Consider the following 71,089-nt stretch of genomic DNA (forward strand, 5'->3'; position numbering starts at 1 on the left):
GTGCTGCTTCAAAAGGCTTTTCAAAAAGCCTCCAAACTCATCCTTGTGTTTGAGGCAGAACAGCCCTGTTCAGGCACTCTGGTACTGTCAGCTTGTGTGTTCTGCCTGTCAGCATTAATCAGGTTCTGGTGGTGTTTTTGCTTTTTGTCCATTTATGTCCTATTTTGCTTTTTACTTTCTCTTAACCATTCTGAAAACACCTCGGGTTTTGCTGCACATCATTTAAATAGAGGAAAGCGGCACGTTAATCGCATATATCCTGGGCCAACAAATGGTAAGCAAAGCAATGCCCTGGTCATACAACTGGCTCTGTAACAGTGCCAGTAAAGTGTTTTATGAAAGACTTACTGAAGCAGAAATAACTTTTTGAGGGTGATAATTACTACTGCTTAACTCCTCACCCTATATTGCTTTTACATCCTTAATGTTGTCCAAGAAACTGGTTGCTCAAGCTAAAAATACCTCTCTGGATTCTGACCTGGCAAAAGCACTCCAGGCATTAACTGCTGTATCCACAGAAGCTAAAGCAACAGGCTTGAGGGATACCAGCTTGCTGGTCACCAAAAAAAGCCCCCCCAGATTGCATCACTACAGCTGGGTAGGCATGATCGTTGCTGGCAGATAGGGTGGATGTGTCGGTATCGGTAGGAAGCTCTCTCTGACACAAGCTGCCTTGAATAGCAACCTTCAGTTATAGTTAGGCTTTTCCCCACTTCTGACAAGTGTTGATCAGAACTTCATCAGTCAGTGAAGACAAATTACCACAAACTAGTTATGTCCAAGTTGGAGGGGGGGAGATAAATCTTTATAGGTTAAAAATGTTAAAGTATGCTAAAGGGGGAGGGAAGGAACAATTTAAGGTACTAATAATAAAAATAATTTAACTGTGTTGTTCCCCCACTGCAGCCTCTCCCCACTCCAGCACTAGAAAACAGAGGAGATAATAAAATTGATAAAGGGTATGGAGGGTAACAGAGATGACAAAAGGTACAGAAATGCTGTCAAGTGAACAGCCCAGCACAGCAGGAATCTTAATTTTGGAAAAGACAGTTTGCTCAGGAGGGCAGAGTATTTTGATAAAGTGATAAGCAGGAACTGTGTGGAGTAGGGAATAATTTCTCACCATACCTTTCTATTAAATGCCAGATGACACACATCAGTGTTTAAAGAGCTGTGCCTTCATTCACACAAGCATAAGTAAGTGGTGGCACTCCTGGCTGCATGATTTTTTTTCTCAGGATGTCCTCAGGATTGCAAATTGGAGTAAAAATAATGTGCCAGGAAAGGCTTAAGTTTCTTGCTAGGATTTTACAACTTGTTCCTGGGTACGTTTCCCCTGATGGCCGTTGTGACAAACGGGATGCTCACCTGAGGCTGAACCTTTGCTGTGTTATGAATCCATCCAGTATCTGTGATGAAAAACTTAAGACTAGCTTTAAATCCTCCAGGTCTCATCATAGCTGTGAGGCACAGGTGCTGCAATGCTTTGCAGTGTTTGAACAGAAGTAATCTCACAGTGACTTTCTTCACACTTGAATTCCACTGAATTGAAGAAACGTGGCTCAAGTTCCTCCTCAAACTCCCTGCTTGAAAATTTTCTCCCCACTGACCTCAAAGTTGAGCAGTGGAAATTCCCTTCAGGACCTGATATAGCTATTTTCATAAGGTGTGTATCCAGGGCAAGGCTTTTCTCCATTCTAAGTAAACAGCCTCGTTTCTTATGTGTGTGTGATGGCATTATTGTAACTGCACTGGTACAGAAAATTGCTTCCACAGACTTCTTACAAATTCTTGACATGCAGCTACCTTCCCCTCTCCCTTCCCCTCCTCCCTGATCAGCTTAGGTTTTTGGAAGGAATTATGTTTTCTGGATCTTCCTCCTGCACATGCTGATTAATCTACCTCACTTAAAGCTCTACAGTCCATGTTCACAGAGCGTATCTTCCATTCAGGTGAGCTAATAGAAAATTTCCATAGACCAACTATACCTTTGTCAAATGTTGCCCTAAACCTAATAATAATTTCCTTAAACATTTTTCCAGTATCCTCTGTAAAGGTCTAGTGCCTCTCTAAGCAGCTTCCTTAGTGGTAGGTTTTGCTGTGGTGGTTGGGATGGGGTTTATTTTTTTGTTGTTGTTGTTTTTAATTTGGCAGACCTCTTGTTGTCTGTAGTCAACTTCTACACCCACCTTGCAACTTCCTGCTCCATATGCTTCTCCTGTGATGTCCCACAAATTGTAGTTTACAACAGGACAAATTATTTTAATCTTTAGTATGTAAACTTGCTCCATTATCTGGTCTGTAAAAGGACATATTCAGAAGAAGCCTTTTCAGTCAAACAGGAAACTTCTGTGTAGATATACTGGTGTTGTACTGACCCTTTTGACTTTCTTCTTGGAAGAGTTACATGTTCCTCAAGACAAAACTGCCTCTAGTGCATTGACTTTTTTTTTCCTGCCCTACTCCCGAGTGGTTCATTTCCCAAATGGACCTTGCCTGTCCCAGTGAAATTCAAAGATGTTCCGTGTTCCTCAGCCTCTCTTCTAGTTTGCCCATCACTGCTGGACACGCTAAACTGACCCTCTGGGAAACTGTCTAACTTGCCTCAGGCTCTTTCACATGAATTTCCTTACCAGAACAGTTTCTCTGACTTTTTTGCTATGCAAGTCTTTATTCTGCTTGGTGCCAGTCAGTGACTTCATGGTTTCAGTCCTGAAAACAGCCTGCTGTAGGTATTTTCAGGTCTTCTAGTTAAACTATAATGATGGGTTTTGGGTGGCCTGCTGCAATAGAAACGCCTCGGCTCCACCAGTTCAGCTGCAGTCGCCTACTGAAGCTCATTCTAAGCAGAGTTTTTCAGTCTGTGTGATGTCAGCTGGCAATCCATTTGCCTGAAAATGTGGAGACCAGTTAGCTTTTACAATCATTTTGTAATACCCAGCACTGCCAAGCCCAAGCACTAACCCATCTTCCTGAGCACCACATCTAAACATCTTTCAAATACCTCCAGGGATGGTGCCTCAACCGCTTCCCTGGGCAACCGGTTCCAGGGGCTGGAACCCTTTTGGTGAAGAAATTTTTCCTAGTACCCAGTCTAAGCCAATCTTTGGAGGGCTGTGCCACCCAGTTTCTCCCTTTTGCCTGCTGTTGTGCTCCTTCCTTTTCTGGAGCACCTGAGCTCCCCCATCCTTCAAGGCAGCAGCTTGTGTGGCATTTTATCTGGGACAACAATGCTCCTGTCCCTATATCCATCAGGCTCTTTTCACCCTGGGTTATCACTTCCTCATCCAGTTTGCTTTAATAGTACAGAGGGACAACCTGGCTGTCCAGGAGGCAAGTTTCAGCGCCTCTGGCAGCCTCCTGGCAGCTTACATTCCTGTACAGCCGACTAGCACAGGTCTGCATGGGAGATGGAGGGGGCTGACTCCCAAATGCTGTAAATCTGGCCATTGGCAGATTAATTACAGTAAACTCATTAACAGACAAGTGACTGTGGTGGTATTTCTAACAGTAAAGCGACTGTTTGCCAAGTGCTAATAATTACTGTGCTACCTACATGGAACCAGGAGTGCTCATGGAATAGTCTGTCTCTACTCTCCCCGAGGGTTTCTTCAATACAGAAAGGCCAAGAAGCACCTAAATGTCCATGGTTTTGCCTTGTGGTTTTTGCATAGACCCAAGTTATCTGAACTCACAGATGGAAACCAGTGATGGATGCCCTTTAGGTTTTGAACTTGGAGGTCAACTCTTAAGTGCCATCTACAGCTTAATTTTATTGGGATCTAAGTCACCAACCTTTTTTTTTTTTTATTATTTAAGCTTAGCTATTTCCTAAATACCTAAAAATGAAATTTCTCTGAAGTTTTCTGCTAATTTAATGTGAAGCCTTCAATTTAAACTTCTGGAAAGGGCCCACAGAAATGATCAGAGAGTTTTGGGAAATAATTTATGAATGAAAATTAATTCCTCTTTGGGTAAACATGATGGATTACATTATGTAAGTTAGCCTGGACAACTGCATCTTACAGGAAGAGAAATAGGTAATGCTTTAAAAACGAGGTATTTTGGACTGCCTGATTTTTTTACATACTGGCCAGCCAAAGCAGTCTTGCAGAGCAAATAAAATGCAGTCAGCTGGTGAGAATGTCTACAGTATAGTTCACTGCCTGGCTTATTAAAACAAGGTATTTTTTTTAAGCTAGAAAAAAGGCATTTCTGTAAATAGAGTATCAACAAACTGGTTTCCTATGTTGGTACAGATTTTCAACATAATTTATTTCTTGAAAGCTAGAATAGACAGTCCTCTGTTGCTATTAAATTGAGAACTGACTCCTTAAGACAACTTGTCTGATCAGTGAAAGATCCTTTTGCGTTTTCAACGAAAAATGAAACCTAGCTTTTCAGAATAACCTAGTCCTGGCCATGCTGCTTCACAGCCCCTCTCCAGGTGCCTGTTTTCCCCTTCAGTTGTCCAGTTAACTAGAGAATCTGCCCAAGAACTTCACTGAATGGATAGTTCTTATTTCTCACATAAAATCAACAGACTTCTGAAAAGCACAGTATTGTTGGGATTTCACTCTTGCTCTTCCACACTTTATTTTGTTGTAAATCAAACCTCAGCTCTATTTTCCCATGTAGCAGAACAATCCAAGTAGTTCATAGGGGTCAGGGTTACAGAGGGTGCTGGGCACTGCCAACACTGCTGTCTCTGGCATAGCAGGATGGGATAAAGCCCTGCAGATATAACATCTGTGAATTGAAGGGAATCGTGCAGCTCCTCAGATGATGAGGTACAACTAGTGCCACACGTGCACGTGGCCATTTTACACTAAGTAACTCTGAAGAGGGAAGAAACTTTACTCAGAGAACACAAAACACACGGCTGGTTTGCTGTGCTGGTTGCGTCCTGCGTTACAGATGTGTGATGCTGTGTTAAAAAGTTATTCCTTATTAGAAACATTGCAAAATAAAGGACTAAAATTATAAGCAGTAAAGCTGAGGATTAAGTAAGCAGGTAGCCAAAAAAGCCCCCTACTTCTGAGGGAAGTTAATTTCCCCTGAATAGACTGTAGAAGAGTTGCAGTGTGTATGCACCTTATTTGTTTGTTTTTTCTCCTAATAGAAAACATGTGGACTGACATGAAATAATACTGTGCAGATGCTCTTAAAGAAATTCAAGCTGACCCTGGGCTTTTGCCAAGCTCTCTGAGAAAGGTCAACATACTGAAGTCAAACTGCAGCATTTCACCTGCTCTAGGGGTCAAGGGGAAGTGTTGCATAAATGACAAAACATCTGAGCAGAGACTGAAAGTTTCAGCTTTTGATTTCTAGATATCGTCTCCCTTTCCAAATACTGTTCCTTAACAGCATGGTGGGTTTTTCACTGGAGATTGGTAAGGGTATCTACTCATCTACCCTTCACCCAAACATGCCTGTACGGAGCTAGTCCAAATGCATAGAAAAGGCAACAGCACCACCTCGAACCAACTCAAAAATGAAAGCAGGCGCTTCTCCTTCAGCAGGTCTCTTCCACGTTTGCAACTTGGAAGCCTCTCTCTTAGTAACGTTTCCCAGGAGTAGTTATTTCAGCATTTTTATTTGGTCTGTTGAATTAACCTTCCCATAACCAGCAGTGTCACGCTGATGGAAGTTTGAGCTTCGTAAGGTGGAGCAACTGGAGGGTGGCTGAAAGCATTCAAGCAGCTTGAAAGCTGGTGACTTACCCTGCACCTCGAAGCTGTTACTTGTGTGAAGTTGGCTTTGAATCGCTGGCTCTAGCAATAAACCACGTAACAGAATTAGTGTATCTTCAGTGTCTTAACCTTGTGTGCTTACTGGGGTTTAGGAGGGGTCTGTTACATGTCCCACCCTGTTCCTTCTTACAAGCGATTACTAAGTTTTGAGAGGTGTTTATACAGTTTTAGCGTTCCAGTCGCTAAACGATTTAGTTCAGTCATCGTCTAAATATAGAGCATTTAATCAGCTGTAGCAGGCTCTGGCTGCTCGGCGCTGGGAGCCCCTGTTGTCCAGAGCCGAAGTATTTATAGCTAGGCGAGCTTTCTGTCATCAGAGCGCTGCTATTTGCGGGGCTTAGCACAGTATGTTACACAGCAGCGCTCCAAATGCCACCCGGGCGCGTCACCGGAGAGCTGCTGGGAGGGTCCTTCCGGGCGCTTCCCCCAGCTCCGGCCGTGTCCGACCCGGCTGGGGAGCTCTCGCTCCTCCTCCGCTCTCCCCTCCGAGAAGCGCCAGCTGCGCCCTGCCTTACCGCCGCTTCACCCCGCCGGCGATCGCCAACGCCCCGGGACGCTGTGGCGGGGCCGGCGGGAGCCGGGCTCTTCCCCCCCCTCTCCCCGCAGCACGGCTGAGGCTCCCACGGGGACCTCCAGGCACTCCGAGGCTGAGGTTCGCCGCGGGTCAGGGCCCCGCCCACGCCCCACTCTGTCCCGGCCGCCTCAGCGCTGCCGATGCGGGGGGAGCGCGATGCCCGCCACCCCCCCGCTGCGGCGCCGGGGCAGGGAGGGAAGGAAGGAAGGGCGGGAGCGCCCGGCCCGCTAGCCGCACCGCGCCGTCGTTCCGCAGGGCCAGGAGCGCCTCACCCACCTCCCACCGCAGCCACGTCGGGCTGCAGCCCCCCCACCTCCAACAACATGGCGGCGGCTGCCAGCCCTGCCCCGCTTCCCCTCCTCCCTTCTACCCCGCGGCCGGCGTCACGTGGCCGCCGTCACGTGGCTGCGGGACCGGAAGCGGCTGGGCCCGGCGTCCCCCCTGCCGCGGCTGCCGTGCCGGCCCCGCGCGGGGCAGCGGGGGCCATGGGCTGGCTGCGGGCGGCCGGGCAGTGGCTGCGGCAGCGGGCGAGGGGCGCCGAGGCGCTGCGGGAGACCTGCCGGCAGTACCCGCTCTTCTGCTGCCTCCTCCTGGGGCTGGGCGCTGCTACCCTCCTCCTCAACCGGTAACCGGGCCCGGCCGGGAGGGCTGTTGCGGGGGGCTGGGCCGGGCCGGGAGGGATGAGGCTGGGGGGGGGGGTGCTGGGCCGGGCCGGGCCCCCCCCCGCCTCAGCCCTCCCGGCCCCGCCCGCTGTGGCACCGCTACCTTGCCAGTCAGTGATGTTTCCTTCCTGTTTACTTCTAAGGTACCTTCGCGTTTTAATGGTCTTCTGGTCGTTTGTGGCCGGTGTTGTCACCTTCTACTGTTCGCTGGGACCCGATTCCCTCTTGCCCAACGTTCTCTTTACAATAAAATACAAACCCAAGGTAAATAAGCCTGTCGAGGCTGTGCTCGCTCTGAAATCAATAAGAGTTTATACGGGGTAGGGATTGTCCTGTAATTGTAGCTCCCTTCAGGGATGTTGCGTGTCTGTACAGCCCACACCTGGCGATTGGTTACAGATACACAGAGGGTGAGGCTTTGGGTTTGTCATGCATCGAACCTGTGCCTGGCTGTAATGCCCCTTGTTGGGAGGGTTTGTGGATGTTGTTGTCTGCTCTGCTTATTGCTCGTTTTCAGCATCTGAGTAGCAAGTAGTTGAGAAATAGCATACTTGTAGTGTCCTTTATTGAGCCTTTTTTCTTTTCTGAAGATGGTCTTTGTTTGTCAAGCCAGTGCTAAGCCATCTTTGCTGACTGCAGTCAAACTCCTTGAGGTGGTACTGCAATTTGGAGAAAAAAATCCCAAAGGAAGCTGCTGTTTTCTCACTGAAAATGGTTTAATGTAGAACTTCTTAGAACAAAACCCACTACAACTATAATAGTTTGTAAAGCAAGTTTTGTAGAGGAAACAGCTGCTCTGTTATTAGACCAGCTGATGTGTGGAGAGATGACTGGAGATGTGAAAGGGTATCTATCTCCTCAGACTTTGTTTGAGTGGAAGCAATTTCTCTGGTTGCTTCAGTTTCTCATACCATGCCTTGTTATCTTGTTTCCCTGCTGGGAGAACAGCTTTGTCTTTGTGCTGTTCAGTTCCCTGTAACCCTGTACTCTAAAAGGAAATTTGCAAATGTGTCAATATATGAAGAGAGTCATTATTTTGAAGAATGTAAACTTGTCCAAATGTCTTGTTCTCTTAGCAGTTAGAATTGCCGGAGCTCTTTCCCCATGGTCACAGTTGTGCTGTATGTGGCAAGGTCAAATGCAAGAGGCACAGGTAAACTAAATTTGTGGCACGGGTCAGCTTAGTATTTCTTATGTTTGGCATGCAGTAGCAGGGAACTTTCAATAAAATACTGTTACATTTACTTTTACATCCTCTCCTACAGACCTACTTTGCTGCTGGAAAACTATCAGCCGTGGCTGGATCTGAAGGTGCCTTCCAAGGTTGATGCATCACTCTCAGAGGTAATTGCTGCTTTGTTTCTTTAGTGCATTGGAGTTCAGTGAATTTTTATTACATAGCTCTTAGGCTCTGTTACTTCTGGTTCAGTAGATGGTTCAGATGTACTTGCTGCCCATGTATGTCAACTTGTTCCTGTACAAGTCAAATCAAAAGAATATATGCTGGGAGCAAAGAGGTGAGACAGCCTACTTGTTAATAGTGTGACTGTTCCTGTAGTAGCGTGCCTAGAACATAGAATTATCTGTGTAAATTGGGAAGGATATAGGGAAGAACAGGTATAACTGGCCATGTGCCATTCTCAAAAAGTTAAGGGTTGCAGCCTGCTTAGTTTGTTGAAGTGGAATTTTAAAAAATTGAGTGCACCCTCTGCAAGCGTGCCAGTGACAGCCAAGTGGTGCGTTTGACATGCAGGAGGGAAGGGATCCTATCCAGGGGAACCTCGACAGGCTGGAGAGATGGGCCCTGTGTGAACCACTGTATTCTGGGCTGCATCAAAATAAGCGTGACCAGCAGGTCAAGGGAGGTGATTGTTCCCCTCTGCTATGGTGAGAACCTACCTGGAGTGCTGTGTCCAGCTCTGGGGTGCCCAGTACAAGAAAGACATGGAATGGTTAGAGCAAGTCCAGAGGAGGGCTAGGAAGACGATCAGAGGGCTGGAGCACCTCTCCTATGAGGACAGACTGGGAGAGTTGGGCTGTTCAGCCCAAAGAGGAGAAGGTTCTGTGGAGACCTTACTGCAGCCTTCCAGTACCTGAAGGGGCCTACAGGAAAGCTGGAGAGGGGATGCTCACAGGGGCACGTAGGGATAAGATATGGGGTCGCAGCTTTAAACTAAAAGAGGGTAGATTTAGATCAGATGTAAAGAAGAAATTGTTCCCCATGGTGGGGGTGGTGAGGCCCTGGCACAGGCTGCCCAGAGCAGCTGTGGCTGCCCCCTCCCTGGCGGTGTTCAAGGCTTTGGGCAGCCTGGTCTATGCAGGGTGTTGGAACTAGGTGATGTTTGAGGTCCCTTCCAGCCCAAACCATTCTGTGATTTGGTCCAACTACATCATTTCTGCAATGAAGATGATAATGTTATGGTAGCTGTTTAAAATCAGACAAAGCTGTAACAAAATCTGTCTGAAAAGGAATCAGTGGAGAATAATAGCATAGATACTTTTTTTAATTTGACTGTAAACCAGGAATTTTGTTTTGGTTTCTTTTCTCTTTAAAAAGAGCTATCCAAAGAGCAATTTTTCCTTGTTTGGTTGTGCCTTTTTTTGGGTCTTTTGTACCGTTTTAAAGTTAGGAAACCATGTAAACCCACCTGTAGCTTAATCTCTATTTATTTAGAATTCCAGCTTTGGAATTCTGAGATAGGTGGTTGAACAATTGGCATATCTGCAGCGAGAAGATTCTTCATGCCAGTCTCATAATTAACAGTGTGGTGCATGAAGCCAAAGCTGCATGCATTTATGGTATGAGCTACCACAGGAGTTCAGCTGTGCACAATGCTGTCCTGGGCACAGCCTGCAGCAAGGCTGCCAAAAGAATGAAAAGCATAAGTGAAGAGAGGGATGGACAGCTGAGGAATGTTTTTAAACCCCCCCCCCCACAGATAACAACTTGTTGACTTCCTTTAGTTTAATGTAGTAGTTTCCTCCACAATTTCAGAAACAAACATTTGTTGTTTTAAAATTACTTAATCTATGGGGTTTTTAGGTAAGTTTAGGCTCAAGTATATTGTAATAACTATATTGCTGAATATAATGTATTTTGGGTTATTTTTTTAACATTTTTTATAATAATAGAATGTAAAATAAATGCTTTTATCAATATAATATTTTTAGAATTTGAGGAAGCAAATACCCTGTGGCAGTGTCCAAAAGGATGTGGTAGATGCTAAACAACTGGAAACTTTCCCATTTAGCTTACAACATGCTAAAAAAGTTCTTTGTGGTATGTTGTTCATAAAAGATGGGAGTAGGTTCCACAGTTATCTCCCAGGACTGACTTGAAAATGTGTTGCTATGGGTTGGCATTTTACATTTGAGCCCTGTTGCTGTGGCTCTGCTTTTACCACAGTGGTGTGGGCTTTTTCAGTTTGATTACTCTTTCTTTTTTTTTTCCTTTTGTTTTACCAGGCTGGCATGTCCCTGGCTCTGCTTTATTTAGCAGTGCAGATGTGGCTTTTGTATATCCATGTCATGTTTCTCATTCCTTTTTTTCCCCACCCCCCCTTTGTGTGCTGAACTAGAGGGAAGCGTCAGACCCAAGTTCTGCGCCTTCCCGGGACACAGGCATCATCTCTGAAGGACCCAAACAAGCCTTTTGCTTGACCCCCCACTTCCACCTGCCTACAATAGTATTTGGAATGAGAAATCTCATTGCATTGCTCCCCAGTACAGCTCTTGTGTACTGGTTAAAAGGGTAGCAGGGGTTTGGTCCGCACCGTGTTCCTCTTGATCATCCGCTCTGCAGATGCAGCACGTCATGCATGCCTGGAATTGGATAGCCTGCTTCGGGTTGGAATGAGAGACTGCTCTTATGTTCTTCTGTGGGATAGTTGTAGATTGCAGGGAAGCTGATACAGTGAGAGCTGAATTAAGATTAATGAGATTCTAAAGGAGCGCAGAGCGCAGCCTGCTTCTGAAAAGCAGATTCTTCAAATACTTGGAGTAATTCTGGGATTTTTTTTTTTTTTTTTATTCTGGATTAGTTTTTCTGGTTCTTCCTTTGCAGGTTAAAGAATGTTGGCCATGTTCTCATTTCCAAATGTTTCTAATTTGAATCAGTTGTATCGTCTTTAAGCCTGTGCTTTTGAGTGCTTACAGAATAATTGAGTACACACTCAAATCAGAAGAAATCCAAGTTTTTCTCACAAGTGTGGGTTTTTCTGTCATGGATGGTGATGGCAATGTGTCTCACTTTGCAAATCCTTAATCTTTTTCAGACTTGTTTTGATTATCTTGCTGCTGTACTTGGCTTAGAACAATGAGAAAAACCTGTGCTTGAACTTTCCTTCCCCCTTCACCTATGTTTATTATTATAGTTGAACTTTAAACTGTCTCAGCCATGCATCTATCAATATTTGATAGTTTGGGCTGTGTCCTGCACACAAAGATAGTTCTGTGACCTAAGTGGGATTTTACTTCCAGTTTCTAATCCATTATGGTTTATGTTGGTTTCCCCAATATTTTCTTTCTTTTTTAATTAGGATGTCCTGTCTGTTGGTTGGTTTTATACTGTATATAATTTCAGGTGCTACAGGTTGTATAAAGGAGAATTTATTTCTATTATTCAGTTAATGAACTCAGCTTCTTACCTATGGTCTCATTTTGCAAGTCAAATCTGTGAAAAGCTGCTCAGCTGCTCTTGAAAGGCATCATGAAAGAAATGCCTTAGTGGATCAACATGCTGTCTGCTGATGTCTCTTTCTTTTTTCTTCTTTAAAAGTAAGGAATGGGCAAATGCATGAAAAGGTCTATCAGTTACTGTCTGAACGTGCTCTTTGCCAGTCCCTGACTCTTGCAAGCAGTACAGTGGCCTGCATGATTTCTTACTGGGAATCTCTTGTTCTACCCTCAGGAAGTGGTCTCAGCTACCTAGCTGTGCTGTCTTTTAAGGCTTTTAAAATTGCCTTTGTGGTTTACTCATCAAATCCTTGATCCTTCCCAGTGACCTGCTGCTGAATCCCTTCTCGCTAGCTTTACAGTTCTTTCTCCTGCCAACTGGGGTCTGTCCTGTGGCAGTCTGCAGAAACCTTGTCTTGGCAGCAGATTGCACTGTTGTAGTATGTGCTGGAAAACTTCTCTTGGGTTTTTCTTCAGCTGTTGCTTATGTTGCTACCTGCTGCATTCGGCTTTGCACTGGTGGTCTCCTTCCAGTTCAGTACTGCTCACGCGTAGTCAGACCAGTCATCTTGCAAAATGCTTGGAAAATAGGTAGACTTTAAATGAAGTGACTCATCATTTGTATTCAAAATTGGAGGATAAGACAAGGAAACTGCTTATCATTAGCTGTCATTCTGTGGGATGTCCTACCTACTCTGTTGCCACGTGTACGTAGTGTGAGCAATTAAGTTCGAGTAATATTGTTGGTGTGGCTAGAATAGAGGTGGGTACACACGTCCTGCTTCCTTACTGCGTTACGCAAGTGCAGTGGATGATGTGACAAACTGTTTTCTGACTCACAGAATCACACTGTGATACACTCTGTAAGGCTCATAGGATTCATGGGGAAATCCATATGGACTGTATGCCTCGAACTGGCAGTCAGTTCCCTGTTACTCCTTGGTCATATAACAGTTTTAAGATGTATTACTGCTATGGCACATAGGGGTAGGAGGAAAGACTTTAATAACTTTGTATGGCCCACTTCTCAGACATCTAAAGGTACCCCAAACTGGAGAGCAGCATCCCTTCAGAGAGGGGGTGAAGGAAAAAAATTTCTCCTTTACCCTTAAAAAAACGAAGGGAGGAAAATCACTGGAATGGAACAACTGGAGAAGATAAGAGTATCTTACCAACTTTGAGTGGGCGATATTCTTAGTCATGAGGACAGAAAAAGAGCATTCATCAGCCACTCAAGTCTGAAGAATTGAGAAGAATTAAAAAGGCTGCGGTGTGCATTTTACTGAGGGTGCTTTTATAGTTGTGAGCAGAGCAGAGGCATATAGTGCCCTAAAGACAGTATAAATTTAGCAACTCTTGAATTCTTGCACTGCATACAGCGTGAATGAGTGCAGCAGCTCATCTCATAAGAAGAGCAATACGAGGCTCATAAATGACACTTGTACATCAGCTGTTCCATTCAGCTTTCCCTTCAAACACATTTTACAGTTTTCTTTGAACAGAGTGGCTGCTTCTGCAAAACCTTTCCTCCTGTAGAGTATGGCACAGCAGCCTCACAGAGCAACACGCTGTTCTTACTTCGTTGGTCAGCATAGATGCTGCTGGGTACAAACTGGTCCCTGAAGCAGCAATTCAGATGAAGGGATAGGTTGCCCCAGGAGAAGGTAGTGTGGAGTATATCTTAATTATAGTGAAGGAAGAGAAAACTCAATAAAATGTCATACTTCCTTCTCCTTACTCATGGGGTTTTTTTTGTTTGTGTGTGTGGTTGGGTTTGTTTTGGTTTGATTTTTCCTTGGCAATGTCTGACATACCCCCTGCCCAAGTTTTCTTTTCACTAGTAGGGTGCAAGGACTGCAATAGTTAATTAACACCTTTCTGGTATAGAAAAGGCAACCACAAGCTTTATTTTTGTGGAACAGGTTTGATTGAAAGGGTGGAAAAGATTTTCACATGGAGATCCATGAAGGTTGGGTATGTGGAGGCTAGGAAACAGGAGGGAGAAGGCTGTGAGGAGGCATGTAGGATAAGGACATTGGGAAGTGCTCTGGCTGGGACTTCAGGAGATGGCTGGACTGTAAGGCAGACCTGGAAAGCTGTGGTGCAAGATGTGGAGAAAGGAGAATGGCTTTCCTAGGAATTGTTTTGTAGGATTCTTCCTTTGCTTTCTTTGTGAGGGGTGAACGTACAGGATTGACTGTCCCACTCTGAGGGTGGGGGAGAGCTGGAGGATAGAGATGTGAATGTGGCATAGGTAGCTGTGCCTGTGGGACACTTCACACTACATCAGAAAAGAATGGGACTGATCTGAAAAATTCAGGAAGTGCTGTTTGAGATAAGATGACATTTTTTCATAGTGTTTGTCTAACAGAGTGGCCACAGCACTGTGCTTCGTGGTGTCAATAATACCAGTGGCAGCTGTTTCACATTGATCAGATCCCCTTCATCAAATATCAGGTCTCATAAATATTTGAAGGGTGGATGTCAAGAGGATGGGACCAGGCTCTTCTCAGTGGTGCCCAGTGACACGACAAGGACCAACAGGCACAAACTGGAACACATGAAGTTCTGTCAGAACATGAGAAAAACTTCACTCTGATGGTGACGGAGCACTGGCACAGGCTGCCCAGAGAGGCTGTGGAGTCTCAGCTCTGGAGATACTCAGAACCCACCTGGATACAAATCTCTGCAGCCTGCTCTGTGTGATCGTGCTTTAGCAGGGGGGTTGGACTGGATGATCTCCAGAGGTCCCTTCCAACCCCTGCTGTTCTGGGATTCTGTGAAACCATTGCTTTGTTGCTGTCTGATTATTATGCAGAATGATTGATCTTGCAGTAGGATCACAGGGGGCACATTTGTATGTTAAACAGTGATGTATGAATTATATTCTATGAGTTTTGGAAGGTGTTTGTGTTTTTAACTCTTCTAACAAGGTTTTATGTCAACTATTTTGTAATGTGGTTATCTTTGTTCTGCACAGGTGCTTGAGTTGGTGCTGGAAAACTTTATTTATCCATGGTACAGGTACGGACTTTACCTGAAAGTTACTACTTGGATTATCATGAATATTTGTCAAATGGTTTAAGAAATAGTCACCTGAAAATAAACACTCCTGTTTCTTTAGTAAAATATGAGGCATACTTTTAAGTGCTGCAGTTTCATTGTTTTATTCTCATAGCAGCATAGTGGTTCTGAAATTTGTATTATTCAATACAAATTATTTTTTGATCGAATAATAAAATTCAGACTATTCTTTTTCATTAAAGAATTTCAAGATTATTCTTTCAGATTATTCTTTTTTTGTACGTTAAATTTCTAAAAGCTCCTACTTGGAAGTACAAATAGCTCAATTCAAACATTTCCAGGTTAGAAACATACTGATCTCCCATATTGATTTATAAATATTTTTAGATTTTTTTAAAAACAAAAACTCCACTCTTGGTTAACATAGAAAAGGTATTTTGAATATGTTGTGTCCACCTTTTTTCAGAATATCTGGTTATTTGCTCAGGTTTAAGGCTATCAGTGGTTATGCTGAGTTGAACAGAGTAGTATTGTAACTTGAAAATAGCATATAAAGAAAAGACTGGCTAATTCCTTTTTTTCCTGTTTTTTTCTTCATACCTTTATAAAGTAGTTAGTGCTTCAGAGTACTTTTTAAGAAGATACTAAAAATATTTTTAGTCAGTCATGCTGGCATTAGTGTTAAGACAATATCTTGCCTTAATTCTGAATTTGACATTTTCATTGGAAGGGAATGCTCTGGTTTGTGGTAAACCCCTTTTTTTTCCCCCCTCCCTCCTTTAATTCGACACTGTTTTTTGTTTGTCTCTCTGGGATCTAAAGTCGTCCTGGAAGACTTCTTTACCTGATAGTTTTTAATTGTGACCGATACCTGGAAGTCTCACATCTTTGTGTGATGAATACACTGAAGTCTGTAACTAACTTGCGTGTGCGAACAGCAGAGGGAGCTGTAGCACCGTGTATTTGGGAACGGTCAAGTTGAAAAGCTCAAGGGTTTTAACTTCCAGACTGAGAAAACACGAGCGTGTTCCATTGGGCTGTTTGATGGAGTAACAAATGTAAGAGAAACATCTTCTGTATTTCATTAGTTGAAATTAGATAGGGTTTTTTTGGCTGGTGGAAGGTATCTTCAGTGTCTTTGTTCTGGACTGACAAGAAAACTTGGATTCCACATGTTAATTACATCCCTGACAGCCAAGACGGTGGAAATCTGGAATGTGTTGTATGGGGGGGATAATAATATGCATAGTTAGAAGTGCAGTGTGAAATAGACTTGGTATGGAGCCAGCCAGCCTAGATTCTGCTATATCTTGCCCTCAGTGAGTTGTGTAGATGTTCCTGCACCTCTGGATTTTGAACCAGCTCCGTAAGCTGGCGCAGTGCTGATCAGACCTTGGAGCTCTCCGTGAACCCGAGTTCAGTGAGCCGTGGTGCAGTGGTACTGAAAGGCTTACTGCTTTCAGCTTAACAGTTGTAATGTCAGGTCTGGTGTCATTCCCCCTAGACATTCAGGCGATTTTGGGCTTTCCTGCGTTCCAGTAACAGTCATGGGGGGGGCCGAAGTGCGTGTGTGGCTGTTTCAGCTCTGTCATGTCGAGCGTTTTAGCTCTGACTTTCCCCACTTTGGTGTACCTACACTGTATAGCTCAGCTCAGCCTGGAGAAGGGACTCATGCATTCATGAAATGTTTTTTTCTGAGCTAACAAACCTCACTGACCTGTGGATAATTCTTACCAGAGCCAAATCAAAAGCCTCTTATTCAAGCTATCCTTATTTAGCAGCGTGGATAACCACCAGCAGGCAATTCAGACTTTCTAGAGTAACGTGATAAAACACTTAACTGCTTTCCCTCATAGAAAAGTCTGGGCATAATTTCTTACAGTAGCTGCTCCCCTTTCAAGTGAACAGTACTTGAGCAGAAGCTATTATTTTTTAATTATTATTGTTTTTATTTTTTGTGCCCAGCTAGCTGATGCTGCCTTACAGCACCTTGTGTTCTCTGGACAGTAGAGAGGTAGAATAACATATCTCACTCTGAAGTCTGGGCAGTGTAACACTTACCAGAAATCTATGCCACAAGATAAAATGCTGATTTTATTGCTCAGGGAATAAAGTGCCAGAAACAGTGTGTTTTATGTTTGTTTTGTTAATGAACTGTGTAAGAATTTGTAATATTTTATTAGTGGGTTAAAATTTAGAGACAGGCATCTTGGATGTTTTGCCTTTAGAGGCAAAACATTTGGATCAGTTTAAGGGAATAAAGTTTAATACTTAATTTAGTGAACTCTACTGAAATAGATAGCTATTCCTGTGTACACTTTTTGTTTGGTATTTTTCAAAGTATTTATACTGGTTATATTTAAATATTTGTGTGTTAAGGGGCTGGGGTTTTTTTCAAGTCTATGAGAAGAATAGAGCATAGTTGTAAGCAATCTAAATTTGCAGAGCTACAAAACACTGTTCTGCATCTACTGCTTATGCTGTATGCTAAGCAGTAAAACTATATAATATCTTGCTTATATTAACCTCTTTTTAAATAGGAGAATTTAAAGTTTGAATGAGTCACGTTTTACTTAGTGAATTTTATTGGTCATTGATGCTACTTCAACTCCAGTTCTCTCAGGTTAGATTAGATTCCAGTAATGACCATGTTTTTGTGATACATAGTATGAAGACATTTTTCTTTAGTGACTGAAGCAAGTGTTTTCACATATGGATCTCTCTCCTATTTCAAATGCTAGTAATGCAAGAAAAAAATCAGGATTGTTGTTGAGCTACAAACCATAGCTTTACAGTTTTATCAGCTTGCAGCTTTTTTCTTCATCTCTTTGTTAAGAGTTGGCTGATTTTTGCAAGAATAATTGCCACGTGGTGGTGGGAGAAATCACTTTGGTATTTGTACATGGTTTTCATTTATCAGTAGATCCCCTAAGACTTCACATGCAACAGCACTTGGGTGTATCTCTTTTGAGGCATTGGACTCAGGAACTGTTTACAATTAACAGACGGAGCCTTTCTCTTTTAGCAGATCCCTCTGTTAAATTGACAGTTGTGTGTTTAAGTTTTTCCTCAAATTCTGGGAAAGTGCAGCCAGTTTTAAAAATGTTTCCAAGCAAGTTACTTGGCCTTCACGTGGTGTCACTAGACGTTTGAGATTTTACCGGTTCTTGATGGGGTTTTTTCCACCAGCCTTCGTTCTGCTGGTGATTGCAAGAATGTCTCTGCAAACCTAGGGTGCACTGTGCAAGTACGTGGCATGAAGTGATGTCCAAGCAGAAGTAGCCAAGATGCTGGTTATCCAGGTGTCAATAATTTGGACTTCGTGGTCCATATTACCTCAGGCACTTTGTCGCCTGTGAGATGCTAGTAATACAGCCATTCACTGTGTTTGCTGATCCTTTGGCTTCCATCGACATTGTGGGTATTTGCTAACCGTATTGTTTCCAAAATGTCAGCTGCTGATCTGAAAACAAACTGAGCCTTCCCCTGCAGTATTCTTATCTGCTTATGATTAGCTGCTGGAGGATGGTTGTATTCCTCATGCCAGGCTGCTTTCTTTGAGGTGCTTTTCCATGCAAGTAGTTGCCTACTTTGACCGTCAGGTCAGCAGAGTCTGTCCCTAGCAGTTCATTTTAAACATGTGCTTGAGTGCTGTATAACCCAGGCTAACATTGCTTTTAAAAACTGGATGCTGAGTAACGTAAAGTGATGTTACTGGCATGTTATTTTTCAAATATATTGTTACTGTTTTTAATGTGCTTTTAATTTTTTTTTTAAATGCAAATAAAACGTACATTTACTACACAGGCAAACTCATTTGTTACCCAAAACTGTGATGGGTTTTACATGTCATTAGCTAAAGCAGGATGTAACTCTCTGTTGTGTTATTACTCAGCTATTATAATATAGTTTTATCTCCAGTCATATTCAAATGTCCATGTATGCCTAAATGCTAGTAGATTTTTATTACTTCTCTTGCATTTTATGGAATGCCATTACCCTGGTCTCTTTTCACTCAGCTTAGTTGCAGTTTTTCCCTCTAAGATGTAGTGTTTTTCCCATTTATGTTAAATTTTCAAAGAAAGATATGGAGTTAGGTATTTTCTTCCTGAATTAAATGTAAGTATTTTTGCCATGGTTTTTCACCGAACATATTTCATCGCAGCAGATGGAAACCAGCAAGCCAGATAAAACGTTTAGATGCTATTTTGCCATAGTGATTTGGGAATCTGTGTAAATTCCTCTTTATTTCTTCGTTTCCAAGCAGAAACCAGGTTAGATAATCTCCATTATGTGTCAAGCAGTTATAGGTTGAGATTCTTGTTTTCTTTGTGATTGATGGTTTCACATTTCATGCTATGTCAAAAGTAGACCAACTTTTGGAAGAAACAAGTTATGTCATTTTCTGTTTCCTGTGCTATGCTTTCTTTTCTCTTCTAGGAAATGGCAATTTCTGTTTAGACCAGAAAAAAGTCCAATAGTATATTTAAAAAAGAGAATAGTGTGGTATTGAATGGTACCTAGGTATTTGAACTTGTTGAAAAAATACCAGTGAAAGTTTTCTGTTGAAAGAGATTGAGCTGAACTACAAGGGATGTACCTATTTCATTAAAAGCTACATAAGCTACCAGGTTTATAATAAAACTTAAACAGAAGAGGTTAACAAGGCCCGATTTGTGCTAAAGCAGAAAGAAAAGATTTGTAATCTTGGAGTGTAGAAGGTCTTACACTATTCAGTGTGGAGAATCCAGTTTTGACTAGGTTAACTGCGGTATGTGCTCACAGGACTCCTCTTCCAAAGGTGTTGCTGACACCGATGCAATTTCACTTCATGCCACTGAACTAGGAAGCGTTCACATATGTGGAAACCTAAGTTAGGTTTTGCTCTGTCAGAATTGCAGACAGTATATTAGAGCAGGAATCATTTCAATTTACTGATATGTTCCTCCTGCCATTGTTGTGTGTGCAGGCACAGTGGGAGTGCTGTGTATTTTACTCCAACAGCAGACTGCTTGCTGCCCGCACTTGGTAGCTTTCATTTCAACTAATGCCAGTTCGGTTGTCAACCTTCAGTGTTCTTATTCCAGCTTTTAGTAGTGCCAGATGTGTTGTGGCTTAATTAAATAAATGTATTTTATTCTGTTTCCTTCCATGACGTGCTTTGCAACGCTGCAGAAACATTACTGATGATGAATCCTCGGTGGATGAGCTGAGGGGCACGCTGCGGTTTTTTGCATCTGTGTTAGTTCGGAGAATTCACAAGGTAGGGTAACTTACTGTGGCTTAAAGTTGATTTTTCTGTCAGAAATAACTACTATGCATCTGTAGCAAGTTCTTTAATTTCATGTTTTTTACGTGATGATTTCAGTCAGCCTCACAGAGAATGTAGGCAGTTTTCATCTAAGTTTCTTCATTGCCTTTGTTCGGAGCTTATTCTGTTCCTGCTTATGAACCATCCATGCAAATTCATCACTGGAAGTGTTCAACACCAGGTTGGATGGGGCTTTGAGCAGCCTGGTCTAGTGAAAGATGTCCCCATGGCAGGCTGTTTGACTAGGTGGTCTTTGAAGAGCCCTTGCAGCCCAAACCATTCTATAATTCCATGGTTCTTGCAAATGGATATATTTTTTATAGCCGTGCAAGACATTATAGAAACCTTGGAATGATCTTTTAGTGGCTTAGTCCAAGTGGAGGCATTTTTGAGAATTATTGAAAAAGAAATTTAAAAATTATTAGCAGTGGTCCTTGTCTCATAGTTTCTGCTTGCTTGGCTTCATTAAATGCAGACAAGATCCATACATTGTTTATAAAGAGAAGACTGTCATTAAGTGAACAGCTTACTAAAAGCATTGAAACAGGTATGTGTTTTATATTTATGTAGTTTTTAAGGAACGTTCTGAAGACAAAAGGCTGAACTTTATTTGCTGTGTTTAATATCACATACGCTCTCTTTCCTGGGAGAGTGCTTCAAGCCTATTCTGCAGGAACTGCTTCTAACTCTTTGGCTGTTGTAGGTGGGAAGGGCTGCTGACTCAAGTGTCCATAGTTACTCAGTGTTGGCCCCTCTGTTGGAGCAGCTACCATAAATGTGTGTCTTTCCCCCCCTCCCTGGTAACAGCAGTATTTCCTGAGCTACGAGTTGTACATATACTCTGTCATGAGTGATTAACAGCCTGATTCTGTCCTTGTTATATATCAAATCCAGATGACTTTCTTGTTTACTCTTAACTCAAGGGTGTTGCTTTTTAAAGTGGATGTGGGGGAAGATTATGAAATGTCTGTGTAGTGCGGCCATACGGACATGTGAGAGCAAAGAAAATCTTTCAAAGTGATAATCTAGCATGGTCTTAGAATTTAATTTGGAGTTGTGATACATGTAGGTGTTGGTTGTGCTTCTTTGTGGATCCATTGTTGATTCAGAAAATTGAGGTCTCCTCTATTGATTATGTAGTAAGATACAATCGTGTTATCTCAGATCAGCTATGGCATCTTAATGTTAATTAAGCATTATAACATTCATTATAGCATCTTAGTGTTAATTTACCATATCTGCCTTTAATAATAACAAAGTCAATGCAGTATCTTCAATCCTATGCGTCTGGGTAGACAAAACGTGCAACAGAATCTCTAAAGATGTGCACAAGTACTGAGCACTGTCAGAGGAACTACAAAATAAGATCATCACAGAAATGTATTTGTCTTTACAAATGTTCAGATTTATTTCTATCCATCCTACAGTATAATAGAATTTATTCTGTCTCCATGTGTGAAGTGGTATAGATATCTCAAGCAAAAGGGTAACTTTGTGTTTTGGAACAAAATTGAAGCTTGGCATGCTCAGCTGCCCATGGCAGCCTCGCGTCTCATGTTATGCTTTATTTCCAGCTCATACTTCTTTTTTCCTGCTGAAGAAGTGTTTCTGTGTGTGTGTGCATCACTGTGATGCAAATGCTGTGTGCAGAAATCAGAGTTCATGTGCACACTGCAGATAAAATACCAACTTGTTGACATTTCAGGAATCCTAGTTTAAAGCTTCACTAGTTGGCTGGAAAAAGTTACCACAGGACGTTTTATAGACTTTCTGCTCAGATACACTGTCTTTATACCTTCATTTATGAAGAAATTCATTAGCAGTTGCAAAGTAAAATAGTCTTACACCTTTGCCAAACAGCTGTACTTTGGTTTGGATTTGTTATTAAATGCTCAAACAATAGTTCTAGCTAACAAAGACAACATTTTTAAACTTGGGAACTATTACATTATTAAGACAAAACAGATTTTTGTTTTTTCATTTTTAGATTATATCTTTAATTTTTTTGCCAAAGAATCTTCTAGTTGTGAACTAAGACTTCAAATTATGAAGTGCTTCAGTGAAAAGAATCCCTTTGTTTTCTGTTTAAGGCTGCTTAGGTGGATTTTTTTGAGGCATGGTTGTTGAACGAAGTAACAAGCCTTTCAGGCCAGTAAAGCTCTTTAAGCATATATGGAAATACTTCTCTCTCTCTCTTTCTCTGTCTTTTTTTTTTTTTTAAGTGTAGGTTTTTCTTCTTGTGGCTATTGGACTTTTGAAGGGAAAGTGAAGGGTTTCCTGCATCTGGTTGCAAATTCTCCTTTTCGTAATCAAGAAAAATCTAACTGCAGGACTCTACTATCCCTGATTGAATCATACATGCTTTTTTGTTAGGCTTGTGATCATGCTGCCACTAATGGTCATGTTGACTCAGTAACTCAGTTTTTCTGAGCTGTGACATCTGTTCTGCATATGCATAGAGAAGAGTGGTTTGATTTGCTTTTAGTCCTTGTGGACACGATTGCTGAGGATTAAGGCACACAAGTACGCAGAGAGAGCATCATTAACTTGCCTTCAGTTGGTCAAATCTTCATGTAGAACCTGTGATAAATCCTTGATACAGCTTGACTGAGTTCAAGAAGTGTTTGGACGATGCACTCAGTCACATGCTCTGACTTGGCTGGCCCTCTGTTGAGGCAGGAGTTGGACTTGATGATCCTTGTGTGTCCCTTCCAACTTAGGATATTCTGTGATCTATGAACTAGGCTTCATATATCATAGATTGTGACTGGGAAATCGATTTGCATTATGCTTATTGCAATTGAAGAATCATAATGGGAGCAAGGTGATAGATAAATGTGTTAACAGTATCGTTTATGGCATATAGTTCTACATGATACCTGCTTTGCCCAAAATTCGCCTTAAAAATGCATGAGTTCTTTTTGAAGGGTTCACGTTATGGTTAGAATGGGGACATATAAACAAAATAATATGTTTGATAGTTGTCTCTAATAATTGTTTGGAAAAAAACCTGTAACAATTCTGTTTTTATTTTAAAACTACTGTTTAGGTGGATATTCCAACTGTTGTAACAAAGAAAATGCTCAAGGCAGCAATGAAACACATCGAAGTGATAGCCAAGGCCAGGCAGAAAGGTAATGTAAAAACTTAATATATTGTCAGTTTCAAAGGACAAGTATAAATGTTTCTGTATGTATGTTTGTTATCATACTTGCTAAATCTTTTAATCCTGTCTTCTCTTTAAAACAAGCAAACAAAAAAGTTTTGCATTTTTCTTCTGATGGTCACAAAGACAAATGGGGAAGAAGTTAGAGTACAAACAATCTCTCTGGTTTGATTTTCAGTTCCCCACATTGAAAATACTGTCTTTCTTTCTCTGTATAGTGAACAGGAACATGGGGGTGGGGAGGTTATCTATTCAGAACAATGAAGAGAATTTAGAGATGCTTCTTAAAGTTTTTTCCTTCTGTGTTCCAGATGAGCAATTACAGGTTAAAGGATTTGCAGGTCTCTGCACTCTACTGCGACTGTCACTCTTAGAGTGACATTATATTCCTCCCAGCTCTAACATCAACAGTCAGTGGAGCTGTTCAGTATGTTGAAAAGTTACATTTGTGTCTGGGAGCCTTGGAGAGACATTGAGCAGTAGTGTATTTTAATTAATATTTAAATAAAAAAAATCTTCACAAGACTAATGTAAAAAATGATATTAAAATACATATTGAAAAAAATATTTGGAAAACAGAACACTTGCTGTTGGTAAATATTTATCTTTACCACTGGATCCGTTCCACAGCGCTGGATCTGCTAAATGTGGTTTCACTCAACTTTTAAGCATCGATGTTTACTTCCACTGGAGTCATGAACTTTCCTCCATTCCCTCAAAATGTCTGCTTGATATCCATAAATGTATGCCATTGGTCCTGTGAGTAGTGGGTAAGGAACAAGAGGGATAATGAGGCAAAGAATGATCGTGTTAGGGGTCTTTCGTGGCTCAACAACAATTTAAAGATTACTAGATTATCTTGTAGTGCTGTTTTATACCAAATTTCATGTTTCCTTGGAAACACCTATTTTAGCAGCAGAGAACTATATTTTAAATGTACAGTGTTGAAAAGATAGCCATTTTCTTCAGTGTTTTAAGGGGAAATACTTGTTCCCTGAAGGGAGATACATGAAGTAGCAGATGAAAATGACTTGTAGTAGCACGTTCTAGTAAGTGTTGCTAAACCAGCAGCTGTAATACAGGGTCCAGAGGCAGCTTTCAGACCTTGCTTTGGCTGCTAGCTGAGCCTAGCCTTTTCTATTTGCTTATTTTCTAAATCCCTTTTCAAATGATTGCCTTAGAGGGCATTTCCTTTTTGCCTGCTGTCCTACCTTATTTCTCTTGGTAATTCTGGACTATTTGCATAGATGCCTGCCCTTGCCAGAAAGCACACCATTCATCCCCTCTGCTGTTAGTGACACCAGCTAGGCAGATTTATCAGGCAATACACATTTCTGCATCCCCCATATCAGCTGATACGGTTCTTGGTCATGAAGGACAAGCTAGCAGGCCTCTGTACTGACTTCAGTATGCTGGAAACAGGCTTTAGCCTTCCAGATATTGAGTGTTTATTAGGTACCTGACCTGTTCCTGGTGGTGTTCTCGACATGAGGCTGTACGGGATTGCTAGGCTTGATTTAGTACAGCTCACTTCTTGCCTTGGAAGCGATTTGAAGGGACATAACACTGTTGCTTCTAATTAACGTGTAGTTTTTAATCTAATGAAGTAGGTATTCTTTCAACTCCATACAGTTGCTCACAAGAGGCAGCACCCTTGTGGGCCTCCATGCTGATTTGGGTTTGATTTATGCTGTGTTTAAAATATCTGTTCCTTCAGTTTTGTTTCTAAATGTTCTAAGCAGGAAACATATAACAGGAATGAATAAAACGTTGGTTTCAAACTGTGTTGTAGACAGGTCAATACATAGAAGCCAAATAAATGGGAAACCATGGAGGAGGTCAGGAAAAAAAGCAAGTAGATGCAGACTTTGGGCAATGCAGTTTTTTTAGAAGAATCAAGATGTTTAGTTCTTCAGTAATTATAAATGAAAAAAAACATTCTGGAAACCATACAAATTGCAATTGCTTGGCGAAGAAACTCTGATTTCAATGTGAGGATTTCTTTTTGCATAGCCTGGCTTCAAAGTCTTAGCCAATATTCATTTGTAAAGTTTCAACATTATATCCCTTTGGCAGTTGTACATGTACTAGAAGTATTTACTCTTCAACCCAAATGAAAAGCAATTGCTTCTTATTTCACAATAGCAGAAAGCTGAAATAATTTATGATACTTTTTTTTACTTGCAGTAAAAAATGCTGAATTTTTACAGCAAGCTGCTTTGGAAGAATATGGACCAGAGCTCCATGTTGCTTTGAGAAGCCGAAGAGATGAACTTCAGTACTTAAGAAAACTTACTGAACTTCTATTTCCTTATATTTTGCCCCCAAAGTCAACAGAGTGCAGGTATAGAAATTACGTAGAATTGTATACTTTAAACTATCTGCATACAACATAGTATGGTAATTTTGGGGAGTGGGAGGATGAACTCCGAAGTAATCTTCATCATCCCTCCTCTTTATCTCTCTGCCTACAAGTTTTCTTGATTAGTATTTAAAAAAATATTCTAGCATGCTTAAGACACTATTAAATAAAATATTTTCCTGTAAAATATAATGGCATTGAAAACTTCACTTGGAAAATTACATATTCTAGCATGCTTCTGTCTGATTTTTTTTTTTGTTTTGTTTTGTTTTCAGGTCTCTGGCTCTTCTGATAAGAGAGATTCTGCCTGGTTCTGTTTTCCTTCCCTCAATGGATTTCTTAGCTGATCCTGTAAGAGTTTGGGGTCGAGGAATAATCTTAATTTATCGAGTATTTCTGTTTTTCTGCTAAGTGTGTTGTGGTAAAACAAAACATGCACGATGATGTGACTTACTGTGCATTTAGGCCGGGTCAAAGAAAAAGATATGTTGTGGGTAGTTTTTTTATTTCTTCATTGTAACTGGTTTGAGTGCTTAAATCAGAATTCGATATTAAAATCCCAACATCAGGCACATAAAAATGTATGGCAGACTCTGTCTGGTCCATAAAGACTTTGTATCTGTCTTGTATATAATACCTAGAGCAAAGTCCTGTACAACTTGCCAATTGAATTCAGGACAACCACAATTAAACATCTAGCCTCTTACAGCACAGCCACACCTTCTGAGACCTAATGCATCTCCAAACATCATCGCAGTGTTCTGGCACCAAGTTTCCTATATTGAGCAACAACACTCCCCATCTTTTTTGTTCATCTTTCCTTAATTCAGCCCACACTTAGTCTGAATTTTTGCCAGTATTTTGGGCTCCCATCTTTAGTTTCATGATTTACTTTTCTTTCCACCTCACTTTACGTAAATCTCTCTTCCAACATTTCCACCTTCCTTATTCAGTTCTGGTGCTGACAGTGCTGCCCTGCTGCTGTCATCCTGAACCAACTAAAATACAGTGCTGGCACGATCTCTTAAGAATATATTTTTAACATATTTAGTGAAGTATTATGATTCCTTTTAAATGGAAGAGCACTGTGCTAGTAGAAACACCTTCAAATTTCTCATATCTCCGAATTCCTTGAACTGTAGCTCTGTGTATCTTTATAGCAGTGTAAGTAAACCAGCCTTTTTTTGCACCTGTCCTTCGTTCTGCAGATGAGAGGTCATTTATTTCTAAAGAAGGAATACTGCCATCTTGGATTTTATTTCTGCTTGTATTTTAATAGGCAAAATCACAGTACTTACATGCAGGTATCAACTGGCTGCAGGCAGGCAGAACTGTATCTGTGGCGGTATTAGTCGTTCATTAGATCTGCACTAACAACAAAAACACTTTGTAGAGCTTTCCTCCATGCAGTGAAGAATTTTTCAGTGCAGTTCTCTTCTCCTGACTTGTAGATACTTGAAAAGGCTGTTCAAGGTTAATTCTCAAGCGTGTTGCCAGGCTTTGGATTCCTTTGGGGTTTTTTTTAAGTATTAATATATTCAGAGGTTTAAACCTGGGCATAATGTAGTTACAAAATTATCTTAATCTTATTTGTTGAGTTTTTTTAATACAGTAATTTTGTGTTGTGTTTTCCTACAGGACACTGTCAACCATTTGCTGCTGATTTTTATTGATGATAGTCCAGTGAGTACTGACAAAATTAGAACAGTAGTAATTAGTTCACCTGTTAAGGAAGCTTGCTTACCTAATTATATCATGTCATTTTTTTCTACAGCCTGAGAAGGCAACTGAACCTACTTCTTCACTGGTTCCATTCCTTCAGAAATTTGCAGAGCCAAGAAATAAAAAACCATCTGTAAGCAAAGGCAGCATTTTATTTACTGTTTTGAATAAGGTTTTAATTTATCTGCTGGTTTTGTTCTGCACCTCCTTGCATTATTTATGTACTCACTGAAAGTTTGAAAATTGACTTGATGGCATTTTTTTAACTTACCAAGGTCCTGAAACTGGAGCTAAAGGAGATCAGAGATCAGCAAGACCTTTTATTTCGGTTTATGAACTTCCTTAAACAGGAAGGGGCAGTCCATGTCCTGCAGTTCTGCCTGACTGTAGGTAAGATTGCATACGTGTGTTGAGGTATATTTGATGGTCTTTCAAAAGCTTTAGGCATTCCTACGTTGAAGTGAATATGCAGCCTCAGAACTGGGCAGCATTGTTAAGCAAGGTATTACCTGTTGGGATATGTGTTCACTTACTTTTATGTCTTGAATGCTAACCTAGGCAATGTTAATGTTGGCGTGGACTGTAGGTCTTCATTGTATTTCTGTTTATTTATAAGGTTGGACATTTTAAAATAGAATGTTCTCATAAGAAAACAGTTCTGGCCACTGATGCAAAGTACCTTATATATAATATTATGTTAATAAAGTATTTTTAAAATTAAATGAGTCATGAAAAGACTCATGTTCTTTTAGCTTTAAAATTCTGATTTCTGTGAAGAATACAAACGTAACAGGAACATTAAAGGTGTTAAAACCTTCCATTGAGTAACCTGTACCTGTGTTATGAGGCATGTATTTGATTTTACCATTGCACACATGTTTGAAGAGCCTTCTGCTTTCCAATGGAAAGAAAAACTTCTGTGAAGTTTCTGTAGGAGTTGTTTATTTCAAGTTTCAATCTTCATGTCCCAAGCCCATACATACATCAGGAAGATGTGGAATTAAATTTGAGTGGCTTTATCTCGTACTGAAAAAAAAATTACTAATCATTGTATTATATAAGAGAAATATAAATAATCTCTGTGTGTGCAGCTGCTTATGTACTCATAATCCTTCCACACGTGTTGCCTTTTTGTCAGAAAATCTCCTCACCAAAACCCAACAAAGCTTGTTTTTTAGTGCTGGTGGTACCTGCTGGGGGTTTTGAGCTGACCCTTCTAGAGCTGCTTCCTCTAGCAGGAAGGTTTCTCAAACTGTGGCTATTGCCCATGATCAATCTCTTTTCTGGGTAAACCTCAGCATTTTCTTCCTTCTAAACTTCTCTTGCATTCTCATAGGTGACAAGCCTGTATATTAGCTTGTAAGCCAATGACATGTAGGTCTCTCAAGTTACTCTGTTCTGAACTATCTATTGTAGGTGGTTCTTTGCTTGATAGAAATATTTTGGAGCTAAATAAACCCAAAAAAACTCTTAAGTATCTCAGCAGACTTTCTCTGAAGAAGTTTACTTTTGTTTGTTAATTGAAAAAATGAATCAAATGCTACCTTGTTTTCCCTTCTTTATGGCTGCTAGTCATGCTGTTGATGGCATGGGCTGATAAATCCAGTAGGAGTGCACAGTAATTGTGCTGACTAGATTTTTCATTTTGTCAGAGGAAGTTCATTCTCAAGTTAGTCTGATATTAAAGATGATGTTGAAAATATTTTGATGTGTGGTGTCTTAGAAATGAAATAGCAGCAGAACTGGCAGATGACTGGTATAAAGGGCTGTTGGGGCTCTCTGTGTGTCCAGCATGAACTGGAAATCATGCAAAAAGAAAATGACAATTTACAATTTGCTAATTTGGGAAGAAAAAAAATTACATTATTCTGCTAGGAAACACTTAATGGATTTATCCTTACCCTGATAAGGAATAATCCGTTTTAATGGCAAAGAATTTTTAGTCATAATTTTATGAACAAATCTGAATGATAGTTAGTAAGAAGGGGTTTTTTTTACCAGATATTTTGAGATGTATTCTGTGTCTATTAATTTTAAAGCTTTACAGATTACTTTATCTGCTGGAAAAGGAGCTGCTGTTATGGGTTGCTTTGAAATGCTGTTTGTTAGCCAAGTTGACTGACAAATGCATTTTGTTTCCTTCTCAGAGGAATTCAATGACCGAATCTTGCGACCAGAATTATCAGATACTGAGAAGGTGTCTCTTCATGAGGAAGTACAGAAGATTTATAAAACTTACTGTTTGGATGAAAGCATTGACAAAATTAGATTTGACCCTTTTATTGTGGAAGAGATTCAAAGAAGTAAGTTTGAATTTGAAAAGAATAATTTGCACATGAATTTAAACAGCATTCTGTAATAAAACGAAGACTAATTCATCTAAATATGGTCAATCTTTACCTTCAATTTGAAGTCCTAGCTTCAAAGTTTCTATTCTTATGTCAGACTTCTATAGTGGCTTGCAAAACATTCACCAAACCTTTTATGCCTGTATATCTATTTATATTTACTTTTCTTTATAGTTGCTGAAGGTCCATATATGGATGTTGTGAAACTTCAGACTATGAGGTGTCTTTTTGAAGCTTATGAGCATGTACTTTCTCTGCTTGAGAATGTTTTTACTCCTATGTTCTGCCACAGCGATGAGGTAAGTGTGAGAAATTTGAAAAGGGGTCTTGAAGCAAGCCTGTATTTTGGTTTTTGGATACCCTATTTACAACAGTCATGTGCATGTGGACTGTACATTGAAAAATGTGTCTTAATTTTTCACTTTACTTAACAAGCCAGAGCTGGGGTCAACCTCTGTAAGAAAATTTACTTAATTTAAATGCAACATCAACAGAATTAAAAAAAACCCTCTTCAGCTTTTGATGTAATGATCACTGTGTATATCACAGCTATTTCAAAATCCTCTCCATCCCTTTTACAGTTGTAAATTTGGTGCAAAAGTAATCTTGTGTAGTCAACATAGAACACTTCTAAGAATCTCCTTATTTACTTTTCTTTAATATAGGGGTGCTTAGAGAAAGATCTATATACAAACTCTATATTTCTTCAGCATTATGCATTTGAGCAGCTAAAAGTCAGGTGGCTGTTTCCAGGAAGATCATTCAAAGCATCTTACTAGGCATTTCAGATTGGGTTCTGAATGCAAGTTTATATAATAAAGTATTATAAAAAAATAAAGTAATTCCCACACTGGGCCAACAGCTGTGTAAGGCCATCTAATAGGAAACACTTTATACTGGGGGTGAGTCTGAATTCTTGTCCCTTTTTAGAGCCTGTGTGTGTAAATCAGGTTGCATGTTAAGGTGCTTGCATGTATTTGAGGCAGGGTATATTGTCTTATCCTGGGAACAGGTGCTTACGTTACTTAGCGTTACTCGTAATACAGTGTGTTTCTCAGAAGTGGTACTGATGGTCATCTTTCCCTTACTAGCTGTGATGCTTCAAATGCTTGATTTGATTTTTCGAACAAGAAGGAGACGTGGATTTTGGCATTTAATTTTAGTTTTATTTCTGTTTTGGTGGGGTTTTATAATCTCATGAGAATGTAAAGTAACAAGTAGTCTGGGGAGCATCTATTGAAAACTTGGTCTGTCATTTTTTCCAGATTAATATTCTAACTCTTAGATTATGGTCAGCTTGCATTTTACTTCTATTCTTGCTTCCTGAATTCTGACATGTTGCTGCACAGTAGCCCTTACCTCAGCTAGTAAAGTGTTTTCCTGATACTTTCTTTGTCTGTTATAGTACTTCAGACACCTTTTAAGGGGAGCGGAGTCACCAACACGCAATTCCAAGTTTAACAGGTATGGTAGAATCGGTGTTTTTCTTTGCTTTTTAGTTAAAAGCATCAAAATATGAAAACAGAGGTATTTTGCTGCTGCATGATACTAAGTTGACTAAAGTTTTAGCTCCACTTTTTCCATTTAAGAAAGAAAAAAATGACATACTAAAGGAGCAGGCAATAGTATGTCTATTTGCTTTGAAGTGTTTTACATTAAAGAATTCAAAATGTGATTTAGACCTCAGCATTTGAAAAAGGGGAAGGGAAAAAATAACGTGTTTCTGTCTCCCAACTCTCCTCATTTATCACAGAAATGTAGATCAGGAGACTTTTCCTGGATTTGGGCTATATGTTTACAGACCACCTTCAGTTCAGGCTCCTTAGGGCCTATGGAGGAGGAGAAGAGCATCTCCTGTGGTATGGGTGGGCAGTCATCCACGGTAGGGTTGGGTTGAGTAAGCTTGAGGTCTCGTCAATTCTTGTCTGTCACTTTATCCGGAATGGCTTGGTCACAGCCTAGCCCGACTGAATGGCTCTTATGGTCTAGCCAAAAGAAGGAAAACTTCAGTGAGGCAGTCTTCAATTTGGATAGGTTTCCGTGGTACCATAGAAAATGCTGGTGTTTACCACCTTAAATTGCTGCAATTTGTCTTAACTTTTTCTGCTTTCTGTATTAGAGATCCTCCTAGGAGCAGCCCTCTTCACTTGCAGCCTGCTGTGGGGTGTATTACTGTGAGAGCCCTCTCTCCCCTGCTAACATGTCAAACAAAAAATACAAGGGGGTTCTCTCGAACATATCTTCATCTGTGATACCTGTTATGTAGTCATAGAATCATAGGGGTTGGAAGGGACCTCAAGAGATCATCAGGTCCAACCCCCCTGCCAGAGCAGCTCCCCAGTTCATATTGCACAGGTCGGTGTTCAGACAGGGCTGGAATATCTCCAGAGATGGAGACTCCACACCCCCTGGGCACTGGGCAGCCTGTCCCAGGGCTCCCTCACCCTCACTGGGTAAAAGTTCTTTCCCATGTTGGTGTGGAACTTCCTGTGCTCCAACTTGTAGCCATTGCCCCTTGTCCTGTCTCCATAGACCACTGAAAAGGGGCTGGCCATTTCCCCCTGCATCCCATACTTCAGATATTTATAAACATTAATAAGGTCCCCCCTTAGTCTTCTTCTCTCCAGGCTCACTCAGCCTTTCCTCATAGGGGATGCTCCAGGCCCTTAATCATCTTCGTAGCCCTTCTCTGGACTCTCTCCATGAGGTCCCTGTCTTTTTTTATCCCAGGGAGCCCAGCACTGGACACAGTAGTCCAGGTGGGGCCTGAGTCCTTGCATCTCTTGTAGATCCAAGACTTGGGCTTTGGTCTAGTGCTTTCTCAGATTGGTGCTGACAAGCTTCTGTTTCTTAGCAAAGAGGCATTGAAAAGCAACTAGTTGAAACTGTGTATCTCCCCTGTATGAGACTCCGCTAGGAACTTAAAAGAACATTCCAGCTTCTGATGAAGATGGCTGCAGGGTTTCAGCTAGACCTTCAAACCTGCCTTCTGGTATCTTCCCAAAATTATTCATGTCAAGGATTCAAAGTTGCCCATCATACATTCCTTAAATCTACTTAAAGTATGAAAACACTTAGGTCATCTCCTTGGTGCTTTGCTTTCCAAACCAGAAAGGGTGAAATTAAAGGCAGTCTCTACCTGGACTTTTTGAAGTAAATCTCCTGCTAGAAAAGAAGCAAATTTTGTCTGGGAACTGTTCTACCAGACTCTGGAGTTCAAACAGCATCCATACATTTTCAGAAATGCTATCTGGTTTAAATTTTAGAGCAATTTGAATGCCCTGAGTACATATGGTGGCTTATGATACGAGATACTGTGTGCTCCTGAAGTGGTGCCTCAGTGATTATTTCTGTGAAACAGAGGTCCTGTCTGAAAGTAGCTGGCCTGCTGCTTTGGACTTTCCCTGTGCAGAATCTAGGGCAGTAACTGCCAAGGGGAAAAAAAGAAAAATTAAAAAAAGGTTACTTAAGGAATTATTCCAGATGTTACCCATATGCACATACCTTATCCTGCCTTTTCTTCCCTATTCCAGCATTAGTACCAGCTGAGAGAAATTACATGCAGAGAGATGAGTTTTGTTTTCTGTGTCTTTGATGCTTTGCTCAGGATACTCTGTGTGTGTATTGCATAGATACTGCTGGTTTAAAAGTCAGATCAAATAGTAGATATGAAATCCCAGTGGAATGTATGTGTGGGTAATGTGTTGAAAGATTTCATTTATGGTAAGACAAGAAAATCATAGGGCACTTTTGAGAAAATGCAAGTGGGAAAGTAGAAAGAAGTGACTATCGTGTAATTTCTGGTTTGAATCACTTCTTTGAACTATACAAAATAATCATAGCTTTTAGTGTACAGATAGGACGAGTAATGTGCTATGAAAACTACTAAGGTAATAGATGAGAAGTCCCAAGTGTTTCTGGAGTGTAAAGAAGTCACACTGAGGATATTCTGCTAACTTGACAGCTAGCAGTGGCTGTCAGCACTTCCGCTCCACAACTGGCATTTTCCATCTAATGTTTGGTGTGTGTGGCCAGCAAAAACTGGTGTTTTAGCTTCCAGTTCTGATGACTTAACTTTGGGTGTGTGGAAGAGAGGACACGAATTCCCTCTTCCTCTCTCGTATTTATGTGTTTATAATACGTTACTACTTTATTCAAAGTTGCTCTGTGCTGGAAGCCCAATCAAAAAGAAAAAAAGAAAAGAAAAGCCATTATGTGATGCCAGCTCCCAGATTTCTGATTACCTCTATTATATCTGCCTCAATTTTCTACACACTGTGATCACACAGAGAGATAGGTGCATCCTGATTCCTTATCATTGAGATAGCAATAAAGTTAAAATGTTTTTCAAGTGAAGGACCAATTAGAAAAGATATTAACAATTTTGGAGAATGCCTAGGAGTAAAACCCACAGAATTAAGTCTGTAAGCAGTTGTACATAATGTAATTGCTTGTCAGCATCAGTTCCAACTTGGTAAGTTATGCTTCTGGTTTCACAGTTAGCATGACTGAAGAGAGTAAAATTGGAAAATTTTAATCCCTTATCAGTGTGCCCAGAATGCAGAAGGTCAAATGAATTAAAAACATGTTTGCAGTGACATTTTAACATCTTGGTAGGAATAACTGAGCTAATGGCTGAGGCATTGGTCGTAGGTATCAGGTTATGTAGAATGTCAAAAATACATGACAGGTCTTACAATCTTTTTTTTTTAAATTTTTTTATTTTAAAAAAAATCACATTTATTAATTTGTAAATGTGCATGTATATACATAAATATATATATATATATATATGTGCCCACAGCCTTTTCTTTATATTGGCTAAATGACCTAGATTCCTATGTAACTTTTGAACAGGGTGTAAAAAAAGCTGCCTGTTTGGCACTACAAGTAACTTTAAGAATGGAAATTGTTCTTTATAACTTGAAAGTCACTTGTGCTAAATGTCAATGAAGACCCTGAAGTTTCAATAACCAAGGTTTTAAATTCAATGGTCAAGGTCATGGTGATGAGGGACTGTTTGCATTTCACTTCCTTAGGACTCTAGGTCAGGAACTCCTGATTGAACCACACTTCTTATTAATCTGTTGTGATTGTTGAAGCCTATTCAGTTTTGCTGGGGTAGGTCTGTTAAATTTGGGTGTTGGAGGTTTTTCTCTTTTTCTTTTAGCATTATTTTCTCCTGGGCTCTGAGAGAACTTCTGTGCCTGTTGTTGCAGAAGTAGCCTGAGTTTGGATGGCTTCTGCTAACACTTGATAAACGCGCGTTAGTTACACTGCATCTGTCCCAACTACATCACATAGCCCTTAAAATGGCAATTAATTTTTATTTTATTTGTAAAAATGTGAATGTCTTCTCTGGCCTTAACTCATTTTCTCCCCACAAATAAGCTTTAGTCACCACATTCTCTTCACAAGTGTTAAGGAGTTGCTTAATTTTGCAAGTTTGCAATATATTAATATTGTTGGCTGTTAACAATTTGTTTGTTGTTACTTGTTTTGAAATGTATATGCATAACTTAAAGCTCTTTTTTTGGCCTGTGACTGTGAGCTGCTCCAAAATCTCCTTTAATGCATCACATTCCAATGTCTTTTACGAGGTTTTATCCACTTAACTGTTTTATCTTGCACAGCCATCTTCAGAATGATCATTGCATGCAAATATAACGTTTTTATGAAGGTTATCAAGTACTCAAAACCAGCAGTTCCCCAAATTAGTTCCCTTGGCAGCTTTTCTTGTGGCTGTTACAGGTTTGATTACAGCATATGCCGTTTTTTAGCACTTGCTCTAGGCAGCCTGTGGTCACTCATTAATGCTTTAAGAGCTGTTTGATGGTTTGTTTTGTCATTGTCTGTGTCTCTTGAAGTAGATGCTGACCAAACTCACGGGCTTTTCCTTACAGTTTGTTAGAACATTGGTATTTCATGTACAGCTCATCCTGTTCCTGAGTCTTGGGGGAACAGTATCAATGTTATTTTACAGGTTGGGAATCAAGGTGTGCAGACGCTTGTTATCTCTCGTGTGCCAGCTCAGGGTATTGAGTTTCAGCTTGCTAGAGTATTGAGCAAGGAGAAGCACTGAAGATGTGAGTGCAGCTCATTGATTTTTAAGTGCAACTCTAGGTGCTCAGCACTTCTCCTAATTGGGTGTAGGGGATTCAGTCAGCCAAATGCAAACAGTACCCTGACTTCACAGGCATGTAAACATCCAGCTTGGCTGACACAGATCACTTGCCTGGTCTTTCCCGACCCTGCAGAGGCATTCTTCAGCTGCTTAACCCTGACTGCTCACCTGCAGAGATCTACTCAGTGTGCTGAATGAGGCAGGCATCCTGTGGGAAAGTTGTTTTGCAGTCATCCATGATGAAAAGATGCTGCAGTGCGCAGTGGCACTGCTGCAGTCTCTGGCCTGCGATTCCCACCTGTAGACTGAACAGCAGTTGCAGTTTTTAACGTGACACGAGTACCTGAGGCCTTGGTGTCACATCATTCATCAGATGTGTTGGAACCTGTAGACTCTCTGCTCAGGACTCTGCCAAGAAAGCAACTGTAGAATTCCAGTCTAATAATGCTGTTACGTGGATCAGCACTAGAGGGAGTTGAGGTACTTTTCCCAATGAGTTTTATTGTGTATTTGCTGACAGTACCGGAGTTGACAGGTCTGGAAAGGTTTGGTCTCTATTCCAAACGGGACACCTCGTAACCTCTTTCTCACCCTGTGTTTTGAACCTGACCATACCTTGTCCCATGTCTTCCACCAAGCCTTCAGTTCTTTCTCCTGTTTCTGCTCAACCAGTGAATCTACTTGATTTTCATCCTGATAACTGGTTTGTTTTTTTTTTTTGTTGAAGTGCATGTGCTTTTTTCCCCCCCTAGTCCAGCATCCTCAAAAGATTGATCATCTGTTGCCTGTATGTCTCTGCTAACATCCCCAGGTATTTTCACTCTTAATCTAGTCTGGCTTGTGCTCATCATGTTTGCTCAAGATTTTTTGCTAAACCAATTCTATGTTCTCTCCATCATGTTTCTGTGTACCCTCTTATTCACTGATGTGTGTTCTGAATTTGTGTCTTTTCCTGCAAGAAGATGCCATCCTCGTTTGTCACTTTATACCTCTCCCAGTTTAGTGATTGCTCTGTACTCATTTGGCTCAGCATTGGGGCAGGTCAGCTCTTGGGTTGAGTCCTGACTCCATGCAGCTCCACGCTGGAGTTACAGGCAAAGCTGTACTCTGCCTTCAGCTGGAGCACGATCAGTGTGGGAATAAACTGATCAGAGCTTGGAGCACTCAATAATAAATCTCTGAATTAATGTTTTGTTTCAAAATCGTGAGGACTGCACAAGTAGTCACAAGAATGATGAGCATTTCTTCAAGAGTCAAGCCAGAGGTCTGAAGTTTTTACCCTTGTAGAAAAGCAAACTAGTTTTTCTGACTAAGGTTTGTATTTTGCTAGCTCAGTGATTAAGCTCTTGAATGAGATTCAGGTAGGGCCCCAATGTGAAGATGTTAATTTCAGCACAATAACATGTAGAATAACTTGTTTACAAGTTAGGTTAAATCGTTGAAACAGATTTAGGCTGTACACAACCAAGCAAACTTATCTCTAAGTAAGATAGATGGTCTCTGTCTGCTTTGGAGCTGATAATATACAAGAGAGAAAAAGATTTGGAAAACCAGTGGATTATTTACACAATTATAGTCGTGTACACAGCCTGGGTAGAAGCATAAACAGGAAGATCGTTAGTAGTGCACGCCTGGTTTGAGTCAGCAGCTGATGTCAGCATGGCTTTATGAGCAATGGAGATGCTTTACCTGCTGGTCTCTGATGTTCTGTTCATACTTGTTCAGTAGTTAATAAACTCTTTTCTTGTTTTAAAGGAAAAAGAAACACTTTGGGGGGATTTTTTTGGTCCTCTAAAGTATGGTTTGTGCTTTTAACCTCTAATTATCTATAAAATTCTTTTGAATCTTTGATTCTGCAGTTCGCTATTGACTTTTAACTCGCCTATCAACTCTATTTGTTGACTCAACCTCAGCCTGATTCCATTTTTCTCTTCCAAATTTCCACGTAAGAAATAATCTCTGGTGTCAAGTATTGTGTAAGGGCATAAGAATGCCATAAAATCTGTTCTCTCAGTCAGGAGTGCACTTCCTGGCCAGTTATCTTTCTTTTTCCATACCTAGGTGCTTTTTGTATGTTTTGTAAGTGGCAAGACTGGTTTTTTTTTCAGTCTTGGTCTATCAGCCAGACTGTCTCTTCAAGCCAAGATTCTTCAGTTGCATCTGTTTTCTCTCATGCTCAGTCTTGCTTCTTGTACATTCCTGTTGTCTGTTCCTAATGCTTAAAAGTCGAGGTCTATCTTGAACTATACATACGTGTAAATTCTGGGATGTTCAAGTAAAAAAAAACAACCCAAAACGCATCTAATGCCCCCATTTACAGTACTTGGCAAGAATGGATAAATATTTAAATAAAACTACATGAAAAAGAACAGTTAGTGACCTTCTTGGTGTGCGTGCCTGTGGCAATGCAACAGTTTCTGCTGTCAGCAAAATCGTTTTGCATCGTTAATTGTTTATACTCTGTGTTGTATCACTGAGATGCCATTGCAAGTGTGTTTTAATCATGTGGCAATCCTCTGTCTCTTAAATTGAGAAATTTTGCTGTTCAGTCAGAGAAAAATTTGCCATAAGTGTATTTCAGTTGGAGTGGGATTGTAAATATATTCGCGACTTGTTTATAGAATTGTTTCTCTTACCTGCACGTGATGTGCACTGGCCTGGTAAGACACTGTGTAATAATGCACCTTGTGTTGTGAATTCTGGCTTTTGTAATCCCAGGACCACACATAAGAGAGGAGAATCATTTGGAATCAGCAGAATAGGCAACAAAATAAAAGGTGTATTTAAGAGTTCTGCGATGGAAGGAGCTATGTTGCCTAACTATAACTTAAATGAAGGAGAAGATGACTTTGTGAGTAAAAGCTTTAAATTTGTCTTTAAATCTTTGTTGTTGGTTTTTCCTTACTTGCCAGTGTTTAATTTCTGCCTTTTCTGCTGTCTTTCTTCACTGCAGGGCTTCCATGTGTTGGCACCTGATTAAGTTGCCTTGTTTTCCCTGTGTTCATTCACAAGCCAAGCCACATCCCCACTTAGTGTGCCTCTGAGCTAATTGCTTAGGACGTGAAGTACTAGAAGTAGAGGTGTCAGGCATCTTTGTAAGCCATGAATTTTTCTCTAAAAATCTGGTGTGGTACTGGGCGCCCCTGCTCGTGGCAGGGTGGCTGGAACTAGATGGCCTTTGAGGTCCCTCCCAGCACAAACCGTTCTGTGATGAAACAAAACATTTAAGCATTTAGCACCTTGATAATCTGCTAGCTCATTTTCCACAGCCTAAAGATAAAAGGGTATATATAAGTTGATATTATTTACCTTGTGCAGAATTGCTTTCAGAAGAGGGTGGGAAGGACACAGCAACTTAGAACTTCAAGTAGGTTTGGGTTTGGTTTTTTGTCTTTGAGGAGAAAAAAAGGCAATTTTCTGTGCAGGCTAAATCTTCATATAATTCATGCCTTTATTGGGGCAAAACTGTTACTATTAATTTCTTGGGCATTACTATTAAGTTCATGTCGTAGCTTCTCTTTTTTTGAGGTGAGAGTTTAATGCAAATGGGTTAATTTTGCAGCACTGCTGTTGTAGATTCTGCTAGCCAAAGGGTGTGGAAGTATAGTTCTGCAATAACTGAGGAATTAGTAGAAGTATAATTGAAGCAGTGGAGCTCAGAGAAGGAACATGTTTTGGTGCCAGAATACAAGAAGTTACTAGGAAGTTGCTGGGCTCAGAGACAGACAATATAGCATCTAAGGAAGGCTTTCAAATGGGCAGAATGTCTTTATCTTAGGCAAGAAGGGGAAGTTTTAAGTGCAGCATCATCTCAGATACCTTCATTAGAGGGATGATACTACATTTTTACTAAAAACACCTTAGTCAAAGGTGTTTTTAGTAAAAACAGCAGTGATGGGATGTGTGTTTGTTTAGGCTTGGTTATTTTTGTTTTGACAAAATCGTGTTTCTTTTTGTTAAAGCCTGTAGGAAGCATCCATTTAGTCAGAGGAAGTGGTGTGGGGATAGAAATACGTGTTAACAGCTTTCTCTGGCTCCCTACAGCAGCTATGTCAACTGCCAACATAACAGTAACTGCATGAAACCACACTCAGTCTTTCGTCACCTACATTTTAAATGTACCAAAATACAGCCTGCACATTAAACTATGGGTATTGGTCCCAAGGCAGATCCTGTGGGCTTGAGCTTGTGGATGAAACAAATGGAAATAGATTGGGGCAACCTGTAACTTACAAGTTGGTGTGTGATCTGTTTCAAAAGAGGATTAAAGACCCCAGAAATTCATGCTTTGTGGCTTGCAGTTAATGGTGGTGCTTTGGTTCTCGTAGTGGATAAGCCCGCAAATTTACGTAGGTTTATTACCAAAGCCTGCAAATTTACGTAGGATTATTACCAAAACCAGGGCAGAAGTCAGGTGGGAGATCTGGTGGAGAGGTTACGAGCATGTGAAACTCTGTGGTGATTCATTACAGCCTGGGAAGGGCTGGGCGAGGAAGGCAGGCAGGGAGGTTATGGCCTGACTCCAACCTGCCTTACACCTTACCCTGACTCTGCCCTGCTGTAGTTGCTGTATCGACTGATAGGGTGGTCCAGTGTCTGTGACTGAAGAAATGGGAAGAGACGAGAACTGCAGGCAGTGCTAAAGGGAAGGAAGAAAGGAAGGATCAGAAAACCTTGGCAAGAGTTGAGTGTCAATCAAATCCAAGTGTTTAGTTTAGACAAACCCTACAGAATTGGGCAAGTCTGAGGGTCTCTAAAATGGTCTTGTGTTTTTGCAGGGAGGTCCTAGTGAGGATAGACAAGATAGATTATAAAGTGGTGATTTGGGCACCCAATAGCTCAGCTGTCACAGGGTGAGGAAGTGAGTGCACATAGCACCCGGTTCTTGCTGCTGCATCTGCAGATACTCAGCTGTTGTTGACTTGGAGTTGTTAATCCTGAAATGTTGTTCTGCTGTTTCTGTCCAGCATTGACAACCATGTAAAGCCTGGGAAAGGAAGGGGGGAGGTGCTACCTGTTATAACCCCATTGTTGTGGTTCAGAAAGCATCTGTCCCACTTATTCCATTCTTCAGTGTAAATTTGTCCTGCAGTTTGTGAGCCCTAATGGTTCATTCGTTCCAGGCTGGGGTTATTCTTGTTTACTTTGTGAAAGATCACAGCCTGTGATTTAGCTCTCAAATTGCCAACCACCTTAGCTGAGCACTGTCTGCACAGCGGCAACCAAGACTGCTCTTCACCTGTCACAGTTTTGCTTTTTATCAAACCAACTGGGTAGAGAGACACAAAAAACCTGTTTGGAAAAGAAGAGATTAAGTCAGCGGGTCTGCGGAGCCCTGTTTTGGAAGACATCATTCCAACCAGTTTAAGGATCTTTTCAGTATTATGCAAAGGCAAAACAGAAGTGAACAAAGACTGCTCGTGTGTCGAACCGTTCATGCTTCAGCTGCACTTGAGTCATGGTCACGTGAATATTGCAGTGTGGACACAGCAGACACAGATTTCGGGGATGCTGTGTTGCCTTAAAGTGCTAGTTGGATAATCACAATACAGGCAAAACTTGTTGAGCCACCAAGGCTTGGCTTTTCAGAGAAATTTGGCTTTAAATTCTGAAGCTAAGGAAAAAGGACACGAAAGGGGGGTTTACGCTTTGCACTCTGCTGTAATTTCACATGTAAATCCATATGTTAAAATCTCCTATTTTAAGAAGTGGCAGTACTCTCAAGTCTCTGTGTGACTTCCTAAAATAGTGTATTTTTGAAATGTACCTTAACACTAACCCCTCTCCACATAGTTAACAGCTCTGTAAATTGTAGTGGGAAGAGTGATTGCTGCTCCAGTGGGCACAGGCTGGAGGCAGGATGATGGGCTTAGGCGTTGCTCTTCGTCAGGCAGCACCTGTCTCATCACAGGGTTGCAGTGGTTTAGAAGTGTTTGCAGCCTGGCAGCAGGCTAAATTCGAGTCAGATGGATTCAGTTTTATAAGGAAATAGGACTATGAGGTTTGCTTACACTGATGAAAATACAAAGAGCTCTGGGCTGCAGGAATATTTAATCCATCCCAGTCATAGTTGTGTTACACCTTGCAGAGCAGGTCAGATTCATGTGTCCACAGCATCCTCCATTGCACTTGGCTGTGGGGGTGAGAGACCTGCTAGCTTGGTGCACCGTTGGCTTCTGTTCCTTGCTGCATTTAGGTGGCTTCTTGACCTGACCTCATAAGCTTAGGTCTTCAGTTTGGGTCCTAGTATGCTGAAAAATGCAGTGCAGCCCAATCTGCTGGTCCCAAACTGATTCCTGTAGCACCGTTGGCTTCTGTTCCTTGCTGCATTTAGGTGGCTTCTTGACCTGACCTCATAAGCTTAGGTCTTCAGTTTGGGTCCTAGTATGCTGAAAAATGCAGTGCAGCCCAATCTGCTGGTCCCAAACTGATTCCTGTAGCATACTCAGTCTAAGGCATTCTTCTGGCTGTTTCCTCCAGTACTTCTGTTTCCACTCTCCCTCCTCCTCCTTCTTTCACTACTTAGTGACACATACTATAGACTTGATCTATGTTCACTATCCTACATAAGTTTTGCAAAGGCACTGAACCAATGGAAATAAAACTGTAGCTCTTGATATTTGAATCTTTACAGATTGAAGAAGGTGTTATGGTGATGGAAGATGATTCTCCTGAGGAGGCTGTTAGTACCCCAAATACACCCCGCAACCTTGCTGCATGGAAAATTAGCATCCCGTATGTAGATTTTTTTGATGATCCCTCCTTGGAAAGGAAAGACAGGAAAGAGAGGATCCCTGTGTTCTGCATCGATGTAGAGAGGAATGACAGAAGAGCAGGTATGCAGTGTTGTGGGTAAATAAAGCATCTTTTGAAAACAAACTGAGAATATTCTAGTGTGCTCTGCTGTGCTGGCTGTTGCGGTGTGTTTTGTATACATGTTCTTTTGAAACGATGACTTGAAAATTCTGAGGGAAGCATGTTTGGGAGCTAAATGATTATGTTTAGTATTTGCAAGTTGAGAACTGACTGCTCACCATGGATCAGTTCCACTGAGTCTTCATGATAAAGTTTGAGATTTTCTCTTTCCATAAATACTGGCCCTCCATTTGCATTAATAAATGCTCGGCATATTTGTCCTTCATCCAATTGGAACTTTTGGAATAACGAACAGTAAATAACTTTATATAACCCTTAAAACATAGTTCTCAGGAAATGGAGATGTTTTGCCTATAAGGAACCATCCTGGCTTGCAGATAGTTTTGTCAGTATCAAGATGGCAACACATCCATATTAAGCTGGGAAAACAGCATCATCCTGGGGCTGTGTACATTTGTGTTGGTAAAACTAGGATTTCCACAGTAAGTGGGAAGTGTTTAAGAGGAATTTAATGATACCTTCCAGGGGAAAGAGTGGTCAAGATCCAAGCTGATGGCGCAGAGGACTTTATTCTACAAGTAGTATTTCTGTAAATCATGTGGTTAAATGCTTGAAAAGAGATCTAACGTAGTCAGCCCTGATAAACTGTAAAGTTATACAGCACTCTGTTGTTTACATTTTCAGGATCCCCTAAATAGGATGACAGTTTCCATGCCTTGTCTACTAGGGATGCATTTTAGATTAACACTGAAATGTCCTGGCTGGGAATTTTTTTATATCACAGCAGTATGGGGGACTAACATCGTTGAGGTTTTTCCTATAGTAATCTAATATACCTTTGCTGTTGCCCAGTTCATCTTTCAAGTAGTATAAAACCTGGTTTATTTTTAATCTTGGTTTGTGGGTTTTTTCTCCCTAGTTGGGCATGAACCCGAACACTGGTCTGTCTACAGGAGGTATCTTGAATTTTATGTGCTTGAGTCGAAGCTGACAGAATTTCATGGTACGTTCTCCATCATCTTGAAAGCCACTTTTCCCACTATTGTGATTATCTTTCAGCACTGAGCTGAAATTTAAAATAATGAATGCAATGTTTGCTGTGTTACAAGAATAATTTAATCTCCTTGATATCTTTATTAGGTACCTTTCCTGATGCTCAGCTTCCCTCAAAGAGAATCATCGGCCCCAAGAACTATGAGTTCTTAAAATCGAAGAGAGAGGAGTTCCAGGAATATCTGCAGGTATCAAATAAACTGTTAGAGCAAAGAATATTCTAAAACTAATAATACAAAACTAATAAACTAATTGTTGCTGGATTTTTGCTGGAATTTTTGTTTGTTTCCAAATAAGTTGGGCTATAGAAAGGATTAAAGTGAGCAAAAAAACCTTGATAAAGCTGAAAACAGAAGTCTTTTGCCAATGCCAGTACCTATGATAATATAATGCTCTTTAAATATCTCTTTTTGGTATACAGAAGCTGATTTTTAAAGGTTAAAGTACTTTACTATTTTATTTCCTTCTGTCTCAAAGAAACTTCTGCAGCATCCAGAACTAAGTAACAGCCAACTTCTAGCTGACTTCCTATCCCCTAATGGAGGAGAGACTCAGTTTCTTGATAAAATGTTGCCTGATGTGAATCTGGGTAGGTAATATGCTAGTTGTTGATTGCTGACAAATACTAATCCTGTAGATACTGTGGTTGAATGTGATAGTAGTACTGAGTAGGGAATTTTTGTGTAAGGATATGGAGGTGGGAAATTAGAACTCACAGCCCTTAAAATTATAGCTCAGCAAGAAAGATATGCTGATACTTTTTTTTCCTTGAAGAAAAATGACATTTTGGCATTATGGAAAAAAGTGTTTAGGTGGTTGCTTTTGAATCCTTCTGTCAGCAAGCAAGGTGATAAGATTTCTCTTAAACAGGTTTCATAGCTCAAAACGACTTGGTGTTGTCGCAAGTCAAATCTGCGCAAGTCAGTCGTTATCTGCAGGTGTGGTGTGTGATGGCATAAAGGATTTCTTAATATAAAACACCTTTGGGTGTTAGTGGATTAAAATCTGTTGATTTTAATCTGAAAACTGCAGTATTTCATGTTTCTAGAATCACCTGGCGTTAAAGAGCCACGTCTGAACTGTGCCACTGCATTTCTGCGTCTCCCAGTCATGGTGTGAACCTGCTGGGGTGGCCGTTCTCTTGGTCTGTTTACAGAGTTGTCAAATGAGATTTCAGTGGTCATCCCCCAGTTAAAGGGGATAGCTTGTAGTTATGGTGTTTACTGTGATGTATCTCGTGCCTGAGACAATGCTTCACTTGCTTAAACATCACTGTAACAAGTCTTGGCTCTTCAGTAGGGCTTTTTGTGGCTCTTTGTGAGAAGGAGCGATTTGGTTGTCATTTGATGATTGTACATACTTCCCAATGTAAGTTCCAAATTTAATAACATGTAGATAAGAAAAATAATACCATGGTTGTAGTTCTTAAAATAAAGGTAATAGTAGACACATTCATTTTTCAGCAGTAACTCTGCAGTATCTTGATGTCCCTAACAGGACAGGAGAGCTGATTTTTAAGGCCACAACAGTAGCCTGTTCAACTTGTAAAACATCCTCACCAGTATTTTTGAGACCAGATTTTTCCAGAACCTCTCCAGTTTAGTTGATCTTCTCAGGGAAAGGAAGTTTGTGATTCCTTTTGTGGTAATTGTTTATGAAGGATGAAGAACTCTTAATACAGAACATTATGTCGATGCTGGTGTCACATGGTATGGGTGCTATAGCTATTTATATTTGAGCTTCTAGAAAATTTACAAAGGCAGATCTAGATTTTTATTTAAAGTACAGATAAACATCTGCATATTTTTCATATTCTAAGTATCCTTTCTTGAAAAGTGCAAAGCATTAAGTTACAAGCTCATATGGAAGATACATTAAGATTATGTTAAGCTATAAGCTTATGTGGATATGTGGAAGACTCTAGTTTCATAGCTTTAGTGCCAAGTTAAAAAAAAATCAGATTAAAAAACTATTTTATATATTTAACTTAACACTAAGCAATGAGTACATAAAATGTAACAGAGCAAAATGTCTTTGATCAGCCAGTGATAACAGAAGGCTATTGTTTCTAATTACAGGTAAAATCATAAAATCTGTTCCAGGAAAGCTGATGAAGGAGGTAAGTCTTCCAGGTTGCCAGTGTTTTCACTGCAGTGACTAATTTTATGTGCTATTAACTTACCAGCTAGTCAGAATTTTGTTTGGTATCTTAGGTTTTTATTTAGAGTTTGGTTTGGGGTTTTTCTCCCTGTAGTTATGCAAGTGACAGGTCCTTCGTATCTTATTTCAGAAAGGTCAGCATTTGGAGCCATTCATCATGAATTTTATCAACTCCTGTGAATCTCCAAAGCCTAAACCAAGTAGGCCTGAACTAACCATTTTGAGTCCCACTTCTGAAAACAACAAGAAGGTACAGTAAGTCATCTTCCTTCACTTTAGAGGAGTGGGGGGAACCGACCTCTCTCTGAAAAGAGGTGTGTAATGAGGAATGTTCTAATACCATGAGATAGATTCCTTTTTGAAGTGAGATGGACTTGAGTGTTCAACAAATCTGTGGCTTGCTGAAGTGCTACAAGCCAAAGTTGTCAAGGTGCTGATACCTGTTTATCTGCCTTTACCTGGTATACAGTTCATTGAGGTCTGGCCTATATAATAGGTTAATATGGTTTCTCAACTAGGATTTTAGAGACCCCAGCTCAGAGTTACTGAGTTGATGTGATTTGGGACAAAATATTTAACGTGCATTCACTTTGCCATGTGAGAGGATCTACAACAAAACACTGCTACATGCTTTTCTGCTGTCTCATTAGCTTTGGGAAGAGGAGTTGAAACCAGGCTACTTAAAATGGGACACTTCATTCTGCAAAGTGATAAATTGGAGATTTTATTCTTTGAAGAATAACATACAGCATGAGAGGGCAGGGGATAAAGATTGGAGGTTTCTTCCTCTCTCTTGCTGAGCAAAACCCAAGAGGCATTAAATGAAGGTCTTAGGAGCCAGGTTCGAAACAAAAAGCAGTAACTCTTGTGATGGTTAATAGATCTGTGGAACTTCTTACCAGAAGGTGTTGTGAATACCACATAAGTTTAAACAATTGTAAGGTGAGACTGGAGAAATTTAGAAAAAGAAAAAAATAAAAGGAATAGCTGTAGAGAAACTGCATCCAGCCCCTGGACTTTTTTAGTTGGAGACTGAAAGAGTATTGGGGAAAAGCACTGTCTAGGCCTGCTCTTTTCTTGCAAGAGCTAGAAGGATCCATTTATGGTTCTTTTTGGTGATGGGCTGTTATAAAGTGGACCTTTTGATTTCCCTCACTGTACATAGCTTTAAAGTGTTATGACACTTACAGAATTCGCAGCTGCAAAACTTTCATAGTGATTAAGTACAATGGCAGTTACATCTATTAATTTGTTTAGATTTCATCTTCTAAACCTGAAATCTGGATTACTACAGCCAATACTGTAGTGTTAGCTTACATGTGCAAACACAGAAGATCAGTATCCTTAATTTCAAGTCTTTACTTACCTCAGGCCCTATTTCCAAGGTTATTTTGCTCTTGCTGTCTATTCAGAGGGGTATAAATGTCCCAGCAGTTTTAAAAATCAGATGTGGGGCTTTCGACTTGTGCTCGAAACGACATATGTGTAAATACTTCAGTTGTGTTTTATAAGCCACCTGGCAGCACACTGCAGTGTAGTATGAACAATCTGTTAAATTTTTAATCATCATCTGTCAAGAGCTACTGAAGTTAGTGGTTTTAATACATTTAACATACTTTAAATCCTTTGCACTATGAAGCATTCCCATGAGGACGGGGTTCTTTCCGTAGTTTGCTTGAAAAACTATTAGAGGATCAAACTGAATTCTTTAAAGTGGTGTTCAGAACCACTGGGATTGTAGCATGTCAAAAAGTGCAATTAGTATTGCTCAGCTGAAATCCCAGCTCTGAGGTGCCAGTATGTTATTCTTGCAAACGAACACGTACACAGAAATTCACACTCTGAAATCTTCCCAGTTCTTTTCAATCATGGTGATCCCAGGATCTGCATTTGGCTTTCATTTTGGAAGCTCATCCTTAAATGAAAGGTAGATCCTACTGCCTTCTCTTTTCTGATGCCATTTTCAGATATATATTGTAGGGGAAACCTATTGATCACACTGTCTGTCCATGTATGTGCTCCGATGGAGGCACAAGTGTGTGGAGTCCAAGTCAGAGCTGTTGCTCACACTGCTTACTACCCTGCAGGAGAGGTGCTTCTGTCATGAGCTTCTTGGCAGAGAGCAAAATGGATTAGACTGGTCCCAGCTCTCCGTTCCTTCTCTCACTCTACTGTGAGAGAGACTTCACTGCCTTTGTAACTTTATTCTAGTTGTTTCATAGCTGAAGTAACTGGCTCTACATATATTTTAGATTTTTTTTTTTCTTTCCCAAAAAAAATCTGTTTTGTTTTGGGGAGCCATTTTTTGCCAGTAGATGGAAAGCTTCAGACTTGAGTATATCTCCTTCAGAGCTATGATATGTATTCACTGGTGGGCACTCAAGACGCTTTGCCTTGGGGGATGTTGCAAGACAGTTCTCAGATCAGGTAACACAGTCCTGTGCTGAAATTATATTGCCAGTTTTGACCAGCTGACGCATGTGTGCTTAAGGAATTTATGTGCTTTCTGACTAATTTCCCCACCTGCCAGTTTAGCCAGGGTGCCCACACTTGCACTGTAATTATCAGAGATCTGATATCCTGGGTTGTGCTGTGTTATGGCCTCTGCTGAGTCCTCCCATGCGCGTTGTGAAATTCATCCCTTTTGCTGGTTTGGTGGGGTGCTCGTGCCTTGTGTGGAAGGCAGTTTTCTCAGGTCAGCCCACGCTTTGGAAAAGCTGTGTGCCAGGTGCCAGGACACTGTGCCATTTATATCTTGTCACTTCTTGGATATGGTGTGCAAACCACACTGGTTTCATCTGCCAGACCATTTTAGTTCAGACCAGTGATGTTTTTTTGGAAGCAGGTCACCTGATCATCTCTGCTACCACATTTTCTCCTGTACTAGCATACTGTGTTGGAACTCATTAACTGAATTTATTTCAGATGGAACTAAGCTGGAAAACACTGTCTAGGAATGCAGGCACCAAGGGTGTTAAGTGCAGAGGTCAAACCAAAGGTAGACTGAGGTAACACCCCTCCCTGCCCCCCAAATACACATGGCATAGACTTCAGGTGTTCAGTTCTGCAGTTTCCCTTTTGTGCCATGGTGAAGGTGTAAGTGCTGTGCAGCACCTTACCTCCTGGTGATGGAGATGACTGCTAAATGCCCATACCAGGAGCTACCTGTACAAAGTCAGTGAGGAGGTCTGGCAGGCAGCCAAAGGGATGGGGGGGTTGGCACTTTCTGAGTGCCCTCCTGGGAGAAGAGTGTGTTACCTCGTAGCAAGAAAGGTCTTTTAAAAACACAGACGTTCTTGGTAAATGCTAGAATCCATTTCCAGCTGTTGCTGGATTGCCACAGTGCTCCCATATATTTTATCTGACACAGATCTGTTTATTCAAGTATCAGCATGATGGAATCCACTGAGAGTACAATAGGTGTTCCTCAGTGCTTGTGCTGCCAACTCTTTTGCCACGAACGGGGTACACCCAGGTTACCTTTTCATCAACAGGCTGAAGGAGAAATGCCTGAAGGTCTGTCAGGGCAGGTGAAAGCTTTAGTTGAATCAGAAACACTCCTGCTTTTCCGAAAGATTTTCTGTGTGCTGCTTCCTTTTGAATGTTTCTGTGGTGTGTGGGTGCTTTAAATATTGGTGAAAAGGCTTGTAGCTACAAATGCATAGTGAATGTTGGGTAGTCAGCCTTAGTACAGTCAGTAGCAGTTGGGTTCTATCTTGTATCAGATCCGATTGAAAGTTAACAACCTCCCTGGTTAAACAAGCGAACAAGAACCCCTGCTCCTCACATCTAGGGGTGCCAACAGGATTTCTGGCTTTCCCAGCTGTGTTGGCATTCTGAAGGTCTGTAGGCAGCTCAAGTGTCTTTCCAACATGCTTTTGTCTGACTGGCTAGAATAAGTTGGGACTTCTCATCTGATGCTGGTTTTGCAAAATATGCCTGCAAAGGCATCGTCCTGCCAGCCTCTGAGGACCTCCCCCTCTACTCTGCCCTGGTCAGGCCCAACTGGAGTGTTGTGTCCAGTTCTGGGCTCCCTGGTATAAAAAAGACAGGGATCTCCTGGAGAGAGTCCAGAGGAGGCTACAGAGATGATGAAGGGCCTGAAGCATCTCCCCTGTGAGGAAAAGATGAGTGAGCTGGGACTGTTCAGCCTGGAGAAAAGAAGACTAAGGGGGGACCTTATTAATGTTTATAAATATCTGAAGGATGGGATGCAGGGGGAAATGGCCAGCCCCTTTTCAGTGGTCTATGGAGACAGGACAAAGGGCAATGGCTGCAAATTGGAGCACAGGAAGTTCCACATCAACATGTGGAAGAACTTTTACCCAGTGAGGGTGAAGGAGCCCTGGGACAGGCTGCCCAGGGGGGTGTGGAGTCTCCATCTCTGGAGATACTCCAGTCCTGTCTGGATGTCTCCCTGTGCAATATGAGCTGAGGAGCTGCTTTGGCAGGGGGGTTGGACCCGATGATCTCTTGAGGTCCCTTCCATCCCCTGGGATTCTATGACTCTATGACCTGCCAGCAGCAGTAAAACCGCTGGTTGCACAGTGGCTCCATAGGGTCTGTCTGAGCACAGGTTCAGACACTGCCTATGTTCCTCCTCCTGAGAGTGTTGGTAGTCGCACCTGTTCTTTGCAAATGAGCAGGTAAAGAGGTGGAGAGGTTCATGCCTCTGGCTGTGGATATTGTTCCTGATGGCATTACTGCCTCTGTAAACGTCACACCCACGCTGGAATGTGGGCGTGTATTTGCATGTGCGCTCACCATTGAGTAACCTTTTTTCCTCCACTAGGCACTGTATGAAAGCACTCCTACTTTGCTTGCTTTTCCCATTGAGGAATGATAAAGAGCCTACTGAGCCAGGGATTACTTTGGACGGCTTCTTAACACAAGCATTTTATCTCTCACTTGCTTCAAGAGCTTTCTTAAGTCTCAGATTCCACAGATCAGTGTGGATCTGCGCAATTTCCTCATAGAAAGACTTTTAAAACTATTTCGTGGTTATAAATCACAGTTGCTGTTTAATCTTCAAGCTATGAATGATGATAGCAATGGAGATTGTCTTTGTTTTTAGTCTAATTACAGCTGTGATCATTTTATCACATCTCCTATATTGCCATGCACAGAAACATTTAAAAGCAAAGTCCCGAGCTTATCTAAATTGCAAATATAATCACAGCTTCTGTATTAGACATCCAGTTGTGGGGTTTTTTTGCTTGGCTTTCCTCTGAGTCAACATACTGGAAAGTGCAAACCACCTTAGTAGAAGTGGAGCTGTAATGCTGCTTTGTGTTAGGGCTGCTGCACCCTGCAGAGCTGCACTGCTAATGACTGTGGACTACACACTTCATGTGCTTTGTTAAAACTGGTCCTTGGCTGGATAGCCTTGCCACACATTGCTCTCTGAAATCTCATGTGCAAGAGTCTAAGCTTACAGAGGCTGACGGTGATCAGGGAACTGTTGTATTTAAGGTGCCAGACAGATTATCCGTGTGCAGAGGGAAGTACAACGTGCAAAAGACACCTTCAGGTGGCCTTCACATTTGCCTTTTTGTTTTTTGATACCCATCCCCTACCAGGCTGCTGCTAATGATCTAGTGTGTCCTGTGCACGCTCCTCTGAACCTCTGTCTGCGTTGCCCAGTGGGCTGCTCTGACTTGGCTCAGTTTATATCACCTCTGTCAGGGCGTGGGGTGTATCTAAAAAATAAATGAGGCTCTTGTATAAGTTACAATAATTGAACTAAGATTTTCCCAGTGTCCCAGTTTCAGTATAGAGGAGGATATAGACTCGAGTTTATACAAGGGGTGTTTTTAAAACAACATGCCAGGGATGCTTGCATACAGTAGGCGCGAATAATTACCTGTTCTTTTTAGGTTCGGTACTTCCCTGGATGCCAGTCACCCACCAGTGCATGAACCACACTTGCCTTCTTATGTAATTTATGTAACGACTTGGCATTGTTTAATCTGAGTGAACTCTGTGAAGGTAATGCCAGCAGTTCAGCACTTAACAAAAGAGAGAACCTACACAAGTACAAGTCAAAACCTGAGTCTGGCCAGGTCTCCTGATGTCATTTTTCCTCAGAGCGGTTCTGTTTGGACGCTCCAGTGATTCAGAACCTATTGTGATTTGGCCTTATTTATTTCAGGGGGGAATTGCTCCACAGAAAGTGAATCACATAAAAAGCAAATTACTTCATGTTCCTTGGAACTGTTTTTAATTTGAGAATGATATAGAAAAATCTGTGTCGGTGGCAATCATCTCAACCTAGGCAACGCTGGAAAGATGTTGCATTTGCTTCTAGTTCTGGGATTTTTTTGTTTTATTTTTTAGAGGCTTGTCATGGACTTTTGAACACTATTTTCATAGCAGCAGAGTATTTTGTGTAAACTCTTTTTTGTCTTTTGGGGGATAAGTTAATCTGAAATAAACTGTTAATGGTGATTGCTGGGTATTGCCAAATGTGGAGAGCCTCAGGATTCGGAGGACTCCTTTCCAGCTGCTGGACCCCATGGACTTAGTGGTGGTGGGGAGTCCTGCCTTGGTGGTGTGGGACTCCTGATGGAATGTGGGGAAGAGCCTCTGGGGATTTTACAAATATTATAGGGATATCATTTGGGGAAGAACCAAAGGCAAGCAAATGGAGGGATTGGGGGGGGGGAAACAGGGGGAAATAGTAAGGATGAAGGAATAGAATGAGAAATGGGATACATGGAAACCCAAATTTTGCTAAGTTACAAAGATTCCTGAAGTTTTCACTATAAATAACCCAGCAGGGGAAAAAGGGATTTATCTCTCTAAAAAGTTGGATATTTTGTCCAGAAACCGTTATATCTATGTTAAAATGGAAACCAACGGGAAATTTTAGGAACACAGGTTCCCCTGTGATTTAAGGCTGACAAATTCTCTTATCATTTCCAGAATGGGATGCATCAGAGGAATCAAAGCCCATGATACAAGTCTAGATACACAAAAGAGCTCATGAGTTATTGTCTTGGCTGCGCTGCTGATTTGTTCTGAATTCAGGTGTCTCGGTTGTTGGTATCTGAGCAACACGTGACGTGCTCTCTAATATTCCCCTGTTCCCAACCACCCCCCACCCCAGAAAGTAAAGAGGTTTCATTTTTTTGCTGGATTTTTTTTGTGAGTTGTTTTTTTGAAGAAAAGTGGAAAACTAACTAGTTCTTTGAAATTTCTGGAAAAAGCTGCTAATTATTTTAAAAAGACAAACCAAAAAGCAGCCCAGAGAACTGATGGCTATACCCTCTTGCCTTTGGATGTGGAATATGTTCAGTCTTATGTTTTTATTTTTAGCTTTTCAACGATTTATTCAAGAATAATGCAAACCGGGCTGAGAACACAGAACGACGACAGAATCAGAACTACTTCATGGAAGTGATGACTGTGGAAGGAGTCTATGACTACTTAATGTATGTTGGTAAGAAGCCATTTCTCATACTGGTGGTTCTACTTCGTGCCAAGTCGGGAAGGTTTGGTTCTATCCTGTGCAATTCAGTACTTGCAAGTTTAACAATATACAGCTGTAGAAACCTTTAAAAGACATTATTGCTGAAATGTCCTAACTTATCATTCACTGTTGCTCAGGTGGTTGGTTATATTGCTTTCCCTTTCCATCACAGTAAAAGCTTATGGGTGTAGGCCCTTTGTTTTCCCTGGGGTGTGCCGTGCCGAGGCTGCTTGTGCCCTCTGGGTGGAAGCTAATTAATAAAAGCAGTTTAAGGAAGTATTTGATAAGCAGCCTGGAGATCAGTGACCTTTTTTTTTTTTCCCCCCCAGGATTGCAGTAAGCAAGCTAATGTTTGCTTGTTTGCAGTCTTTTCCCTTCCTCCTTTCTTTTGCCTGACTCCCTTATCATCATCACTGGAACACGCTGTACCCGTGTGTTGCTGTCACTTTGCAGGTAGGGTCGTTTTCCGTATTCCTGACTGGCTGCACCACCTCTTGATGGGAGGAAGAATTCTCTTCAAAAATACCTTGGAACTGTACAGTGACTATTACTTGCATTGTAAGTTAGATCAGCTATTTCAGGAGCACCGGCTGGTTTCTCTGATCACGCTGCTGAGAGGTCAGTGACAGTTACGTCTTCAGCACGAAACTCCTGCTTGAGTTTGGTGTTTGAAATCCTTTCTGTTGGGTTTCCAAGTGCTAAACTTCACAGTGCCTGACAAAAGCTGAGGGAGTCTTAAAAAACGAGTTGGCCTGTGAAAAGATTCCGGAAGCTCACTGCAGGTAGGTGAGGGAACCTGCTTTGGCAGGGGAATTGGACTCGATGTTCTCTGGAGGTCCCTTCCAAGCCCTGCGATTCTGTGAGTCAGCCATGCTGTCTGTCAGTCAAGATTACAGGAAAAATGACAATGTGTAGTAATTTGCTGAGGTGTGCGAAGAACAAGAAAAACAGGATAGAGGAGGTTCAGTGTGTCAGACCATGGCTGCTTCGTGCAGTCTTTATGTTACTTTTTCACTTGTGTTGCTACATCACAGTCCTTTATTATTAATATTTCTGTTCCCTTTGTTGTGGTGGGCTTTGGAGAGAGCTCAAGTGTTCTTGGCCTTCGAATCAGGAAAGAGGAAAGAGATTAAAAAACATTTTAAAGTGACCTCATAACAGCGGAGAAGTATTACCTGACAACCGTCTGGTCTACACAGCGCATCTGGCCAGGGCTCTGGAATCAAGACAGCTCTGTCCCTGTCAAGCCAGAAAGAAAGCTTGTGAAAGACAGAAAAGGAGTAAATCCTTCCAAGCCAAAACCCGAAACTTGAGTGCCTACTGTTTCTGATGAACAGCAGTTCTTTTTTTCTTTTCTTTTTTCCATGCACAAGTAAATGTGGAAGTTCTGCCAGTTCCAGGCAGTGTTTTAGCACAGTTTATAGACACTGCTTAGCATTTTGAAAGTGTAAGGGAAATAGGACATCATAATTACCCTGAAGTAGAATTGATCCACACCTGGAAGATGGTGCTTTACAGATTTGAAAAGAACAGAAACGAATTGGCTGAAGGTTGTCCTCCACGTAGGTGGAGTGTTCTGGATTCACCCAGGCCAACGTAGGCAACAGATGGTGTTTTCCAGCAAGGCTGGATTTCCCTTCTGGCCAAGGCCACATAGTAAATAAAGCAGCTCAACTCTGATGCCATAATCCAAACCACATTTTGTGTGTCAGTATAGCTGCCTAAAGAGGTTTTTTGGGGTCTCTTTCACCATGTCTTTGCTGCAGATGCCGTGTTCTGTGAGAATACTGAACCTCGCTCCCTCCAGGATAAACAGAAGCGAGCGAAGCAGACTTTTGAAGAAATGATGAGATACATTCCAGGTGCTTTATTATATCACTCTTATGGTTGATTGTTCAAGCAGATATATAACCCAAATAGTCCTGTTAGCTTTCCAAATCAAATAATATTTACGCTGCTGAGACCTGAGTTCATGAGAATACTAGGTGTAGAAACCTAGGAATTCCGTTTCATTACTGAAGTGTCACTGACTAAGTTTGTAGCATAGTGATTAGCAAACATATGATGAAAATAAAGAGCTTTACAAATGTACTTAGTAATGTATTAGTTTCATCTTTAGAATGTTCTATGATTTGTATTTATTCAGATGTATTTTATCCCATTAAAATGCACACCATGAAGGCAGAAGATAAATCTGCTGAATAAACTAGGGAAGAGGGGCCCATGTGCTACGTTATTCAGAAAGTAATTAAAAAACTCTCTACTTGTGGTTTATTAAACAGTGCATCAGGACAATGCATTGGCACTATGAAAAGTGTAATAAGTGCTCAGGTGTGCAGTTGCGAAGGAAAGGGAGGAGAAAAGGAGGAACCAAAGGAGTGTTTGTTTTTCCTTTACCACTTTGGATGGACAGAATTTGAATCTCTTTCTTTAAATTAAACTTGTTTTTTTTAATGACACGAGTTCTAGAACTGTACACTACAGCTGTTTTGCAGAGCATCCCAATGACTTGTGTATTTGTTGTTGGTATCTGGTCTAGATTTAATAGGCAAGTGCATTGGGGAAGAGGCTAAGTATGAAGGCATCAGGCTTCTGTTTGATGGGTTGCAGCAACCAGTGCTTAACAAACAGGTAATTGCTGTGGCTGTGGCAGGGGACTGACTTTTCCGAGTCAAAAATATATTAAAAGGTGGGAGTGCTGCTTTGGAGTCTTCTTAATTGTCTTTGTTTTCTTTTAGTTAACTTATGTTCTGCTGGACATTGGGATTCAGGAACTCTTTCCAGAGCTGAGCAAGGTACGTGCTAACTACGTTCAAGAGCTCCAGAAATCTCTGAGCCACTAATGAGTCTGGTCATTGCTGGTTTTTTGCTGCTGTTCCCTTGTGATACCTAGTTTTAAATTCTGGGGAAGCTGTGTGTTCTTCTAGTGTGTGGTAAATATCCCAGAGTTTGAGTATTTCGTTTCTGTTAATCAGCTCTTTCCCATGCCATTTAGGCCCATCAGTGTACAGCAAGTCTGAGCTGCCTCTCAGCAGAGTCGGGCAGAGCAGTCAGCACTGGGGGGGGGGGGGGGGTGTCTGTGCCATCACAGAATCCCAGGGGTTGAAAGGGACCTCCAGAGCTCATTAGGTCCAACCCCCCTACCCTAGGACAGGTCGGCATCCAGATGGGACTGGAATATCTCCAGAGAAGGAGACCCCACACCCCCCTGGGCAGCCTGTCCCAGGGCTCCCTCACCCTCACTGGGTAAAAGTTCTTCCCCATGTTGGTGTGGAACTTCCTGTGCTCCAACTTGAAGCCATTTCTTTTGTCTCCCCTGTATTTGTTGCATTTCCTGACTTAGGAAGTCAGTTCTACCTGCAGAGCTCAGGTTGAGCTTTGGCACCTTTTCCTGCCAATCTCTGGCAGAAGGGTTTCATATCTGTTATTAAATTCTTCACTCTGAGGGTGGTGGATCACTGAAACAGGTTGCTCAGAGACGTGCTGGAGGCCCCATCCCTGGAGATATTCATGGTCAGGCTCGATGGGGCTCTGAGCAATGTGATCTAGCTAAGATGCCCCTGCTTACTGCAGGGAGGTTGGACTAGATGTGCTTTGAAGGTCCCTTCCCACCTAACACATTCTGTGATTCTGTACCTCTACTCTGGTTCCCATAGAGCAGAAAGGATTCAGGTGACACACAGTGCTGTGTAGGTGGGTATCATTAGCTTGTGATCCCTCTGGGATCTGTACTTGGGTACGTGAAACCTGTGCAGAGTTTCGTGTAGCAATTTCACAGTTTGGTGTTCAAGGTAAGCAGGAGATGCTGGCTACTCAACAAGGTGTTACACACATCGTTTCTAATAGATACTTGTTGCGTGAGCCCTGTGTCAGAGGCGTGTGAGTGCCAGCAGTGATGTGTTCTGCATGATGAATTGAAAGAAATGATAGAAGACAGAGGAAGCTAGGGCACCTTCCACTGTTTTCACTGAAGTGAGACCCCCCTTTGCAAGTCTGACCCACTCAGCACATCAGCTTCATAGCTGGCCACCACACACCAGCGTTGGAACCCTTAACCAGAAGGTTCCTTGACCAACCCAGGGATCAGGGAGTAGCCCTGCTGTTTAACTCCACTGAACTGGTTTTGTTTCTCAGCAGCTAGTAATATATCCGTCTGTAGGAACACTGGTCTGTCTGCAGCTGATGGTGATAAAACCTGAAGCTTTTGTGTGTTGCACTTAAATGGTCTCTGAAGCGTTGGTCAGGCCAGGGTCAGGGCAGGGTCAGGCTAGTGATCAGTGGAAGGCCTAGTTGGAGGCCAGGGAAGGATCCCAGGGATCAGTTCTGAGTTCAGTCCTGTTCAAAAGGTTCATTACTGATAAATGAATGCCCCATGGATGATGGGGCAGAGTGCAGGGATGCTGCTGACACAGGGCTGGGAGAAACGCTGATACACCAGAGGGTTGTGCTGCCATCCAGAGGGACCCGATGGGCTGGAGAAGTGGGCTGACAGGGACCTCATGAACTTCAGCAAAGGGAAGTGTGAAGTCCTGCTCCTGGGGAGGAACAACCCCAGGCACCAGGACATGCTGGGACCAACCACCTGGAAAGGAGCTTGGCAGAAAAGGACCTGGTAGTTCTGGTGGGCACCAAGTTGACCATGAGCTAGCAATACGCCCTTGCCACAAAGAAGGCTAACAGTGTTCTGGGCTGCTTTAGGCAGAGCGGAGCCAGCAGGTCAGGGGCCATCCTGCCCCTCTTCTCAGTACTGGTGAGGCCACACCTGGAGTATTGTGTCTAGTTATGGGCTCCCCACTATAAGAGAGACATGGACATACTGCAGAGAGTCCAGGGGCCATGAAGATGATACAGTGACTGGAGCTATTCCAACAGTTCCATGTCTTTATGTGGGCGACTCCAGAACTGGACACAGTACTCCAGGCGAGGTCTCACAAAGAGCAGGGGAGAGGGGCAGAATCACCTCCCTTGTCCCACTGGCCACAGTGGGCTGAAATATATTTCCTTTGAACACAAATCAAGGATTCTCTCACATACAGCAGGATTATGGTCTGTACAACTTTTTAATCCCCCCTTTTGCTCTGTCTAACTGTGACACTGTCCAAGTGCTCTGCGCTGGGAACCACTCTGGTGTCTGGTCTCTCTGCTCGGCAAAGACTTGTCCTCCTGAGCTACCCGACACCAGTGTGTTTGTAGTTACAGTGAGGAACAGACCAGCATCTCTGGTCGGCCTGAGGATCCTGGGAGCATCGCTGTGAGCACTGCTTCTTCAGCAGGGGAAGCAGCAATGGGAGAAGTGGGCATTTTTTTTGTTTGTGGAGGTGTCAGTCTGCTCCCTGCTTTTCAGATCCATATCCTGAAGGTGTATCCTGCCTCGAGGACACACACTGGCTCATCCCGATACCATTAAACGCGGTCTAAGGAAGCAAGTTGGAAGGGCAGGAGCTGTAAAGCACCCAATACATACATGAGTTTTGCCTTTGATACCGTGTATGTCAGTCTCTTGGAAGCCTGTCAGACAGGATGCAAGGAGAAGGGACCTCTGAAAGAGGAGCAGCATTCCTCGCAGAGGAAGGAGAGAAACCCAATCGAACGAATGCGGTGCCAGTGCCATTTCCAGAGCAGAAAGTTGCTGAGTGAAGCCCAGTGTTTGTAGCAGTTGGGAATGGGGAGGGAAGAAGGGAAAATACCCATTCTCAGCGACAGCATCAAAGAGCTGTGAGCGGCAGCTGTCCTTTCTCCCAGCTCTCGTATCAAGTGGATGTTCTCAAATCCTCGCAGCTCAGTCAAGTCAGTTACATTAAAATGTGCTGTTTCAGACTTAACCCTTTTCCCCTCTGTGACTGTTCAACAGGGTCCCAAGGAACCGAGCTCTGTGTCCTGCTGGATGTGAACACGCCAGACGCACCCGCTGCACACTGTTGGAATGGACGTGTGACATTCTAACCTGGCACTGTATATTTTCTTGTAAATAACATAAAATCTAAGTTCTAAAAAAATAAAAAATACCTCTTTATGCAATGAAGACATTAAAATTTAATACCAGTTACAAGTAAGCAATACACCTCTACTTGTTATTGAAAATTTGCTTTGCTGTTGCTGGAGCCAGATCCACTTCCCCAGAACACCTGTGTGTGGAAGCAGAGGATGGCATAAAATCAGAGGGCTGGGAGACCAGCCAACACGTGCTTTGCTAAACGACCAATTACTGTTGTTTTCCTTAAAGGATATGTAGGAAAATTGTGTGGAAGGAGTTGTAGGATGCTACCATGAACTTATTTTTAACTCTCTTAACAAATCTTACTATTTTTTCTTTTAAAAAACCAAAATCACAAGGTTGAATCTATTGCACACGAATCGTCCCCGAACTGTCTTCGGCCTTGGTGCTTTCTGTGAGCGTGGACAATCACGTGTGTAATTGAGTTTATTTAACATTTGACCTTCAAATCTGAAGTACTCTTTAAAACAATAATGGGGGTGGGTTTGACTGTTACCTCAGCCTCATTCTTTTGTGATTTCTTATCTGTGTTTGTTGCGTTTTTTTCCCCCCCCGACATCCTCTTTTACAGGCTCAGAAAGGAGGATGTGAGCCTGTCCCCATAGTATTTCCTTAAAAAAAATACTGGTATAAAAACATGTGGAAGATTTTTGCAGTAAGCCTTCATTTGTTGGGCCAGTCTTTATAAAAGAGGCTTTGAAAAGGACTTTTCTGCATAGATACTTTTTTTTTAACAAGTTCTTCTCCTGGAACAGCACACAGATTTCAACTGGTGTTCCTCAATATTTCTTTTCTGACAGCACCCATTTTCTCCCTTTTTCTGCAAAGAAAGAAACCAGCCTGAGGCAGTGTTGGTACTCTTTGTTGTACAGTCTGTGTTACCTCTATGACCTTGTCTCCCAAAAGAAGGTTAAAGTGTTACTTCTTCCCAGGTAATGCTAGAGGACTTGTTAATCTCTAAATTAAACAGCCATGCAGGTGCAGCTCGGTCCATAAGTGCACTCGTTGCTGCTGGTTTCATGTTGATTTGGGGAAGCCCGTTCTGTGAATTAATAACTTTGGGGACTGGTGTTGAGAAATCAGTGATAAGGGAGTTACATGGCCTGGATCTTCTAATGTGCAACCCCTGAATTTATGTGGGAACAAAGGAGGTCTTGACATTGGAGTGCAGCACGTGTTCCTCTTGTGCACCTCCACCTTGAATGCTGCAGGAGCAGTACCAAGTGGCTTGGGTCTGAGGACACAGCGTAGTGCACTTTCCAGAAGAACAAAGTACATTCATTCCCAACACTGAGAATCAGTTCAACACAGCAACAAACAGCATGGGAACGTGCTGATGTCGGAATTCCAAGTGTGAAGGGGTTTAGAGAAGTAATCATTGTTTGTGCTCAAGTCAGGGTATGCTGTGAAGTGCCCCACTACCAACACAGCTTCTGAGGCTGCCCCAGAGCCGCAGGCACCCAGTGTTTGCCCTGCGCGTTGCTGCTGCGGTGTCGGCTGGGAGTCCTGTGCTCTGGCCTGTCCCTGGAGAAGGCTGTGAAACAGAGCAGACTTATATGACATGTCATTGCAGACTCTGTTCTTGCTCTAGCAGAGGTCCCCAGTCTGGTCAAAGAGGGACATACGTATGCTCCGTTTGTTAAAATTGACCAGAGTCAAACCAAGGTTTCATCGTGTCCTTTATTGATGGAAAAGGGGAGATGCTGCATCTTCAGAAGTAAAACGAACCTAAAAATGAACTGGCTGTAAATGGAGGCAATGCTTTTAATGACACCGAGTTCAATCCATCTCAGTCTAGGTGTGGGACAAATAGAACAGGAAGCAAAGTCGAATTATTAGATGGGAAGCTTTAACCCTGAGTAGAGACCAAAGGAAGGTATATACACCTACAATCATTTCTAGAAGCATGTTTACATTACCAGAATCAGAATCTTAACTAAAGATTACCTAAAGCAGCTAAAAGAACTTGGCAATTAAAAACATTCCATTTCATTGGGTGGTGGTTTTATGCCTGGAGCTTTAGCGTTCAGTGATGACTTTGCTGCTTGAAACCCCAAATCGCGCTGTGGGGTTTGCGAGTTGGTTTGTGAATCCCACAGCCTGTGTCAGTGCCCCCGCTGCGCTGAAGACAGTTCCTCACTTGTGCTGCTTGCTGCTGACATGGAAACCCAAGATTATGTTCATTTTAAGGTGTAAGAAAAGAGAGCAGTCCTCCTCCTCTTGCCAGCACCATCTCTCCTCCTGCCTCCCTCTAGGCAAAAACAACCAGCAGTAAAAATCAGGTGTGCAAGAGTGTTGCAGTGAGCAGCAGGGAAATCAGGGCCAGGCTTGCTTCAGTGAGACTTCCAGAAGAGAACCTGATCCGGCCTTCAACGGCTGGGTAAACTCTCTTCATTCTCTGGAGGTAACGGGACACGACGTCGACATCAGGTTCCCCTGGGCACAGAAAGGAAGATGGGGTGTTCTCTGCCGCAGCCAAGCGCACAAGCACAATCTAGGAACCTGCCTAAAACTGCAGGTTTAGCTCAAGGCTTAAAGCAAACCCTGCTCTATGGTCTGTCGTTGTGAACTGCAGCCTGCCCTGCCCTCAAGGCAGCCTGGGTGTGTGGGGAGGTGTTTCTTGGGCACAGGTACAGCACCTGTGGTCTGAATTTTTGGTAGCAGCTCATATGTTACTGAAGGGGGTGGGGAGGTTCTCTGCATCATCTGGCTTTTTTGTTTGTTTGCATCGTCACTTTTGCAACTCAGTCAAATTTGGGGAGGCTGAGGTAAGTCACAGAACAGCAGGGCCTGGAAGGGACCTCTGGAGTTCATCTAGTCCAACCCCCCCATGGAGGTTTGGAGCAGGATCACCTCGAGCAGGCTGCACGGGACAGCATCTAGGTGGGTTCTGAATAACTCCAGAGATGCAGACTCCACAGCCTCTCTGGGCAGCCTGTCCCAGTGCTCTGCCACCCTCAGAGTAAAGAAGTCCCGTCTCACATTGAGGTGGAACTTCCTATACTCAAGTTTGTGCCTACTGCCTCTTGTCCTGTCACTGGGCACCACTGAAAAAACACTGACCCATCCTCCTGACACCCACCCCTCACGTATTTATAGGCATTGATAAGATCCCCCCATAGTCTTCTCTAGGCTGAAAATTCCAAAGTCCCTCAGCCTCTCCCTCTCTGCATAAACATTTAATGAAAAATACAGGCCCTGGCCCCAGTTTACAAGGTCTACACTGAATTTGATTAGAAACATTGTTCCCACTCGTGAGAAGCTATTGTGCATTGAAACATCCCCTGGAACCATGAAAACAGCCTGTAATAAAGGTCCAATTTTTTTTTAAAGCTTTTACCATCCATTGGCAGCAATGGGAAACTGAAGTTCTGTGAGATGTAGATTTGCTCCTAGAAGCTATGTTGTTTTTTCTCAAATGGAGCCCTACAGCCCTTTGGTGTGTTCAGAAATTCTTGGGCTTTTCACGTTCCCCTTTGTCCTAACAGAGGCCGTGTCAGCGGCACAAATGCCGGATTTCTAACAGCTGGCACACTGCTTTAGAGCATCTTAAGATCTTGTATTACAAAGCTCCTTAAGAGAGTGTTATGAAGCTCTTCTTCCTTTCTACCTCTAGCGTGGCATGTGTGCCCCTCAGAAGTAGGGGTGATGATTCTGTGTTTGCAGATAACTGCTGTACGCTGGAAGTCTGATGTCTAAAGTAAACGGTGCCTTTCTTTTTGATGGGCTGTTCAGTACAAGTGTCAGGTGGCAGAGGTAACACCTACCCTCTGCAGCGTGCTTTTTGCTCATTCTGGTTTACCATCATCTGAGATTTGCTCTCTAAGCAGTGCAAGTGCTTAGTGTCTCTGGAGCTTTTGAGACTTAACTGAAGAATACAGCTGCTGGCTACAACTGAAACTTGTACTGCAGAGCAGTGGGGTTAGAAGTGAGTCCAGCCAGTAAAAGCAAAACTCTGAGGCTTGTACTACAAAACAGATCTGACTTGTAGGAATGGTTTGTCTGCTTCCCTGTTGGAGCCCATCCTTACCTTTGCTGTATCCTAGGTTTTTGTCTTTCAGCATATGATAACCATCTCCTCCAAACAGCATATAGGAGGTAAGAGTCACGTTGTATACTTCATCCATCTGGAGCGGGACGTAGGCTGGGACTCGGCAGGCTGTGCAAAGCACTTCTAAGCTAACGACTCTGTCTCCCGGGGCTCTGGAGATATCATAGACCACGTGGATGCCTACGGAAATACATGTTTGAGGTTTGAAGGCCACTTTATACCGTCCCTATTGAGCATACAGGGCTGGAAGTGGCATCCTCTGCCATTTCCAAAACATTCTTTAACGTCACTATTTTCTTTGTACAGTAATTAGCTCTTGTCCAAGGAAACTGATGAGATCAGAGAGCTGCTGAAGCACTGTGCCACCTCAGTTACTTATCTGATCGTCTGTTCTCATCATTATTCCACAGACGGAAAGTGAACGTCATGGCACTGGAATACTGTGAGATAAAAATACCTTCCCTTACTTCTGGGATCATATGCTTCCTTATTCCACTGTCTTCTTGGCTGAAATGACTTCTTTTAGAACCAGCCAGCCACCCTAACTTAGCAGCAATTATGGATAATAAGTACTGTCTTGAGGAAACAAAGCCAGGCCAGGGCTAAGTGTTGCGATTTCTACTCAAGAGTAGAGGTGAAGTTTCTATTTGTGAGCTTTCCTCCGTCAAAACCTGGGAGAGTGAGGTCCCCAGAACACCCTCAGCCAAGAATGTGCTGGTCAGGAAGCCGCTAACTCCTGCCCAAAGCCCAGCAGCTCTTCCACCCTGGTGCACTTGCTGCTCTGGATCTTCTTTTCTGAACCTTTTCCAGAGCTACTAGTTACCATCTTTTTCCTGTGAGAAGGTAGCAAGTGGAGAGGCTGCTGCTGACTTACCTTAGTGGTACCCAAGGAGTTTGGTTACTTGTGATCACTGTCAGTGATCTTTAGGCGACGACAGAGGATGGTTTCGATAAACAGGGATCTGTCAGGTAACTGTCAGAGACCTCCCGCCTGGGGCTGCAGGTAGGCCGCCAGCGAGGAGCCGAAACCCAGATTTTGTTGGCGCTGTTAGGGCCTTGCAGCTACGTGCAGTTCCATCCTCAGAGTTAAACTGCTGCAGCTACAGGTTACCCAACCAACTGGGAATCCCGTCTGCGCTGGTCCGTGTGCTGCGGTGGCTCAACTACACGTGCGCAGAGCTCGCCGCCACGGGTGCAGCGCAGGCCGAGGACGTGTGGCACAGCTGCCTGGATTGCTGTTCTCAAAGAGGCTTCCAGGCACGATGCAGACAAGGCTGTGAGAAGGCAGGGCTGGTTTGGGAACCTGAGAGGAGGAAGGAAGAAAACGTACCTCCAACCTGCAGCAGCTCTCCGCTCCCGCTTCCGTACTGGTGCACGCTGTGCTCAAAGGCTTCCTTCAGAGTGGAGCCTTTCAACCTCACCAAATCAAATCGACCTCCAAATGGCAAAACAGACAGCAAATCTTCCATAGTGATGCTCCCTGGGGGAATGAGATGTAGTTTTACGTTGTGTTTTTGGTGCTGGGTGGTTTTTTGCAAGTTTACAATATTATATCAGGTTCACTTAACAGTAGGTATTTGACAAGGAACGTGGTAAATAGGAATTGAGAAACTGAGGGCCACTGGAGGGGAGGATCATATGTGGATCAAAGAACCTGCATCTTTATCATGCAGCATGTGTCAAGCCCAGCAAATCTGAGTGTGATGTACCCACATGTGTTGCTATTCACATAACTCTACCAGAAGAGATTACAAACCACCAACCCACAGTGTCGAAAACCAGATACTCTTACTAAGGCGATTTTTCTAGTTACTGCAGATTTACTCACATATTTATATAGATTTAGCTAAACTGAAAAAACCCAAACCTGTGTGTCTTCAGTTCAGAAAACCCCAGAATTCACTTATTTTACAGCAGACTCCCAGCAATTAGACCATATGACCCTCTACAGTGGGAGCTGAAGACCATCCACTCTCTCTCCCCCTCTTTGCTCCATGGCAGCAAGGAGGGAGGGAAATGATAAAAATCACTGTGTGCAAACAGCGTGAGTATCTTCTGCCAACGTCAGCCTGTGTGCAGCTGGGCTGTGGCGATGGATAACCATTCGAGAAAGCCTGATAATCGCTTCCAAACACTCTGCAAATCCCACTGGAACAAGCCCGTGCCAAGCGCCGTGCTCAGGCTTCCACCCCCCCTCGATTCCCACTACGCGTTGACGCTGTCAGTCAGCCTGTGACGTAACGTACCGTCGGTGCTCTGTTCGTCGATGGGCGCCCGTATCCCGCCTCCGTTCAGGATGCACATTGAAACGTGGTTCCAGGACTTCGTACCTGGGAGCCCAACGTTCTCGTAAAGCTACCAAAGTAAAACGTTTAAACTGGGGTTTAGTCTTCACTTAGCCTAGGCTCTGGAATTTACACCCCATACAGCCTGAGACTGAAAAGGGACAGAAAGGTTTTACATCTTCTTTGACATGACCTTCAGCCCTACTGTAAAACACTTAAGCTCTTAATAAAACCAGCACAGCAAAACACAGTCAGTGAGTATTTTGCTTTTCGTTTTTTTCTCTGGGTGGGGGTTGTTTTTTATAATATTTGCCCTTTTTGGCTGCAATGAACTCTCCAACTGTCCCCCCAGACTGTGCATGTGTGCCATGAATAGGGCAGGCTGGCTGAACAAAGGAATGATGATTTTTTTTGTTTAGATTCCAACCACTGTGATGAAGACAAATGATTGGAGAATGTTTGGAGGATTGGGAAAGGCAGAGGACCTTAAATAGTGCTGTACCTTAAAAACATGTACTGAAATGGATGAATTATGGCACGAAGCAGCGCCAGGGCAGGTTCAGATTAGATGTTATGAAAAAATCTTTCACTGCAAGAGTTGTCAGGGCCTGGAACAGGCTGCCCAGGGAGGGGGTTGAGTCACCTTCCCTGGATGTGTTCAAAAAAAGGGTAGATGAGGTACTTAGGGATATGGTTTAGCATAGGACAGGAACGGTTGGACTCTGATCTTAAAGGTCTTTTCCAACCTAGTGATTCTGTGATTCTATAATTAATATGGCTCTTGTTGTATGTTTTAGGGAATTAAGATTTTTCAGCTGCTCTGAAATGGTTTTTAATGTTTGGAAAGGTCTTGGCAAACCAGAAAGATGTAGACAAGTGGAACAGGAATCGGGCATACTAGATGAGACCCCAAAAGCCTACTCTGTCCAGCATCATGTCTTCAGCAGTAGCAAAACTCTGACAAAAGCAAGTTGCAAGGACAAGGTAACACTTGCTTGAGACATCCTAAGTACTAAAGAAAACGGAGACCACGGGTTTGCTCAAGTGCATAAGGATGATGAATTTGCAGTGTTAATCTTCTGAAATAACTGAGCAGAACAGGAGAAGGTTGAGAAAAGACACATGGCTAATGGAAGGGATGGACTGGTTTCTGTTCAGGAATGACTGTGATTATGGGCCTTCAGTGTCACAAAGACAGGAATACAGGAAGGACATGACAGAAGTCTATAAAAACAAGAGGGACATGTGGAGGCTGGGTGGGAATTAGTGTGTTTTCTCATTTCACAAATGATAAAAAACCTCAGAAAGAGGTGACAAGGATGGTCAAAGACACAGAAAAATTTCTGGATGTAGAGTGATGACACAGGCTAGGACTGTCTGACCTGGTAAAGAGACCAGGAAAAGGAAAAAGAAGGAAAAAAAATACTTGAGCAGCCTGTCAACTCATGAGTGGCGTGAAGAGAGTGTGCAGGGACCAAGAGTTGCAGTGCAAGGGTTGCTCCTTGGCCTCCAGCAGGCATCCAGCCAGCGGGCAGCAGGCTGTGCACAGACAGAGGAGCAAGGTGGCTGCAGGACGGGCAGTCAGCGGTGGAACGTCCCGCCACCAGCTGCCGTGAAGGCTGCAGGCACTCAAAGGGAGACGGAGCGGACGCGGGAAGAGAGGTTCCAGCAGGAGCCGGGAAATCCCGGGACACCCATTCTGCCTTGGGAGGCCCCTGAGCTGCAGGTTGTTGGAGACAGGGACAGGTCTGAGTACAGGCTTGCCAGGTGTACGCTCTTCCCTCAGTCACTCCTGGTGACGAGATGCTTGCTTGGATGGATGGATGGATGGATGGATGGATGGATGGATGGATGGATGGATGGATGGATGGATGGATGGATGGATGGATGGCTTCGTCACAGCCCTGCTGTCTGTTCCAGTTTGGCCACTTCCCTGCTCCCCCTCTACACTGGGTGTTGGGGGACTCTGTCCTGCAGGTAGGTAAATGCTTTGTGGCTCCAGCTCAGAGACGACGAGTTATTCCCTGAGGCCATGAGATACAACCCATAGTCCATCAGTGAGCAGGCTGTTTTCTGTTTGACGATTTCAGTCTGGATGATACTCCCTGATTTCCTCATTTGCCCGGAACAGGTCTCAGGATCACAAAACTCTAATTCCCCAGTTCCCCAGGGAAGTTTTTTTAAATTTTGGTGCTACACTTGCTGCTCTCCAGTCCTGAGCACAGAGGTGGTGTAAAACAAGGGCTCTCACATTGGTATTTCACAGTCGTTCCCCATCTGAGTGCCTCTAAAGTCCTTTGTAAACTGCCCTCTGGGTCTGTCAACCTTTCTTTTCTGAGACTTTGGACTACTGTTGAGAGCAGCTGCACTGAGCTGAAGTGACCTCTGTTCTGACCCAGTACAACTGTTCAATCAATCTTTGGCATCTCTCAATCTCTGGCTTTCCCAGGACAACTCTAAACATTACAGCTCAGGCACAGAATGGCCTGGTTTTCACCCTCGTGCCCCTGACTGTGTGGCACCAGACAGGAAAGGATGTGTAGAGCAGCCAGTGCAAAGGCCGTGAAGGGCAATCCATGTGTTCAGTGATGACTGCAGACAGCTGTCTAACAACATCAGTTTAAAAAGAGTGGAATTTGACCTCCCAAGACAAAAAGTATGGCAAGAAAAGCTACAGGCTTCTGAAAGATGACAAAGTTATTTCAAATGAAAATATAAAAACCGTTTAGCAATAAGGAAAAAACATCAGGCTCTGTGATTTAGAAAGCTGGGGTGTGGAGCACTAGGATGAGGGGTAATGGTTTTAAACTAGAAAAGGGCAGATCTAGGTTGGGTATTAGGAAAAAAATTCTTCAATGTGAGGGTGGTGGATCACTGGCACAGGTTGCCCAGAGAGGCAGTGGAGGCCACAGCCCTGGAGATACTCAAGGTCAGGCTCGATGGGGCTCTGAATGATCTGATCTAGTGAAGATGTCTCTGCTTAGTGCAGAAGGGTTGGACTAGATGACCTGTAAAGGTCCCTTCCAACCTAACACATTCTGTGGTTCTATAATTCTATAATATTAGTAGAACTGTACACAAAATTCCCAAATCTTAATCTAATTTGGAGATTAACCCACGCACTAAGGAGTGTTTTATGGATTACAATAAAAGCAATCATGAGGACTGGATGAACACCTTTGGGGAAATACCTCAATGAAAACACAAGATGATGAATTAGTGCCTGACTTTTTGTTTCTGTGCTAGTTAGAGCATTAAAAGAGGGGTGGCAGCAGTGCCCAGTGAGTAATGATGGAGCAGAGGGTAAGTGCTGGGAGCAGGGGGGCAGGTAGCAGGGTGAGAGAGGGGCAGGGGAGGCATTCCTTGCTCAAGGAACAGGCTCTTAGGTCAGACCACCGTGTCTCTTAAAACTGCAGCCTCAGAGCCAGCTGCAAGGGAGCCATTCTCACCCTGAGGAACTGCCCAAAGAACAATCCACTCCTTACTCTGTATGGCACACATCCTACAGACTTGTTTCAGCCAGCTGTTCCGGGAGCTGTTCCGGAGCCCGGGCCTGTTTCCTATGATAGCTCTGGAGTCCCACCCAGCTGTGTCTTACCACGGCATCACAAATCAGATTCCCCATGTTACATTCCTGGAAACGGCACGTTTGGCTGTTACCATCCAGGTAAACACTAGTTCTTCCAATCTCTTCAGAATAATTCCCCAGGTTTTTCCTCCATTTTCCCACTTCTTCTTTAATGTGCTTATCTGTAAAGTAGTACAGAAGTGTAAAACAGGCATTGCATGCATCACACCTCAGTGACACTTCAGTAATACAGAGCTTAGGAAACAAACCTGCTCCTCCTGATCCTGAACTGCTACATTTTCCCCCCCAAGGCCCTTCAAGCGACATCACATTTATGGTCACTTCAGCCAAAGCCTGTGAGGGGCTCAGGGGGGACAGGGTAATGGAGTGAACAAGCTTCTGTGCCACGGGAAGGTTCTCTCCTCTGTAACACCCTAAAAGCGTTTTTGCCTGGTCCTGTTCTTACCTCTGGCCAATGGGGTTTCCACCACCCACCCCAACAGGTGAGAGGATTTTTAATATACAGGTGAGCTTGGTCTTTATTTGACAGGGATTTTAACTTTTTCCATTCCTAATTATAGCTTCCTCCCCTTTAACACAGCGCTAAAAGGAACACTACCTCCAATGTCAAGGGATTGTGTCCAGTTCTGGGCTCCTTGGTATAAAAAGGACTGGGATCTCCTGGAGAGAGTCCAGAGAAGGGCTACAAAGATGATTAAGGGCCTGGACCATCTCCCCTAGGAGGAAAGGCTGAGTAAGTTGGGACTGTTCAGCCTTGAGAAGACTAAGGGGGGACCTAATTAAAGTTTATAATTATCTGAAGCAGGGGATGCAGGGGGAATCAGCCAGCCCCTTTTCAGTGGTCTGTGGGGATAGGACAAGTGGCAATGGCTGCAAGTTGGAGCACAGGAAGTTCCAAACCAACATGGGGAAAAACCTTTTCACAGTGAGGGTGACAGAGCCCTGGGACAGGCTGCCCAGGGAGATGGTGGAGTCTCTTTCACGGGAGATATTCAAGACCCATCTGGACGCCTATCTGAGTGATATGTCCTAGGGAGCTGCTTTGGCAGGGGGGTTGGACCCAATGATCTCTCAAGGTCCCTTCCAACCCCTACGATTCCATGATTCTATGATTCTGTGATAAACCCTTGATAGAAACGTATCCCGTGTCTGCCAGGCACAAAGCTCATGCTTCCAGAGAAAAATAAAAAGCAGATACAAAGGCACCGATATGTACAGACAGGTGATGTCACAGCTGGTTTGTTTCAGCTGTCAGCTTCAAGCAATTTGCCACGTTAACTGTCAGCAACATTTATCAAATGAGAGCACCTATGTATCTGCACTTCTACTGGCATCAGTGCGAGGGTCTAACAAGTCTTTGCATCATCAATAGATCACTGAGAAGAACGTAAATAAGGGCATCCATGAACAGGATAAAGGATTTAATTTATACACAGTCTGGTAGAACCTTGGTAGTCTGATAAAAGCTCAGAGCTTTATACAGCAAACACTGGACAAGAAATGACGAATAGAGAACCAGTCCTGGGGAGTTCCAGAGCCCACAAAAAGCAGGTAACAGAGTGCAGAGTCACGATCAGAACACAACAGAGGGACTCTTCTCCCTCCCAGGTTTTCATACGTTTCAGAGCTGAAAGACAGAACACGCTCAGCACTGAAAGCAAGGAGTCATGGGGTATTTGCACATTGTCAGAGTATGCCAGGGGGGTTTTCTGGAATGTTTCCACTCCCTTGTATTGCCCTAAACCCTGCTCTGAAGAACCCAGCCTCTGGCAAAACGGTTCTCAGAATCTTTTAAGCTGTAATTATGGGGCTAGCTAAAACAGGCCCTGCTCAAGGGGAAGGTAGAGTGTCCCCCGAGTTCCCACATAAGGACTCCCCGTGATTCTAAG

General features: G+C 42.5%; 2 protein-coding genes across 2 annotated transcripts in view; one reads left to right on the forward strand and one right to left on the reverse strand.

The window, feature by feature from the left end:
• Positions 1-6,752: 6,752 nt before the first annotated feature.
• SNX14 (sorting nexin 14) lies at positions 6,753-59,333 on the forward strand. The gene is made up of 28 exons (XM_084261213.1): positions 6,753-6,952; positions 7,133-7,253; positions 8,066-8,142; positions 8,255-8,333; positions 14,644-14,687; positions 19,863-19,950; positions 23,048-23,132; positions 25,352-25,508; positions 25,802-25,877; positions 27,165-27,209; positions 27,301-27,381; positions 27,524-27,638; positions 29,396-29,551; positions 29,771-29,895; positions 31,002-31,060; positions 38,439-38,571; positions 42,355-42,556; positions 43,516-43,599; positions 43,737-43,837; positions 44,127-44,238; positions 45,728-45,768; positions 45,940-46,059; positions 53,127-53,250; positions 53,734-53,898; positions 55,047-55,142; positions 55,820-55,911; positions 56,019-56,075; positions 59,132-59,333. The coding sequence occupies exons 1-28, from the start codon at positions 6,813-6,815 to the stop codon at positions 59,168-59,170; spliced, it is 2,814 nt and encodes a 937-aa protein (XP_084117339.1). The 5' UTR covers positions 6,753-6,812; the 3' UTR covers positions 59,171-59,333.
• A 2,220-nt stretch (positions 59,334-61,553) lies between these two features.
• The window catches only part of NT5E (5'-nucleotidase ecto), a gene marked incomplete at both ends in the record, with an annotated part of 22,253 nt that continues 12,717 nt past the window's right edge, over positions 61,554-71,089 (reverse strand). The window contains 5 exons of the mRNA XM_084262451.1: positions 61,554-61,711; positions 63,306-63,506; positions 64,657-64,806; positions 65,573-65,681; positions 69,210-69,361. Coding sequence (XP_084118577.1) covers positions 61,554-61,711; positions 63,306-63,506; positions 64,657-64,806; positions 65,573-65,681; positions 69,210-69,361 — 770 coding nt within the window. The remainder of the gene's footprint in view (positions 61,712-63,305; positions 63,507-64,656; positions 64,807-65,572; positions 65,682-69,209; positions 69,362-71,089) is intronic.

Source organism: Gallinula chloropus, assembly GCF_964237585.1.
Source record: "Gallinula chloropus genome assembly, chromosome: 3".
NCBI classification, from domain to species: domain Eukaryota; kingdom Metazoa; phylum Chordata; class Aves; order Gruiformes; family Rallidae; genus Gallinula; species Gallinula chloropus.

Excerpts from the sequence above, each read along its gene's own strand:
- SNX14 (XM_084261213.1), top strand. The coding sequence starts at position 6,813 with ATGGGCTGGCTGCGGGCGGCCGGGCAGTGGCTGCGGCAGCGGGCGAGG. Across the intron at positions 23,133-25,351 it reads AGCCAAGGCCAGGCAGAAAG|TAAAAAATGCTGAATTTTTA; the intron begins GTAATGTAAAAA and ends TTTTACTTGCAG. Across the intron at positions 38,572-42,354 it reads ATGAAGGAGAAGATGACTTT|ATTGAAGAAGGTGTTATGGT; the intron begins GTGAGTAAAAGC and ends GAATCTTTACAG.